The sequence below is a fragment of the Myiozetetes cayanensis genome, unplaced genomic scaffold, assembly GCF_022539395.1.
Source record: "Myiozetetes cayanensis isolate MyiCay16 unplaced genomic scaffold, myiCay2020 scf4, whole genome shotgun sequence".
In the NCBI taxonomy this organism is placed as follows: domain Eukaryota; kingdom Metazoa; phylum Chordata; class Aves; order Passeriformes; family Tyrannidae; genus Myiozetetes; species Myiozetetes cayanensis.
Genome location: NW_026087631.1, coordinates 28,490,794 through 28,559,886, shown reverse-complemented (window position 1 = coordinate 28,559,886; position 69,093 = coordinate 28,490,794). Strand labels below are relative to the sequence as shown.

The 69,093-nt window shown below is 40.2% G+C and overlaps 1 protein-coding gene across 2 annotated transcripts; it reads right to left on the bottom strand.

Annotated features, from left to right (window-relative positions):
* Nucleotides 1-11,468: 11,468 nt before the first annotated feature.
* Nucleotides 11,469-47,809, bottom strand: WDR36 (WD repeat domain 36). Of its 2 annotated transcripts, XM_050328383.1 has the most exons (24): nucleotides 47,646-47,809; nucleotides 47,252-47,296; nucleotides 45,917-45,944; nucleotides 43,041-43,141; nucleotides 42,438-42,555; nucleotides 41,438-41,570; nucleotides 39,783-39,837; nucleotides 38,841-38,973; nucleotides 36,405-36,580; nucleotides 35,719-35,839; nucleotides 33,559-33,624; nucleotides 32,576-32,659; nucleotides 31,907-32,061; nucleotides 30,995-31,109; nucleotides 29,636-29,801; nucleotides 29,264-29,372; nucleotides 28,449-28,528; nucleotides 25,876-25,983; nucleotides 24,806-24,903; nucleotides 23,244-23,386; nucleotides 22,775-22,891; nucleotides 22,470-22,551; nucleotides 20,381-20,568; nucleotides 11,469-18,995 (listed from the first exon to the last, which is right to left on the bottom strand). In XM_050328383.1, the coding sequence occupies exons 1-24, from the start codon at nucleotides 47,790-47,792 to the stop codon at nucleotides 18,846-18,848; spliced, it is 2,718 nt and encodes a 905-aa protein (XP_050184340.1). In that variant the 5' UTR covers nucleotides 47,793-47,809; the 3' UTR covers nucleotides 11,469-18,845. The 2 variants fall into 2 exon arrangements, with proteins under 2 accessions (XP_050184340.1, XP_050184341.1); XM_050328384.1 differs by lacking the exon at nucleotides 47,252-47,296 and having other exon boundaries at nucleotides 11,470-18,995.
* Nucleotides 47,810-69,093: the final 21,284 nt, after the last annotated feature.

Sequence of the window (69,093 nt, the reverse complement as noted above, 5' to 3'; positions counted from 1 at the left end):
TGCTCTGAAGAATAAATCAGTACAAATTGGAAACTGTCTGAGAAGGCAAAAGGAACATCATTGTAAGTGATGGAAAACCACTAATCCTGGCACTGGGAAGGAGAACTTTTTTGGTAGAGGACGGAGAGGCTGTGGATGGACACAGGTGCTGAGATTTTTATAACACTCCACAGGGTAGGGGAGGAATATTAATCAAGGACCTCATTTAGGAAACTAAACAGATACTATGACAGACCAAATTTAAGCTTTTTGGCATCAGTAGCTTCAAACAAACTGGCTGAGACTATGGTCCTCATGCCAGTCTCCCCCACTTGCTCACAAAGTTCTTACAATATGTCCAAGAATTTTATAACCAAAATTCAAACTAGCAGATGAAAGCAGAAGGATATTAAGGAATATATGTGAGTTACAACATTATCTTCAAGTGGTATCTCATTTTCTCATTAAAGGGTAGGTCAAAATATCTGTTGCCTCCTGGCAACATATGGAAGTTAGATGCTATCAACATGCTTTTTCCCCAAGCCTCCCCCCCTCCCCATCCAGAGTTTCCTGATAAAACTATCATATGTGTTTTATCATTAAAATATGGAAATCTTAATCAATTTGCATTTTTGCACCTCAAGCCTTTTTAACTTCCTGAAAAACTGTAATACTTACACTTAGTGCTCATGTCATTGCTATTACCAATATGCTCTCCTTTAACAGCACATGCTCTCCTTTAACAGCATTAGGTAACATGGAATTTTATTCCCAGCAGGCATCAAATAATTTACCGTGTGCAATCACCCAAAATTTTTTATGGTCATGGGATAGTAGAGTTATTGAAAACATTTTCTAGCCTAGGAGTCAGAGTACAGTGTGAGTTACTATGGTGAGGATTCCTTCATTTGAGGATCCAAAGTAAAATCTAAAAGGTGATGCTTTCCTCCAGTTTAAAACCAAATCCTGGACAAATTTTAATCTGTGAACACATAACAAGAATTAGCTAACACACTGCAAACAACATAGAAAGCATTATTAAAAATTGACTTGATACACAAATTTGTAACTACCAGTACAGCTGACTCTTGTGATATTTTATCTTTTCCTTACAGCCCCAGAAGCTGCCACTGGACTGTAGCCAAATACAACTTTCCATTTCAAAGAAGTGGGAAAAGAAAAAAAATTAATGGTGATGAATGACACTTACGGGAGAGAAAAAAAAATTGAAAAGTTGGCATCTTAAATGCAAGAATGAAGAAAAAGAAAATTTAACAGTTGTTTTATAAATCTCAAGAGCCTTCACTGGAGAAGTGGGCCTACCTCTCCTCCCTCTGTTATCTCCTATTGTAATGAATGGTAATATCCTCTTGGCTGATGGGTCTTAGATTAGGTATCAAAGCATGAAGGACTACTAAAGCAACTGAGTGAGAAGGTTTTTTGCATTCAGTATCACAGATGATGCCTGACCTTCCTTTTCTTTCTCAGACAGTACCTCAGCAATTCTGAAGTCATTAGCTTTTACAAGGAAATCCAATTCCTTCGCATAGCTATAACCTGTAATTAGAATATCATTACTGCAGCATGATGATGCTTACCACACTGGAAGAGTGTCTGGACTTTTTCAGGACTAAGTAATTGGTCTTGAATAGTCTGACCACACTTCTACATGAATTTTGTCCCTGGGGCTCTCCTGGACTAGAGGTACTAAATGTAAGGACACTGCACATGATTGAGTGCTGGGTGCAAATACTCAGGAGGTTGTTTTAATCATGATGTAAAGCAGAAATGGGTAAGGTCACAGAAATGGGTAAGGTGACAGAGAGCTGTTACTGTAAAGTCTAAACCCTTTGGAATGAATGGGGAAACAGGAGAGCAACTCACCACCTTGTGTGTCAAGAAAGAGTGAAGCTTGTGGAAAGTCATTTTAGGAGATGGCTTAGGAACTGGATGTGATTTTTTAACACCTAATTTCTACTCATCAAAGCACTTTCCAAACAGTCCTATCTCTACCTTTTTTCTACAAAACCACACCTACTGTCTGCTACCTGCTGCTAGACAACTAGCACATCTACCTTCGTCTGGATCTCATCCATGACCCTGGCCACAAAACGCACTGTATCTCAGTCTTACAGACTCTTCCCAGATAGTATTTTTGGATACTACCTACCTCTCCTATTCACACCCCAGGGCTTCAACAGTTATAATGTAGCCCTACTTGGAAAGGTGTTGATAGAAATAATTTCCTTCCCAGGCTGATGATCTGATTATATAACTCCACTAATTCAAGTCATCAAACAATGAAATTACTTGTTTCTGTCTCTGAGTCCATTCAGAGCCTATGACTCCAATCCTCACACCTCTCACTCACCATGAATGCTCTGCTCACTAGATGGGGCTGATCACCAATATTCCATTGTGATATCCTTGTAGAATTTCAACATTCTTTCATGTTCTTCCCACATGAAGTCTTTTAACCATCTGACATCAGAAGATTATTTCGCTGTCCTTAACGCAAAAGGCCAAACATGAAAGATGTTCAGGAATCTGAATGACACTTATGACCAAAAGCTGCCAATATAAATTTGCAACAAACCATATGCTTCTCTGGTTTTAGTCAGGTCCAGTGATGTTTCCACTAGTTCGGTAACAGACATTCCTGGAGAACATTTTCCTCTATAACATAGTCAATTCGAAACAATGTAGGTTACTGGGAAAAGAATGAGCCTTGGAAGGTATCCAAAGTGCTCAATCATTCTGACAGCTATGGAAGGCCAGATGCTGGAAAGATTTTGCGAGAGCTCAGTTAAACTGTTCTAACAAGGTATGTATAAGCACAATATGACACTGGGGCATAGAGTAGGCCACAGCCTTTAGGTGGCAAGGTATTACTTGCCTGTTGAGCAGAATGTTCCCTTCTAGTCTGTTGTTTTGCTCATTTCCTTAAAAAAAATTCCTTTGAATTCCAGGTAATAGTAACACACTGAGCATTGAGTCATTGATGAAGGAACTCAGGAATACATTGCTAATTTATTTATAGGCACTGAGAGGTGGTGACAGATCTGAGAAAAGAACTTACATCTATCTGTTCCAGTTTCGCATGCAACACAAGGAAATTCTGCTTTTCCAAAACCCCTGTCTTAACTACAAGTTTTTACATTGTTTTAGATTTGTTCCTTTTTCTGATCCTGGTCTAGTGTATTTGTCTTTACGAAAGTGGAACTAATTGTGGGAATTAGAAAAACTACAGGCAGCTCAAACCACTAAACAGATAAAAAGCAGCCTGAAGTGCTACTGAGAAAAAATACCCTTAATGGCAACAAGCACTGGCTATACTCTGTAATTTCCATTAGTTCTGGGTCAGCACAGAATCCAGCATAATAAATGTCAGATATAATTTATCAATATCCAGGCATTCACTTTACAGTACTTGAATAGTAACATTGAATATGCTTTTTAAAAATTGTACAGAGGCCCAGAGAAGTTACTGAGTTTGCAAATAATGTAAGTGGTCACATTAAATTATAAAAACATTTAAATATGTATGCAAAAGAAGGAACACAATAAGCTATTTATATTCTCAGTGATTTTTCTGCCTGTTTAAGTATAAACACCAGGTCATACTTTTGCAACAGAGATGCTCCAGAATAAAAATTGGCCAAACACATTTCACCAGCTGCTGGCTTAGTCCTCTAAAATGAAGGAGAGAAAGACTGCTTGGGTCATGACATCCCAAATGGGGCTGTCCATCATTACAGCTAGTGGCTCCATACACTGAGGAGAACCTGCAAAAGCAGACTCTCCACATTTTAGAGGGTCAGCACAACTTGAAGACCTGTCCTCTTGGGTCTAGATCTTATCCAAAACATTGTTTAACATGAAACTTCCAAGGAAAAACAGCGCTGTTGTGAAATGGCCTTCGCTGCAAAGAAATGGAATTGAGATCTTGGAGTTTGACCATCTATGGTATATTGCTAACAAAATAATAGACCTTTCTTTTTCTATTGCAGAAGTAGTAATTGTTAGTTCATGAAATATAGGAAAACAACAATCTAAGATAGATACCTTCACTTTGCTTCTCATTTGAAACCTTGTGAATAATTTTTTTTGAGATATACTTAAAAATCAGTATAGAGATTCCAAAAGGTTAGTTCTGTATTTTCTTCCAGATTAATTAACAAAGACAATGATGCAGCCAGTGACTGACTCTGATGTTTACAATTATCCCAAGCTGCTCACAACTCAAAAAATAATCAGTCTTCATGGTTCTTCGTGAAAGCATTCAAAACATAAAGTAGTCATAAAAATTATTGCTCATTTTCTAAAAAAGAGTACCTTCCCTGTTCAGTGATTATACATGCCTATGTCTACATTGCTTAGGTAGAATCTTTTCCTTCCCTGAACAAGGTCATCTTTGCAACTGTTTCCATTTTAATTTTACCCAAACTGAAGATGTAGAAAATCAAGAGTGGGGGGAACCAGGATGGATAAGGATTAATTGTTTGCTGCATTTTTTTCCAATGCCAGAACTAGGGGAAATAAGACAGAGTTACTGAGAAGATAGATTTGAACAAGTAAGAGGCAGGAGGTAGCTGTGAGCAGTAAGCTCTGCAATTCCTTACCGTGGGGTACTGCAGATGCTAAAAGTGGAGCTGGATCCAAAAGAGGCCAGGTAGACTCATGGAAGACAAATCCACTGCTTAATATACCAGAACAGCTAGAAACCACCTCTGATAGTCCATTAATTTCAAACTGGTAAAGCCTGAGAAAGTATTTCAGAAGTAGCAAATATGCTTGCTGTATTTCACTTCACCTTGTCATCTTTTTTTGGCCACTTCAACCAGGTCTAACGGAGCTGAATTCATTGTTACATAGAAGTTTCACGTTTGTTAACTCAGTATAAAGCACAACTTAGACAGTACGTCAGATAAAAATATGATCTTACTGAAGTGCTTTATTCCTATGCTTTCTTTTCCTAAATAACTTTTCAGTTCATCGCAACACAGAAAAACTTCCTCCAAGAAAATCCCCTGCTATGTGGGGACTTCTGAAGCCTCTGGCAGAAGAGACAGACTCTCACCTCACCACAAACTCCTTTGAGGTATTCATAGAGAACTGTAGAGACCTATTTCCCTTCCTGTGATGTGGCACCCTGATTATTTGTGTCAGAGCCCATAAATCATATCCCTGAGCTCCATACAACTTTGTGTAGATGTACACAAAAGAGCAACAAAAAGATGAGTAGATAGGCCCTTGCCACATGCCTATCTTTTTGGTGTACTTGGTTTTCAGGACATTCATTATCTGTGGATCTGTATATGAGGCATTTTTAAGGTGGCCTAACTTTGCACCCGAGTTTCTGGGTTTAGTTGCATATAATATCAATCACATGTATATTGAATGGCATCAGAACCCCATGTCATAGAATCATAGAATCATAGAATAGAATGGGTTGGAAAAGACCTCCAAGATCATCAAGTCCAACCCCTGATCCAACTCTAATTACTATATCATGGCACTAAGGGCCATGTCCAATCTCTTTTTAAAAACTTCCAGGGATGGTGAATCCACCACTTCTCTGGGCAGGCCGTTCCAATGCCTGATCACCCTCTCTGTAAAGAATTTCTTCCTAACATCTAACCTAAACTTCCCCTGGCAGAGCTTGAGCCCATGTCCCCTTGTCCTGTTGTTGGTTGCCTGGGAGAAGAGACCAACCCCCACCTGGCTATAACTTCCCTTCAGGTAGTTGAAGAGAGTGATGAGGTCACCTCTAAGCCTTCTCTTCTCTAGACTAAACAATCCCAGCTCCCTCAGCCTCTCCTCATAGGACTTGTGCTCAAGTCCCTTCACCAGCCTGGTTGCTCTTCTCTGGACCCGCTCCAGCACCTCAATATCCTTCCTGAACTGAGGGGCCCAGAGCTGAACACAATACTCAAGGTGTGGCCTCACCAGTGCTGAGTACAGGGGAAGGATCACTTCCCTGCTCCTGCTGGCCACACTGTTCCTGATCCAGGACCAGGATGCCATTGGCCTTCTTGGCCACCTGGGCACACTGCTGGCTCATGTTCAGCCTCCTGTCGATCAGCACCCCAGGTCCCTTTCCACCTGGCTGCTCTCCAACCACTCTGTCCCCAGCCTGTAGCGCTGCAGGGGTTGTTGTGGCCAAAGTGCAGGACCCGGCACTTGGCCTTGTTGAACTTCATCCCATTGGAGTCAGCCCATCTCTCCAGTCTATCCAGGTCCCTCTGCAGAGCCCTCCTGCCTTCTGGTAGGTTGACACTCCCTCCCAACTTGGTGTCATCAGCAAATTTGCTGATGATGGACTCAATCCCCTCATCTAGGTCATCGATAAAGATGTTAAACAGGAGTGGACCCAGCACTGATCCCTGGGGGACACCACTGGTGACCGGCCGCCAGCTGAGGCAGCCCCGTTCACCAGCACTCTCTGGGCCCGGCCCTCCAGCCAGTTCCTAACCCAGCACAGAGTGCCCCTGTCCAAGCCATGGGCTGCCAGCTTTCCAGGAGTATATTATGGGAGACAGTGTCAAAGGCTTTGCTGAAGTCCAGATAGACCACATCCACAGCCTTCCCTTCGTCCACCAGGTGAGTTACCTGATCGTAAAGGAGATCAGGTTGGTCAAGCAGGATCTGCCTCTCCTAAACCCGTGCTGGCTGGGTCTGATCCCTTGTCCATCCTGTAGCTGCTGTGTGATTGCACACAGGATGATCTGCTCCATAACTCTGCCAGGCACCGAGGTCAGGCTGACAGGCCTGTAGTTACCAGGGTCAGCCTTGCAGCCTTTTTTATGGATTGGGGTGATATTTGCCAACTTCCAATCATGTGGGACCTCCCAGTGAGCCAGGACTGTTGGAAGATAATGGAGAGCGGCTTGGCAAGCTCTTCTGCCAGCTCCCTCATTACCCTAGGATGGATCCCATCTGGTCCCATAGACTTGTGAGGATCCAGGTGGCTCAGTAAGTCACTAACTATTTCCTCCTGGAATACAGGGGGCTATTTGGTTTCCTCTCTCTGTCTACCAGCTCCAGAGGCCAGTTGCCTTGAGGGCCACCTGTCTTACTGGTAAAAACTGAGGCAAAGTAGGTGTTAAGTACCTCAGCCTTCTCCTCATCTCTATTAACTATGTTTCCTCCGAGTCCATCAAAGAAGGGAGGTTTTCTTTGCCCCTCCTTTTGTTATTAATGTATTTATAGAAGGACTTCTTGTTATCCCTAACAGAAGTGGCCAATTTAACTTCAAATTGCGCTTTGTATCCCTGATTTTCTTTCTGCATGATCTAGCTGTCTTCCTGAATTCTTCGTAAGTAGCCAGCCCTCTCTTCCATAGTCGATAAACTCTCTTTTTATCCCTGATTTCCTTCAGAATCTCCCTGTTTAACCAGGCTGGTTGTCTTCCCCGCCGGCTTGCCTTTCGGCACACCGGTATGGCCTGTTCCTGTGCACTCAAAACTTCCTGTTTGAAGCACATCCATCCCTCCTGGACTCCCTTGTTTTCAAGGGTTGTTTCCTAGGGTATGCTCTGGACTAGACTTCTGAATAGGTCAAAATCTGCCCTCCGAAAGTCCAGCGTAGAGGTTTTATTGTTGTTTCTCCTTGAATCTCTGAGTATTGAAAATTCTATTATTTCATGATCACTATTTCCTAGGCGGCCTTCAACCACTATATCTCCCACCAGCTCCTCTCTGTTTGTAAACAGCAAGTCTAGTGGGGCCTTACCTCTGGTAGGTTCATTTACCAGTTGATGAAGGAAATTGTCCTCTATACACTCCAGGAAATTCCTAGACTGCCTCTTCTCTGCAGTATTGAGCTCCCAGCAGATATCCGGCAGGTTAAAGTCACCTACAAGGACAAGGGCTGACAATTTTGAGACATCCGCCAGCTGCTTGTAGAATAATTCATCCCCTTCATCATCCTGGTAGGGCGGTCTGTAACAGACACCCATGATGATGTCAGTCTTGTTGGTCTTCCCCTGATTTTGGATCCACAGGCACTCAACCTTATTGTTGCTGACCTCAAGTTCAACAGGGTCCAGAGAGTCTCTAACATATAAAGCCAACCCCTCCACCTCTCCTCCCCTGCCTGTTCTTCCTGAAGAGCCTATAGCCTTCCCATAGCAGCACTCCAGACATGCGAGTCATCCCACCATGTTTCTGTGATGGCGACTACATCATAGCCTTCCTGCTGCACAATTGCCTCCAGCTCCTTCTTTTGTTTGTTGCCCATACTGCGTGCATTAGTGTACATGCACTTCAGGTGGGCTGTTGATTTAATTCTTAACTCAGGCTTTCCATCCTTAGGCTGATCACTGGAGAGCCCGGTTTCAACCCCTTCCCCCTTCAAACCTAGTTTAAAGCCCTCCTAATCAGCCTCGCTAACTTATGGGGCTACAGTCCTCTTATTCTTCCTAGAAAGATGAATCCCATCTGATTTTAAGAAACTAGGTACCATGGAGTTTGCCCCATGGTCAAAGAAACCAAAATTTTGATGGTGGCACCAATTCTTTAGCCATCTGTTGAGGAGTTGGGTTTTTTACTCCTCTCTTTATTTAACTCCTCATCCATCCCAGATAGTACAGGAACTGAGGCAAATATCACCTGTGCTCCTGTCCCCTGAACTGACCGACCCAGTGCTTTAAAGTCTTTTTTAATTATCCTGGCACTTCTTTGATTAATGTCCTCACTGCCAGCCTGGACAACCACCAGAGGATAATAGTCTGAGGGCTGAATTAACTCAGGAAGTCTCCTACTAATATCCCTCACCCTGGCCCCAGGAAGGCAGCATACTTCTCTCTGGGATGGGTCTGGGCGACATATAGGGCCCTCAGTTCCCCTCAAAAGGGAGTCACCGACTACAACTACCCTTCTTTTTTTTTTTATACCTGTGGTTGTAATCCGTCTTTTGGACAGGGCTGAACAAGGAGGCTCTCTAGAGGGATCATCTTGGCTGTCCTCTACCTGACTGTCTGGTTCCAGAGTCTCGTATCTATTCTTCAAGGGCACCCTGAGGGATGATGGGGGTCTAGAAAGAATTCTTCTACCTCTCCCATTAGGGACCTGTTTCCATTCCCCCCCATCATTTTGGTCTGCTCCATCTGTCTTATGGCAGGAGAGGCAGGGCTTCGCCGTCTCCTGTTGGACTTCTTTAGGGTTTAAAAGGGTTTGACTCCACCAGTCAATTTCCTTTTCACTCTCCCTAATGCACCTTAATCTCTCTACCTCTTCCTTAAGTTCTGCTACAAGGCACAGCAAATCACTCACCTGCTCACATCGTACACAGCTACCTCCTACACCATCCTCCAGTACCAACGTCAGGCTCAGACACTCAGCACACCCAGAGACCTGGGTGGCTGCATCCTTCTTCGAGAGGAGTGTCTGAGCGGAGTGTCTGGCTTCTTTGTAACTCTTAAGCCATAGGAGTCATGATATGGAGTTCCAAATTGTGGGCTACAATATAAATACATAAGCAATTAGAAACTAATGAATTAGCAGTGCAAATTTCTTACTATGAGTTAAACCCATCAGTCTTCAGCAGGCCCCACATAGCAGGAGAATTTCTTGGAGGAAAGGATGAGAAGAAATGGCCTCAAGTTACAGCAGGGGAGGTATCTAACATCAGATTGGATGTTAGAAAAAAAATTTCACTGATAGAGTGGTCAGGCATTGGAATAAGTTGCCCAGGAAAGCAGTGGAGTCACCATGTCTGGAAGTGTTCAAGATGCATCTGGATGTGGCACCTGGGGATATTTTTTAGGGAAAGTTATGGTGGTACCAGTTTGATGGATGGACTAGATGATCTTGAAAGTCTCTTCCAATATTGATGATTCTGTGATTCTGTAAATGCATGGCTACACTTCATGTTCAGCTGCCCACATAATTTAAATGTAAACCTCCTTTTCATTATATGGATAAAGAGTGAAATGGTGAAGTGGGATTAACACATTCTCTACTCTCACTTTGGCAGTCCAGGTAGGCAAAAAGGAGAAAGACAGAGACAGTTTTTAACAATATTATAACTAGATTTATCACTACTCACATGACAACACTGTGACTCACATGAGTGAAGTGATTTGAATTTGCAGAGCAATTCCTCATGCATTGCATTTCCAGACAGAATAAAACAACCCAGAGATTGCTGTCTCTCCGCTTATGAATATGAACACTACTATATGATTCCATTTTATTAGGAGCCAGATTTGACCATTTAGTATTCTTTTATTCTTGCTAGGGAAAAAAATTAGTTTGAGTTGAAGTAGAGTAATGCTGTAATCATTTGACTGGGTGCGTAACTTATTCTGCATAATGGTGTTATAACAATCCATTTTCCCTATAATTCTACAAGTGCTATTTGGAGTTCATATAGGTGAGCACTGGAGGCTTTTGCTGGAGATGGAGAAGAGAGGTTGAGCCATTAGGAACTCCTGGGTAAAATGAGCAGTAATCTTCACAAAAATACAGTTGGTTAGATATCAAAACCATAGGTCACAGCATGGAAACTAGAAGATTGGGTTTGTTCTTTTGCAGCATACCATGAGTGCCTAAAATCTTGATTTCCATCACTTTTCTTCCACTCCCAGTTTTCTCCAGACAGGACTAATACTGAGTGGTAGAACAAGGAACGAAAAGATGGAATTGCTCTGTACTTATTCTGATCCTTCTGATGACTTTCTAGAGGACATTCAGCAACAATAGACATATCAAGACTACACAATGAAAAAAAGCAGCAGGTAACAATCTAGCACTAAAGAATTTAGGCCTGGAGGCCACAACTGGTAACTGAACCTCTAGCTAACATTCTCAATGACAACATACAGATATTCTTCATGGTACTATACTACATATGGTCCATCTTCCTACAAGTCACATGGTTCTGATAGCACTTACCTATTCATGGTTTGCTGTCAAGTTAAATTTATCCAAGTCAAGCACTTGAAGTCTTTGGATTTGCGGAATTGGAAATTATTACCAACATTATAAAGTGAGTGGGTGCTGCTTAGACAGAGAATCAGCTCTTCAGAACATGGTTGAAATGACAATGGAAAAAGAAGCACCTGCCTTTCAAGTTAGTCTCTAATAGGAAGAGAAGCAGTCTGTAACAAAGGATAATTGTTACAGTTTTAATCCTAGACTGGAAATTTAAAAGAGTAATGGAACAAATAAGATTTTTCCTATATCTTGGTACAATCTGAGGAATAATCCTATCATTTTCGTAAGACACAAGCCCTCTGGTTAAAGGAGAAAACCGTAACTAAGCAATGTAAAGAGATAATCTTGTTTAGAAATGTGGAACATAGAAAAGAAAATGCTGAATCGACCAGATGTGTCCCCAACATTTTACTCCATTCTTAACATTTCTGTAGATGATATATGGAAACAGTGGAGTTAATACCGCACGAACAATTTCATGGCAACTGAGAGAAGACTGACAGAAAGAATTGGAAAGATCATCAATTAATGCTAATAAACCTTTGCTTTTCTGTTTTTGGGAGGATAATTGTTATAGCTAAATGTCTTTTTGGAAAAAAAGTAAAAGCTGACTGGAAAAGGAGAAAAATTACACAATACTCTTAAGCACAAAAATGTATATTTTATTAGATTTTAAATCTGTTTTCATTTGTCTGTTGCTATCTATACGTGTTTCCAATACCTAGTTAGGTTAATATTTGTGGGAGGTAAAGTCTGTGGCCACGTAGACTAATTTCAACAGAACAGGAGGCTGGAGCATCATTTGAAACTGTCAGTTGTCCTCTTCTATTTAAAGGCAGTGAATTATTTTGTTTAATGTTCTCCAGTGCACAGAAAACAGTTACACAACTTTTCTGAATGTAGTTCTCAGTCCTGATTAACTACAATTCAAGGATTTAGCAATCTCACATAAGTTTTCCAAAAGTCTCATTTAAAGCTTTTACCCCAATCACTTTTCAAAATAACATAATATTTTCTTATGGAAAGACAGTAAATTAATTTATGGCTTATAACAAAAAAAAAAAAATTTCCTGTTATTCAGCAGATCATCTTGTAGTGTAGAAGCCTGTTTCTTGTCAGTGACTAGGGATTCACTGCAGATATCTCTAATCAACAGGAATCTGTCATTTTAATTGACAGTTCACTTAGGGCTGACAGTTATTAAAAGCAGACAGCTAGCACAGCCTAATAGTTACCTAGACCATAGCATCTCTGTTAGGGCTGTAACCAGTACTTTAAAAGTATTTAAACCAGAATAGCAAACAAATCTGGGCTAGTGTGTTAAAGGTGAACTTCAGAGAGGCTGCTGTGACCATTCTCTTACTGATGGAACACTCTGAGATGGTAAGAATTTTCTATCACATTTTGGGCTTAGCTCCTTCTCCAGCATCAGCATTCAGCTGAACATTGACACTCCACTCCAAGGCATGAGCCCACAACTCTTTACAGATTAATTCAAATGGGGTTAGATTAATCTTATTATCAGAACCATTTTCATTTCATGCCACGGTCACCACATTATGTCCGTGTTTAGGCTGACCAGGCATACCAAGGACTCACAGACCATGTTTAAGTTGAGTATCAACCCACAGGGCCAACTTCTGATAATCCCAGAACTCCATCTGCCTTTCTTAGTCCAGAGTCTTAAATGGATTTGGAGTGATAAAGGTGAGTTACCTTAAGACTAGTGATAACATCTGTGATGATCTGTGGCTCCAGGATTTCCTCCCCCCAACATATCAAGATGATAAATAAGGAATGAGTATCTAAGATGTGCTATGGTTCCACTTGAAGAAAATTTACCAGATTTTCAAAGCCTCTCTTTTCAGCATGAAGGAAAATGGCATGTTACAGAAGAAAAGCACCTTCTCAGTTATGCCAAAACAGTCTGTTTACAAATGTATGCTATAATCAAGTTTTAATCTTTAAATGCCAGGTACTAGACTCAGTTAAAATCATTCTTATATACATGAAGCAGAGAATCTAATACGGTATGCCTTCACTAGCACACACTGCTTTCAGTATCATTATCCCTTAGGATTAAAGTTTACTCCATTATTTTACTTCTAATGGTTGATTGATTTTTTTCCCCATTCTCTTCCTGAGGACTGACAATTTTCTTTCTTCTGATTGCACAGGTTTTTTAAGTCACCTCATACATTTTCCTTGCTAAGAAATGAGATTTAATCACACTAAGTCCCCGGCTCCTGAGAAGATACATCCCAGTCTGTTTCTTGTACAATTTTGAGATTCCTGCTGTCTCAAAGCCTAAGTAGCAGAGTCTTGCTCCAGAAATACATTTCTAGGCATGTCTAATTCTTCTACATGTCATTGCAAATCTCTGCAATGCCATTAGCGTTATGCTACATTCTGTGTCTAATTTATTGAGCTTCTTTGTTACGGGATATTAAACAAAATAATCATGCATTAGGCATAATTAGAACGTGGCTAAATTAATTTCTGTAATGCAAATTATACTGGGGAACTGCAAAAGTAATTCACACCTCTGTGCTATAGACCCAACATGACACTTAAGTCAGCTCACAATATAAAAGGTTCATGGCCCATAAACTGCAATAAACAAGCACTATAATTTTCAAAATCTTAACTGGATGCATGCCTGTCGACTTTAAGAGTAGCAATTCACACATAATTGACTATGATAAAGTAATTACAGACTGCTGTACTTGCACAGAATTTTATCATTAAATTCATGGCTCTTCCTCTGTCCACCTAACCAGCCATTTCATCCCAGAAGGCAACTTAACTTGGTCGAGCATGATTTGCCCTCATGACTCTCTGCAGGTTGTTCTTCCTCATCTTACCATTTGTGTACTAGAGATGGATTCCAAAAGCATATGCAGCATATGCTCCATGATTTTTTTGGACACTGAGATAAGTTTTATCAAGCAAGAGTTTCCCAGATGTTCCAGTTCACCTTTTATAAAGGTGGACACTACAGCCTCAATCCAGTTGCCAGGACCTCCTGTGTTACAACTGTGTTAAAGCTGATGGGCAATGCTATAATATTGGACAGCATTTGTGTAAAAGTTCATGTGTGGAGTTCCACGGTTATAAGGTGACTATGCTCTTAAATCTTTCTCATTTCTTCCCTGTTACTGGCAACTCCTTTCCTTCTGTGGTGTTCACAGAAAACAGAAGCAGTCTTTGCCTGTGAAGACTGAAGCAAAAAAAAAAGGTATGAAGTATTTCTGCCCTTTCCATATGCACCAGTGGGTTGTCGTCCTTCCCCACCCACATGAAGGGAGCTGCAGGGATTTCTGTACAGATGGTGCTGTTTTCTCTAGCACCATGAATAAACCATCTCAATTAGGCACTGATGTAAGCACTGTTGAAATAGCTTACATTTATCTTGATTTTGTTGAAATTGAATTCTTCAAAGAGAACTGGGCAATCATCCTTCATCCTTTCATCAACCCAAAGCAATGGGCAAACACAAAGGTTAATCAAGAAGGTGAAGAACGACTGTCTACACAACTCTGTGTGATCAAACCCAACGTTCAACAGAAAATGTAATCTGACACACTCTGAAAACACATTTACCTGGGCTTTAGCCTTTGCTGCACAGGACATGTTGCATTACAACAGGCTGGTGACTTTTCAGTTCCAGTCATGCCAAAGAGGTGGAACATTTCCAAAGCAGCAGGAACATTACTGGTTGCAAGAAAAGAGTGTCATAACCAATTTTTCCAGTAAGCTATGTTTACAAAAATCCTTCTGAGACATATGAATCTCACTAACCCTTAAGAAGAGTTTGGGGTGCTAGTAGGAGGGATGAATAGCTAAACTCATGTAGTATTCTGATGCCTAACTTCACAGGACTGCTGCTAACAGGAGCTGCCAAGAGCAGCAGCTACATTCAGAAGCCACAAGAGCCAAGACCGTGGTGAAAACGAAGCACAGGGACACAGGCAGGCACAGGCGAGTAACAGACTTGAGATAAAGCTGGAAGGTGTGCTGTGACATACAGATATACTGCAGAATCCTAACAGCAAGCTGCTAGTCAGAGCTGGCTTAAGATGGGCTTGGCATTGTGTAAGAATGCTAAAATCTTCAGTAGTTACCCTGTTCAGAAGAAAACCTAGAGTTAATTACTATATTCCTTAATCCAGCTAATGATTTTCCCACACCCCATTGCATATGCCACTACAAGCACCAGACTAAATGAGTTCTTATGTGTAATGCAAAGCCCAAACTATCAAATTGAATTGTCACGTCTTACCACTTGTAATCAACAACTTCTGACTATGTCACAAGATATTGTCGTTGATGTCTCAGGTGAAGGAAAAATACAGGAAGTAGCAGGTAAAATACCCACTTTCATCCACTAGCAGGTGGAATTTATTTTTTATTTCTGAAAAAGTTATTTACTAATGGCAAAAAGTTGTTCATCGTTTTGATGTGGAATAAAATGGACAAAATAAAAGGCCAAGAAAAAGAAGCAATCAGAGCTATTAATGTAAGACTCTACAGTTCTAAAAATAGCCAAACATCCCTGAAATAGCAGTGATGACTAGGAATGCTGAGAAAAAGACAAAAGAATAAAGGAGGTGGGACAACACTCACATCTAAGCACTGTTTTCTGAAGGAAACAATTGAAGTGTTCCAGGAAGACTTAAAACACATCTAGGTATGGTATAAGAAACTGAATTAAACATATTTAATGAGATCATCCAGACCGCAAATACTATGTCAACTGTGTTATGAATACATTGTTCACAAAAATTACCTTTTCTGCTTTCAGAAGAATGGCCTGTCTGGCAGAGTATGCCTTTTTTCTTATGATTACATCAAGTACACCATGAAAAAAAGAACTAAAAAAACCTCCCTCCTCTACAATTCACACAAATTTTGTAGACAAATCTTTCTTGTACATAGAGATTTAAACAACTGTGCCCAAAGACGGTTTTTGTATGCCAGTGAAAAAACATGCGTGCACTGAGTAACATGAAGTATTTCCTTCATGAATAGAAACTCTTTCACCACTGCTCTGTGGTGGAGAGGCTGTAAATCAGGAAGACTAGAGCACAACTGATATTCCTCACATTCAAGAAGTAGGAAGGGTATGTAACATTAGAAGACAGCAGGTCTGGAGTATATGAACAGAAACACATTACTTCTGTTAATTAAATTGCAGGTCCCATTACTACAGGATGTAGTGAAGGATAAATGGGTTCTAAAAGAGATTAGATGAACCCAGAGAGAACAAACAGGTCTGTCACAGAACATTAAACACAACTGTTGGGCTACAGCTGGGTCACAAAGTATCTAAATAGCTGTTTGCTGAAGGTGCTGTGACGTGCTTGAGAAAGGCCTCTTTATATATGACCAGCTTGCTAAACCCGTTGCATTTATTCCTTGCTGCAGCCAGAGACAGGGTACAAGGCTTGACAGACCCTTACTCTGATCCAAGAGGAAAGTTCTTTATCTACTGTTCCTTCTTCCACTGGGGCAAGTCAGGAGACAATGAATTACTTTTAATATTCTTTGTTCAGAAAATAATTCTTTAAGATCTAAATTAGTTATAATAATGCCTATAAGTTCAGAGGTTTATTATCTATTACATTGAGGGATTTTGAACTGCTTCAGATGCATTCCTGAAAATGGAAGCAATGGCTTCTTGAGGACCTTATCACCAGTAGCTAATAATTTGCATAGTATAAAGGATTTTCTTAAATCTCCAGAGTAAACCTCGTAAGAAACCCTCAGGTGTTCATTATTCCCACTGACTTCACATTCTCTGTCCTAACTGGCTAGAATGCCAGTCTGGAAACTTCTATAATATTCTGCCATTCCCTTCAAGCTTTTATGTGAGGCAAAGTTATGGATAAAGAACAACCAGGACACCACAGAGAAGCTGGTGAGTGAATGGCTAAGCCACTACTCACCATATTTGATTAAGTTGTGGCAGTCTGCCGAAGCTCCCACTGACTGCTGAGAGGGAAACATGTCAAAGCAAGTCCAATGGAGGATCGTGAAGATGACTGAAGGGATGGAACACCTCTCCTATGAGGAAAGGCTGAAAGAATTGAGATTGTACAGCCTGAAGAGGAAGCTCCAGGGTGACCTTAATAGCAGGCTTCCAGTAGCTAAAAGGGGCTACAACACAGCTTCAGGGGGTTTTACAAGGGCCTGTAGTGATCAGACTAGGGGGCTGGCTCTAGACTCAAGAAGAGTAGGGTCAGATTGGGTAATAGCAAGAAATTCTTCCCTGTGAGGGTGGTGAGACACAGGAACAAATTACCCAGGGAACTTGTGGACAACACACCCCTGGAAGTGTCCAAGGCCAGTCTGGATGTGGCCCTGAGCAACCTGGTCTAGAAGAAGGTGTCTGCCCACAGCAGATGATCTTTAAGGTCCCTTCCAACCCAAACCATTCTATGATTCTCTGATTATTCTGTGTGTGTTTGTTTGTTTGCAGATAATTTGTTCCAATATACATAACTAAAACAAGTTATATGTGATAGCATTGAAAAAAAAAATCACATACACAGCACAACAAAACCACACTCTTGTTTCAGTCTTGTGCCAAATGCAATGAACCCATCTTTGAAGTTTACCCATTGAAATTGCATACATTTGTATTAGTTATTCTGTTAGTCTGTGTAGGTAGCTGAAGCATGTGAAATACACCAAAGGCCTTGTTCAGGAGATTCTTCTGCTGTGAGGAAGTACTCTCAAAATGCAAAGTTAAAGATAATTTCACTCATGAGTTTCCAGACAATATCCAAATCTTATTGTTTGAAATCTAAATATTAATTTGTAAAAACCACATCTCATTAAATTAAAAATTCCCCAAAATTCACAGCTTTTATTCTGGTGATCTCTTCTTCTTATGAAAGGAAACAAAATTTTCAGAAGAAACTGAGTGTCCAAAAAACCTGATTATGAAGAAGGAATGAAATTTTTTGTTTGTTTGTTTAGTTTGGTGTTTGGTTTTTTAAACTTCAAATAGTCGTAGTACAGCTGGAAATCTCTGTGTTCAGAAACAAATGTCTGCAAGCTACACAGCTTGCCAAAGTCAGAAAAAGACTGATTTTTATAAACTTCATAGGAAAAGTGTTTTAATTGCAGAGGAGAACAATTTTTAGATTAAATTGCTTTAAACTAATGTTAATAAAATGTTAATAATTCAGACATTTTATTTTTGCAAAAACAATAACTTTATTAAACACAATATAGGTTTTGGGCTCCTGCAGAGAAATCAAATTCCCACCTCTTTTTTTTTTCCAGGTAATTTTTTCATGACTACAGTTTTTGCCATGAAAGACTAAGGTAACTAGCTACATTATCTATAGCCATAAAATCATAGAATCATTGAAAGGCTTGAGTTAGAAGGAACCTTAAATATCATCTAGTTCCAAACCTGATCCCGTGGGCAGAGACACCTTCCAACAGACCAGGTTGTTCAGTGCTCTGTCCAACCTGGCCTTGAATCTGACTGTCTGCTCACTGACAGCAAAAACCAGTACAACATGAATAGCTGCACATATTAATTTTTGCTCCAACTCAAGTGAACAAAAATATGCAGTTATGCACATTCTAAAATACTCTGCCATATCCAGATGTATAAAATACAGCATCAGAAGAAGCACTGGAACAGCTTCCCCAGGGAAGACATAAAGTCACCATCCCTGAAAGTATTCAAAAAATCATGCAGATGTGGTAGATGTGGCACTTAGTGATATCGCTTGGTGGACCTGGAGGTATTCAGTCAAAGGTTGGACTCGACGGTCTTGGAGCTCTTTTCTAACCTTAATGATTCTATGATTCTAAGACCTAGCAGGACTGGAATCTGGTATTTTTGGTAACAAACTGTATTATTATTCTGAGGGAAATTTTATGCAGAAAAAATCCTTAAGGATTTTACAGTAGAGCACTTTTCATATATGTTAAAACACACAGACTCTGATTGAAGAGAGTCTGCAAATGAATCCAAGTTTCCTCGAGCTGCACTGACAATTTGGATAATTCCTCCAATAGGCTTGGCTCCGACGAGAGAATCTTCAGATGTAACTGAAAATGAAAACAAGCAGTTAGTGAAACAAATGCAGATAATAAAAATATTAAAAGATCGTTTCCTTCATTCAGTTCCAATACTTTGCCTTCAGGAAATACTTTGCCTTCGAAGTAAGGAATTCTTTTTCCTTGAATTAATTCCTTCTATTTCATGCTGCCTCCCTTTTGCTAGTCTTACATACGTACCAAATGGGATAAGGCAGCAAAATGTCTTCAACATGCTACTGCTTTACTAGATCTTCTTCGGCCTAAGTTGCTGAATCTATCCTAATCACACACTCTTCTCGAGCATAACTTTCTCCTCTTTCTGACTTGCATCACAAATTCCTCTTTAGGCTAGAAAAGCTAGATAGATGCCCTGAGGTCAATTAGGATTATTATTTTAACTATCCGTGTTGCATACAGCAGGAAGAATAATGCCAGCACACACAATACAGATGGATGATATCTCTTCATGTAATAAACAGTAACCTTGTTAAAGGAAAAGACACCTTTCGATCTTGTAGCAATTATTACCACTTAATGGATGGAACAGTTATTTTCCAGGCTACAGTTTAAATCTAGGAGTATTTCTATTCAGCTTTATCCTTAGAGAGAGTAGGTTCAGTTTGGATATCAGGAAAAAATTCTTTATTGTGAGAGTGGAGAGGCACTGGAGCAGGTCGCCCAGAGCAGCCATGGATGCTCCAGTATTACAAGGTGTCTGAATGTTTATAAGAATGTTTCACCAGTAAACCATAATTAATTTTTCTCACACGGTTCCATAAGTCAGAGTATCTTAAGCACTTGCATATCAGAAGGGATTCAATCTTCTGCAGAATGACTTTCTCTCTAAGATTACTGTTACTGTGCTTCATCCAAATAACTTTCTGACTTATACAAGACCTGGGAGTTATTTCATTAGCTCTGTGATGCTCAACAGGTAACAGACGAAAGACAGCCCACTGACATGGAAAGTAAATCAGACTTGCAATGTAAGTGCTAAGTCCAAAAAAATCTCTAATTTACTTTTCCAACCATTGTGCATTAAATACTTTGGTTACTTAAGACATAGCACATCTCAGCTTAACAATTACCAACCATTAAGAAATTATGTATGTTACCAAAAAAAAAAAAGAAACACACCAATTCTAAATAACAAATACTTAAATAAGACCTGCCTGCCAGGATCCTATTCAGAACACCTGGTTTTTTTTGCAAATTTTTCTTGACTGTGATCAGACGAGTTGCCAAATAATCCAATGCATTCAGTTAGACATTTTAAAACCATTCCCAAACACAATCATTTAAGATATTCTTTCAAGTAGACAAGTTATATCCTTTTCCTGCACAACCATCATTTTAAACAGGACTAACATCAAATTTTATAAGACAATTATTACCTTTAAAAATAATGCAAGGTATGCCTGAGCAAGTTCAAAGTTGTACTTCTTGTTCAGCATCATCCCAATCATTCTCAAAAAGCTCAGCATCACCTTCATTGAGCCACCACCTTCAGGGGCCAAACCCCGTAGTTCTATCTCAATATTAGATGGTCCCAACCTTTTCAGTAGGTCAAGTGGAACTTTATCTGTGTTAAAAGATTGAGTGAGATGTTATTAGGAACATTTGTAGAAAAGTATCTTACAAACCCTTCATAAGATAGGTTTATTCCAAAATTCTTCAGCAGTGACTATGAATTTCAAGTTTCTACTGTTTCCTTACTATTGTGTTTACAACAAAATGCCTTCCTGCCTTTAATTTACCGTCCCATCACATACTAGAGAAGTACATCTCTAATAAGACAGATGCACTTTATTTGTAAATTCATCTTGAAAAATACAAGTAATATCTTTATATTTGTTTCATTTTTTCCCCGTTTTCTGTCCTTTAAGCTGAACAAAATTTACTAACCATAGCAATGTCATTTTACATCTCTTGGCAAAAGGAATGTATATACTTGGGATTTCAAGATACTTAAAGAGAAAAGGTGCTACTTTTACTAGGCATCTTTACTGTTAACTGACATTAAGCAAAACTGGGGATCATCTGGTACATTTCATGTAATTAGAGCTTTTGTTAAGTTAATTTCTCCTGCTTTTCCTGGGACCTGGGGGGTGGTGGAAGATCTTCCCCATGGTAAAATACATACAATTTAAAAACTCTTTCATCCTCTTCATAAGTGTTCCTCCTCAGGATTCCTACAATCCTACCCAATTATCTACAAGAATCCCACCCACTTGCTTTAAAAATTAAGAAGCAAAAACATGTTTGGCTGCAAATGCAACTGATGGCTAAAACACTTATAAAAATGTAATTTAAGAAATTACTAAGACGACCAAATTCTTATACTCTCATATCATGGCAACCTACAGCATTAGACACTGGCTAAGATTCCTTAGGTATAAACTTGTGTCCATCTGTATTTGATTCCTATGAAAATCATTAGCTAGTTTTAAACATAACTGTGATATTAACAGTACTAAACAGATACAGTAAATAACTTCTGTGCTATGACATTAAAAAAACTAAGCATGGAACGTGTTATGAAGTTGGTACACAGACACTATGGGAAAGAGTGCACTTGCTCCTTGGTACAGCCATCCTCTAAATGCTTGGTAGGGTTTTTAAATATTCACCTGAAGCATTTTAATAGAATACTATAAATTAAAAATACTAAAAACATAAAACCACATCTCATTTGTGACCAACAAAGTTCTGCACATAAAATGTTTCAAGTGCAGTAGACTAAGCTAGTCATCTCAAAAGAGTTCAAGAAAGGGCAAAAGAGTTCCCAACAGAACTGTTTTGTAGATAAGCTGCCAGTGAATCTCCATTTACATTTCCAAGCTGGCTATATTAGCAATAATTTTCAAAAACAGCTAAGTTTCAATGATTCTGTAAGAGCGCAAGTTAAACAGGCAAAGCAGCTGGTACATGTCATAGGCAATTTAAGTGATTACATCTCAAAATGGATTTCAAAGAAATCCAACATATTATTTTTATATAATTTGTTTCTTCTTAAGCTTTAAGTTATACAGCAATTATTTAAAGGTGTAAGTTTGCTGAATGCCTAGTGAAGTTGTCCTTAAGAGGAGAACTTGCTAGAGACATTATGTTTTTCATGTTTCAGTAAATCACCAGACTATCTCTTACCAAATCAATCCCTTCCTTCCCCTACAAATAATATACAGTACTTTTCTAGGCAAGATCATCACAGTCTCCAAAAAGGCTAATGATCTTAGGAGCACAACCTTCTCTCTCTAGAATGGTTTTAGCAACCATTTCTCTGTAAGGATTCTATGCTGCAGGCAAGTACCAATGGATCTTGATCTAGATTGGCTATATATGCATTAATCACGTCATTCTCTTCGCTACTACACTATGCAGATTATTTTCCTCCCATGTGTTACAATTCTGACATTAGAAAGCGCATATATATCAAAACATAAGCAGTATCAACATTTTTAGTGAAGTATCTTGTTAACTTACATTCATTAGTGCTCAGGGCTTCTTCAAGATGAATGTAGAAATCAGATTTCTGTGCCAGTACTCCAAGGTTTACTACCTTTGACTAGACGACAAAAGTATTAAAAGAGTGTACATGAATATGAAAACACATTTTTAAAACTTATTTTCCTACTGACAGAATAAAAGACTTTGGCAAATATTCATTAACGGAACGAGTTAAAACTGGTACTTTAAAGTCATCAGGAATTTCACTCAGCACTAAAAAGCATTTAAGATTTTTTGAAAATACACTAGATAAACACAGTTATATTTTTTCTCGGTTTTACCTGTGTATCTTTTTCTTCCTCTGGTGGAATGTATCGGGGTATAAGACCGGGAACTGTTGGGATGAAGAAAGGTGCTGCCTTCGGAATTTTAGGTGGCTCTCTCGGTTTATTTTTTTTCTGTTAATTAGATATTTGAATTAAAATAATCATCATCATCATAGTAAGAATACATGGGAATTTTTCTTTGTCAAGAGTTTTATTTTTAAAATGCTATGAAAACTCTATAAAGACTAACTGAGAAGTAATACATAGGTAAAAGTTTTGCTAGTAAATATGAAGACACTATTTAGAAGACAAACAACTTCTCTCCCAAACCCCAGGAATTCTGAAAAGCACCTTATGGCTTTCTACAGCAAAATCTTGAAAAATACCTGAAAAGAGGGACCAAATTTTATGAATAGGTAATGCATCTCATAGACCAAGTGGAAATATATCTGGCTGTTTGCTACTTTTTGCACAGTTTCAGTACCTTGATAACATCAAGGCTGAGGAGGTTTTTCCACCTTGATTCCGGTAATGAGGAAAGGGTCACCAGCTGCTCTTCCAATTGCTCAGGGGAGACATATTCTATCATTTCATCACATGGCTCTTCTTCTCCTGACATATCCTCATCTTTCAGAAACAGATACCATTTATGAACATACATACTCCACATTTATTTTTTTTATATCATACCCAGTATTACTATGTATCTTGCAATTTTTAAATAACAAATGCGTAACATCTATGGATATAAGTGTTAACATAACTTGGAGCAGAAAAGCTACAGAAACAATCTTGTTAACTCTATGAAATATTATGTTTAGATTTAAAAAACTTATAGCTAAAATCCAGAATTGGATAAACAAAATTTTAGAGACTGACAGGATTTGTCCACTTTGGCTGAAATTATATAAAAGTAATTCATAGTAATTCTAAAAGAAAGAACAATTACTGTTAAAATTTTGTTAACAATTTTAAATATAGACACAGAAATTTTAGTTCTACAAAGTTTACAAAGCTGTAAAATCTTTGCATTTAAATATGTACCATATTCACAACCTCATCACAATCTCTTCACTGTAAGGCTGAAGTGGAACATAAAAATCTCAACATTAAAGCCCAACATCCCACAACAAAATGCCTGTCATAAGATTTTTTCTAGACTTTCTTTGTGGTCTTAACCAAACATCTCAATCCTCCCTTTTTTTTTTGAAAAATACTACATGGCTAAAATAATGAATCTAATGGAAAAGCCAACAACAACAAAAACATGTAAACCATTAAGAGCTCTGAGCATCTAAACAGGAACTTTGCATTTGCTGAAGACAGAAAGTAAATTAAAGCTTTAAGCCAGAATCAGTATAAAAACATTCAGAATGTTTGGAAGAAATCCTATCTCCCTAATTTAAATATCTGAAATAAGTATGTGTTTAATAAAGCAGTCATCATCAAGCATGTTCCCTGCTCTTTCAGCGGCCCATTGCTAGGTGTTTCTCCTCCACACGGAGATGGAAATGCAAGCACTGTAAAACTTGGGCAGACAAGATCGCCACCTAGAGGACCACAGAAACACAATCACTTCCAATAAATGCAGCTAAAATGCCATTTAGGCCTTTCTTTCACTGGGAATCTAGACAGGCAGGGTCAGCTGAACCCAATTCTCTTGCCAACAAGACAACAAATAGCAGTGAATCTACCACAGCACACAAGGACAGAAACAAGTTGTGAGGGAAGCAGAATAAAGAACCATCTCCCTCCCACTGCCAGACATTAATGTTAATTTCAAACTGTCCCTACAAACGTCAAACCATAAGGTATTTACACAAATCTGGTATTAAAGAAAGCCAGTAAACAGCACAATGTTTTTGCCACCTAAAATATGCTAATGTTAGTATATGAGTAAGCATGCCAAAAATGGTGGAAGCATTAGGAACAGCTCAGAGAAAGCATGGTAAGACACAATGAGTTTGCCACTGAGGAAGCAAACCATCTTCTATTTGCAGTATAATAACAAACTCCAAATAAAATAGGCTTTCATCTGAAGATTACCTTGCACAGGGCAGGTGCTAGGGAGTGTCACCAAAGAAGGCTCATAATCTGCAGGAAGGGGCCGTAATGACACAAGTGAATACAGAGAACGGTTTGACCTGAAAAATAAGACAAGCATTTTAAAAACAATCTTTAGGTGAACGGGAACAAGTACTTTAGACATGATTTTTATTGCAGTCTAACACTATTGCATTATGGCAATTCACCACGTTCTAGTCAAGATCAGTTTTTCTCATCTACTAGATAAGCAAGAAATGAAGCACAGCAATAGACATCACCTGAAAATCTGAAACATAAAGGTTGTGCTGAAGTATTATTGCCAAGAACATTTAATAATGATTAAGTAACATGTACACAAGTCATTCTACGAAATTACTTTTCTGGCAAGTTATTTTTTCTGTCAGTATAAACCAGGGCTAGGTAAAAACATTTGTCATTATTCACAAGGAAGCACTTTTACCTAACCACAGGAAGGTCTAACAGATGAACGCTCCTCAGGCAAAATCACTGTCAACACATGTAACCTGAAAGATCTATCAAATGAAAGAGGAAAAGCCCTAAAACACTTAAATGGTGCCCTAAGGAGTCACTTGCTTTAAAACCCTATCAGGAGGAAATTGAACTAAAACACCTTACTTCTGTGCTCATCTATCACAAATAAGGACAAATAATCACAACTATCAAATACTACTCACAAGTCTCAGACAACACTGTATAGCAGAACAAGAAAAGCACTTCAAAAAGAAAAACTATTTGAACAAAGACATTTCAAAAGGGTAAAAAAAGACAGAGATAAAGAAAAACTTTAGGAATGGCATAACAGGAATCTTTAAAAGTAAGAAAGAAACACTTAGAAAAAGAGATAATTTAATTATCAGAATAAATACCTTAACTGTAGAAATTTCAAGCTTTATGAATCACAGCAATAGAGAATATCTCTCTTAATTAGAATGAGACAAAACACTGGAGACAATACTTCACAGAGCAATTCTCTATTTGCAGTGAAGGTAATTAAAAGAATTCTTTCTCATCTGAAATTCTGCGTAGAAACAGAAGTATTGCACACTTACCACAAATAAATTCCAAGATCATCCACATGTGCTGAAGCTAGAAAATCTCCTGTAGGTGACATAGTAAGGCTGACAGCTGCAGAGTCCACCAAAAAACAATCTATAAGGCTAAGGAGAAAAAACACAAAAGAGAAATTCTCAGCAAGATGAACTTGTTTATCTATGCACATTTGAATTACAGCTGAATGCAAACACTAGAAGTATGCACACAAACCAGGGTGTAAGACATATTCAAACATATTATATGAATTTAGCAAGTGAACAGCACAGTGCAACAAACCACGTAGTTCTACAAAATTCTCTAAAATTGCCAGCTCCTCAGATATCCACATTCCATGGAAAATGTAGTGAACAATCTGCCCACATTCAACTCCTTATGCTTAATGCTAACCTTCTTAGTGGTCATAAATTTCGAGCTCCCAAACAGCCCCATGTTGCTCTGACCTCATCTTTCAATGCTCTGCCATTAACTGACAATTCCCTTTCTCAATATACTTCACATACACCTGGGTAATACTTGCACCTAATGCTTCTAAAGTAAAGAAAGGGGTGTACAATGCAAAATTTTATGATCTGCAACAGTTTTGACATTACCATATCTTCAGTCTGATATTCCTTTACCATTTCTTTCACTATTGCAGAAAACAGAAAAAATACCATGAAAAAACAAGGTTAAAATATTCAGTACTATGTGATTATTTTAACGGAGCAACACTTGAGTTCTGGATGATGCCAGAAGTCCTGGATGATGCGTGCCCTGACAGACTTGCACTCTAGCCCAGGCTCATAGTATGCTTGTCACTTGTTGAGGTATGAATTTCATTTACTTCAAATTGTAAGTACATTCTGGAAGAATAATTTAACCTAAAGACTTTCAAAACCAGGGTTTGTCTGCTATTTGCCTAGATTTCAGCTTGATCTGATTTTTTTGCCATCAGAGAGAAGAGACAAAACATGTAATTTTGTAACAGACAAACAAGAACTATTGTTAGGGTACTTTTAAAAACATTATGAAAAGATTATTACTGCAAAGTGTTATGTTATCAAAGAAATGAAAGATACAAGTAACTGATATTAATTAATACTGCAATTTTTTGTAGGCATATTATTTTGGAAGGGAACCAGTGTTAGAAAGATAAAGTCCAAACAGAGGGTTAATTTTCTTCCCATTTATACTGGAAAGACAACACCTAATGTCCATCCTTTCCTATTTTCATGGCTAGGCTTTGTGAACGAAGATTTGAGAAGGGCTCTACCCATGCTTGCTACAAGCGCGCTGATAGACTACTGTCATTCATCATGTGAGAACAGGTGATTTGTTTGTTGATACTCAACACACTTTTGTGTGTTGAAGTAAAACTTTTAACAGTACACAAAATTACTCACCACACTATATCAACTAATCAATCCCAGTGAAACCATTTAGTGACCACCAGAACTGCACATGGCATAGCACTACCCTAAATTACTTTAAAAAAAAAGAAATCTATCTGATGTGCTGCTAAAAGAATGCACTGACAGAACTGTAAGTTACTTTTCAGCTTGTTTTTTTCTGGGCTCCTGAACTTCCTGTGTGTACTCATGTATTTGTCGGCCAAATTTTATTCTGGGAGAAGCCTACTCACAGTGGAGCAAGAGAATTTTTGGCAGTTGCAATTAAAAATATAACTGATGTAAAGCCTTATTGTAGGCTAAAATGAATGTAAATGAAAACAGGCTTCTATTTACAAAACCAGCTGGAGTACTGCATCCAACTCTGGGGCTCCCAGCACAAGACAGATATGAAGTTAGAGCAGGTCCAGGAAAATGACTGGAACACATTTCCCATGAAGAGAAGCTGAGAGGGTTGGTATGGTCCAACCTGGGGAACAGAAGGCTCTGGGAGACAACCTTGTGGCCTTTCAGTATTTACAGGGGGCTTGTAAGAAAGATTGAGAGAGACTTTTTAACAGGGCCTGTGGTGAAAGGACAGGGGTCAACAGTGTTGAATTATAAGGGTGTAGGTTTACGTTGGATGTAAGGTAGACATTTTTTTAAGATGAGGGTAGTGAAGCACTGGAACAGGCTGCACAAATAACTTGTGGATGGTCTATCCCTGGAAGTGCTCAAGGCCATGTTGGATGGGGCTTTAAGTAACCTGGTCTAGTGAAAGAAGCCCCTGTCCACATCAGGGTAGTTGGACTAGATCTTTGAAGCTCACTTCCAACTCAAACCACTCTATGATTCCATGAATACTTCAGTGTATCACAATACAATTCAGCTTAAGCAACCTCTTGACCTTTAGATTATAGTGCTGGTTCCAGACAAACAACAAATTAAAACTCACTGACACTACAGGAAAGCTCCAGATGTCCTCAACCCATCTTCCAGATGCTGTCATTCTGCAGACCCAGAAAAAGGGTCTGGCATTGGACACAACTAAATACGGGGTATTTTATATATATTGTTATACCATGTGCAACTCTGAATATCACATAGCACAAGCTGGTGACAAATAACCAAGCCAGAAGGCTTTTTGCCATTTATCAGACAGGAGATTATTATTTCTGCTATATGTTTTTAAACTGACTCACCATCCAGAGGGAAGGTCCCAAGTCTTAATGGTGCAGTCCATTGATGAAGTTATTAGCCAACGACCATCAGGACTGAAGGTCTACAATAAAACAGTGAATTTAATGGCACAATGGACAAGCCAGTCCCTACAGGAGGCACTGTCAAGATTAGACTGCTGCCTAAAACTGGGATGAAATGGTCTGGCCATAAACCAAAACTGACAACACACTGTTGAAAGTGAGAAAAGCTATTTCAGAACAGGTTTAAATATATGACACAGGATAGATCTGACTTATAAATGTCAGGACCAAAGTGCTTTGACTGTTAATGATGAAAACCACTAAGCATAAAAATTGAAAACATTAAATAAATAATAATTTAGTAGCATTTAAAATTAAAAACTACTGCAATGAACTCTATAAAACACTGCTACATAAGATGTAAATAATGATTTGTCAGTGTGTTGCATAATCTCAGATCTGTTTACACCTGACTCATCTCTTCTATGTACACAGCTGAGACTCCTGTAAAACTTTGCTTCTCAACGTAGTTTTTATTATTCCTTATTATATTTATTATTTGTTTGACCCAAAATCAGCTTCTGGCAAAGTCATAGTAAAATCCCAAACTACATTAAAAATAAGATGGTCATTCCAACACTATACATTTTAACTTGAAAACTAACGTGGGCAAAACTGCTGTAGAATTGAACTACAACTCTACAATTTACAGCTGAATATAATACTCAGTGACTTAATGCCTGCAGAGAAACTAATTATCTTTAAAATTAATTAGGTATCTATGTCACCTTTACAGAAAATGAGTTAACAATTACCATGTCGTTAATCCGTCCATGGTGTCCTGAGAATGTCCTGACAATCTTCCTGGTTTCTATATCCAAAACACTAATACTGAAGTCATCAAAAGCAATTCCCAGAATACCACTGCCAAGAAACATTAACACATATGATAGTGAATACTCCAGAGACAAAAAAATATCCTAACATTGTTTCAGGTACCTTTTATCCTAAAATAGTTTGGGATAATTTCAGTATTGCATTCCTTCAGTCTAGTAAACTGTCTTGCAATAATTTTGTTTTGCGTCTATTAGTCAGTTATATTTCAAAGCATCAAATATATTAGCTTAATTAGAACACTGGTTGCCATTTCAGACAAACATGCACATGGAATAGCTTCAGTTTCTTACCTATCTCTGTGAAGCAGAATTGCACTTGGAGAAGAAGAAAGTTCAGTGGAGTAAACTAGCTCTTTAGTTTTGAATTTCCAAAATTTAATTAATCCTTCATTACCAGCTGTGATTACCAGCTGGTTTAATCCATCCACTGCTACCCCTCTAATGGCCCCTTCATGTGCTGCAAATCAAGCAAAAAGAGAGTATTATTTCAGAATCTAAACCTAGCGTAGTAATCAGCTGAATGCCAAACACTATTCTGTATGTCTCTGCCTAACTACACTGAATGAGTAGTAAGGAAGTAACAAACAATTCTAAAGACACCTGACAAGACTGCTCCAATATTATTTTTTTTAACTTGTACAGAAACCAAACTACTTTCAAGTAAACACCTAGAATACAAGTAAAAATTTGTGAGCAGCTGAAGCTGAGTATTAGCTCATATTTCTGTTTTCAGTTTGGGGAGATTTTTGTGAGTTTGAGATTTGAGATACTTCTTGAATCACTTTGGGAATGCCTCCAAGAAGCCAGACCACTCCAAAAAAAATTTACAATTTTAGATCTGGCACAAAGTCTGGAAGTTTTCCTAGGCTACTTTACGTTGCAGTGTAAAGACAAGATGTAGCTCCTCTGGGTTTGGATCAATTTTATTTCTTAATCTATGCCTAGAGCTACTGGCCAGTAAATAAAATTAGAAAACTCATCCTGTTATCAACCAATTATTTTATTAGGAGACCACTTCATGTTTTTTATGCTAGATGACTTTCAGAAACCCAGTAATGTTAAGGGTTCTTTCCTTGTTTCCTCAACAAAACATTCAAATCTTGAGCACCAAAAAAACATGCATGAGGATACATGACATGAAATATATATGTATGCAAACGTTAAAAGATAAGGTCAGAACACTGTCACATTGCAGCTGGGTAATTAAAAATAATACCATATGCAAAGAAATAGAGTTGTTTAGGACTTTAATTTCCCACTCATGTAAAATATTCTTTAAATTTTAAGCAGGGAACGCAAAACAGATGGGAAAATTTATCTCAGAGACAGAACCTTGTAACCAGAAGCCAAGAAACATGATTATCTCAAAAAGAGTGGAGGCCAGTGGTGCTAACCATTTTGGAACTGACAATTTTGTGTTAATTAAAACCAAGGATATGCTAACATCAGAGCTGTTAAAAGTAGCAAGGATCCTGTCCTTCAAATCAGGTTTCTGACTACAGTGTAACATACGGCAGTGTAGGGTAATTAGAGACACTGAAAAGATTCCAAATTCAACTCAGAACCTATGTTAAATATCTCAGATGACAGAACAATAGGTTATTGCTGTTCTTTTCAGAGCCAGTATTTTCAAAGTCTAACAATCCTTACCTTTTTCTTTGCCATAACGCCCTCTGTGAATGCCAGACTGCATGTTATACACATCCACCTGTCCAGTTGACATGCCAATCACAGCAAAGTTACCACATGAGGTAATATCAACCGCCTTTCAAGGGAATTAAAAAAAAAAAAAGTAAAACAAAACAAAGAACCTATGAAAAAGGATTCTTTGAGTGTATATCATAGCAAGGTTTTTAGATGATATGTAGCACATCAGGAACACAAAATACTAACACATTTTTATTAGATTTCTTCAAGGAAATCTGCACAGAAACAACAACTTACATCTCAAAAAAGTAGAGGGAGAGCTCTTAAGACAAGCAAATAGCAACATGTATGTAATAAAAAGGGCACTGCTTTGTTACGAAAGTTTAGTGACATCCATCAGAAGCCATATGTAATAATATCAACACTGTAACCCAAAAAATCAAGATATTCACAAATTCAATTCCTAAGATAAAGTGTAAGCATGGTGACTGCATTCCTCTTTGAATGTTCATATGGCCCATGGCACGCAAAATAATATGAGTTCACCCGGAGTTCAAATAGCAAGAAACAAACAAACAATGGTCTGTCTAGCTGTCTTTGGAAAGATACAGTCCAAAGCAATCCAGTAGCCAAAAGAAAAGCGGGTATTTACAAGTGACTTTATTTAATTACCTACCACTTAGATTGTTTTTCTGACCTTATGTTTAGTAGTTATCACAAGATGCAGGAGTTGCTGAACGCCTAGCATATGAAGTGTGCCACACTAACTACTTGTCTAAGACGCAGGTAAAGCTCAGTAAACATTTGTATTGCCTTCACTGTGGGTTCAACACAATGTCATTGTGTCCAACTCAAGTCGTAAAGCATTTTACATAGACTGTAATGCTGAAGAAACATTGTAAGAAATAAACTTACTGTTGCATATATATCAATAGGCTTGTATTTGCTAAACTCTTCTGGCCTCAGTTTATGAGCTCCCATGGAAGTTTTCTGATAGTTCCAGGTTGTACAGGTTATATACCCTTGATGGCAGGCAATAATACCATCCCAGTCACTCTGATGTGCCACTTCTGCAATGTAACATACAGTCCTTTTACAAACAGTAATTCTAAAGTCAAACAAGCTTTTCTGATATCTTAGAAAAGAATATTTTAAAATAACTTGAGAAAGAACAGTTCATATTTAGTGTTCTTGTTTCACAGTTGAAAGGCTGCCATACAGAAAAAAACACCTGGCAAACTGTTGTGCATGTGGTAGTGCAACTAAATTGCTTACAGAACCACAAGCATTTTTTTAGATATTATGTTTTATGTCTTGGTATGTTTTAGCCTATGCAGTTTGAAATTGCCAAAGAGTAAGAGAGACATTTGAAAGAAAATGCTCTTTTTGAAATATTGAAAACTTTACCAAATAAAACGTAATATTAACCTGTCAACAGCTTACAAAAGGCCACAGACACTCTAAATACTGATCTTATAGCATGAGCTTTCAAAAGAGTAGTGTCTTGACGGTTAAAAGACAAAATGAATATATGATGATACTATATTTACATTTACTCTGTAATGTACATCAAAAACCACTTACCAGAAGCAAAGGCTGTAATTGGTGGAAGTGCCATTGTGTCAAGCTTAAGACCTTTCTTTTTTGATTTCTTTTTGTTAATTGAACCTTTAAAATAGAAGTTAAGTGATTCAGTCTCGTGAGGAGAAATGAGAATAATGGTTTAAAAAGGATTGTTAACAAAACCTAACGTTCCTATTAAACAGGAAAATCTGGCTTACATAAAGCTAAGAATAGTATTAGAGCTCCTGTCAACATTCATGTGATGCTGAGCAAATCACCACCAGCCTTTTACCCAGATGTACAACTCAACCTATTTGTTCCAGTATCTTGTGCTGAAATCTTGATGCAGAAGTTCCCCCATTACACCTAAAATCATGGTCATACAGACATGACTATGCAAAGCCATATGTAATACCCAGCCCCTTCAATAACCAAAGAGTTGGGAATTTCAGATTTATACCCAAAGGATATATATACAAAACCAATTAATCTGCATACGCCTTTTCATATAGATTTAAATACATATATAACCATATAGATAAACACTTAAAACTAAGAATTAATTTAGTCTTTCTGATCCTTGCTCTACAAACTATATCATGGCATTGTGTGCAAGACATGCTTAAGTTAAAGTCTACATTAGATCAAAGGAACTCAAGTCATGAAATATCAATTTAGTCAACTGAATAGAAGGGGAATACAGTAAAAAGTTGTAATTACACATACTGAAATGTCAGGTAATGCCTTATACATTTTAAATACAAAAGTCAAGCCAAACATTTCCCACAGTGAAAGAGCATCCAGTGCCAGGCTATGGAAATTACTTTTTTTAAGTACAAACAAATCTGAGAGTACACTTTGCAGGAAGGACTGAGTTTACAGAACAACTGAGATGACTAATTTTTATACAACAGTTAAGGGAAAATAAGGCCTGTTTAACATTTACATAAACACTTTTCAGAGGTTTTTTTCACCAATACTTGTACTTTGGCTGAAATACTCACCACGTCCTAAACTTTTATTGAACCTGTCATGCACTGTTGAAAAGGACTGCAATGTTCCATCTTGACCTGATAAAAATTAGCAGAGAGTAGAAAAAGGTAAAAATCAACTTATGCATAATCTGCTTGAGAAATGAAAATGAAAGGGTAAGCAACAAGCAACCTCAAACACCATAATAAAGCATTTACTAAAAATTCTGGTCCAAGAAAAAAATACAGATACACTATAAGCAGCATAACTAATGAAGCCTAGTTTCCTATGGCCTACATCCCACTCCTACAGTTTTGCCCCACACATGATCAGAATGATACCTCTTTATGGACACCTTTTCCATGTTAATTCCTCTGTCCCCACTCCTTTCTCCACCACAATATCTAGTTGTACCCAGCTTTCAATGATTAGAGCATTAAATAAAGTGTTGTATCCTTTAAATATCTCCATAATACTCCCAAAGCTTTCTCATGACCCTCTATACTTCCTTTATTAACTACAATATTCCTTCCCTTATTTTTCTAACCAATACCTGCTGTGACTGATTAAGAACTACATCCAGGTTACTCTGCAGGTTAACCCAAACAAAAATGGTAAAAACTAGGTTGTTCATCTTTCCTGTAACCAGGACATTAATGGGACATTCCTACTCTACTCAATGACCAATGTTCACAGAACTCATAGGAATTTAATATAGGGACAGAAAGCTCAAACTTGAAACTAGCAAACAGATCCCCTTGGTGGGGGAGACATGGACAAGGCAGAGCTAAAACCCAACAGAAAATAAAACCGCACAACATACGCAAAATTAAAGGCATTGAGATGATTCTTAAAAATCACAAGAATTACAAAACACTTTTACTACTCCAAATAAGTAAAGAAACAGAAAATTAGTCAAAGTGAACTTAAAGAATCTGAAAGACAATTGAACAATTATACTATTCTAGCAACCTTTCCTTGCTGCTGTGATGGAGAAGTAAGTTAGGATCTGTATACAGGGAACTGGAAGAAAGGTTAAGCAGGAGGAAAGTCTGTGACAACAGTGAAGTTTTACAAAGTTAATTTGTAGAGATGCCTGTTCTAAGGAAACCACAAGAACTTGAAAAACACCTCACAGCATTGCTACTTCATTTCTGCTGCACAAAGTTTTACTACTATTTCAGAAAGGAATGGAGAGAGTCAATCTCTTTACACTGCAGATACATCAGATCTCAGAGCCTGAGATCCTTTTCATTTTAGTGGTTGCCTCTGTGTCCTCTCCATATGTTTTGCAGTAAACTGCAAAGGCAAATGTGAAGATTGGTTAAGCAACATTTAATTGATACTCTGATTTATCTTGAGTGAGCTAAATTACTGACAAGAAACTTGCCACTTGAATCCAAGCTACTAGTTGGATGGCTAGCAAGAGATGTTAGTTTTATCACCATGTACTGCTGTGCCATACTAGGTGCAACATTTCATCAAAATGTAGTGTAATGTTATCAAATGTTGCCCATGTAAACAATTCACTGCTTAGCAGTAAGTAAAGACTAGGTGAAGAGTCTCCACCATTCCATTACTTAAGTGCTCTGGAGTACAAAACAGTCTGACCTAGCACATCATTTCCTAAGGGGTCCTTTCAGAGGTTTTTAAATATGCTAGTTTCTAAGGAAGGGCAGTCACTTATGCATTTTTACCCTTCTAGAAAGGGTTAAGAAGCAACCTTGAAAATATATAATACAGATGCAACTGATCCATAATAAATCACAGAGACAGTACAGCTTGCTCAAACTAGAGGGAAAAGCAGTGTGGCTCCTTTCAGTTACTAAATGCATTATGCATTTATTTTTTTCCTGTTACAAACAGATTTCCCTAGGTGTTACCGGTTTTCATTTTGACCAGTTGATAGTTTTCTCAGGAGACAACGAAATAATTTTTATTTATCAAATACATAAATACAGATGATAAAAGCAGCTCCTATGCTATTCCACTTCAAACGTTTCAGCTTAAGTGAAATAGTTTGCTACAGTAATAAATGACACTGTCTACATTAACTACTTACTATGTTTCATAAATACATATACACAACATATGAAATATAATCTAGTTTATTAATAAAATAAAGACAGCTGTGTGCATTTTCTTTATCACAGCAAGAAATCAGGCTGATAAACAAGAATGAGAACTCCTACCTGCACTAAGAATTTGCTCTCCATTTTGTCCATGGTATCTGATTTTTGTTGGTGGTGCACTGTGTCCCTTTCGGCTTCTCAATACACGACCTGTACCACCAGGTCCATCAAAAATCCACACCTGTATCCCAAAATAAGCAGAGAAACAAGGCTGATAAACACTGCCCTGCCAGTAATTGCATCTCTATTCAGTGGAACAGGTTTAGCTGGGAGCCAGTGCAGCAAACTTCACATGCTGGCTTTCACCCTTCATTCTAAAACTCTGGAAGTTTCTGTCACAGCAACTAATTGTTTCCTGCTGTTCATTCCACCCCTCCATCAGAGGCTGATGGCACCAGAAGACACCCAGCACAAGGGAGTTTTATCAACAGCAACTGCTTGTGATCCAAAATGTTATAAAAATGGATGAAGATTTAAGATAGTGTACTAGGATACATAGTATGGATCTGGAAAAGTGGATCCTAAGCTTTGTTCTTCAAGGCTACTATGAACCAGTAAATGAAGTAATGGTACCATGATAGCAAATCTTTAAACTACAGTCTAGCTGAGGAACCAGCAACTTGAGTTCTTCTGTATTTGTTTCATTTGAGAACTGTTACTTCAAATCCAAACTAAACATTTACACATTGCAGGTCATCCAGAGAAGAAAAAGGTAACAGCAGGCAGTAGCAGCTCTTGTAACTCACCTGTAGAGCATTATCAGCACCATTAGTAATAAGAAGTGGCTCTCCAGGGACAAATGACATGCCAGCTATTGCTGTGGAATGGGCATCTTGCATCTGACACATCAGTTTCTTGTCTTCTAGATCCCACAAAGCAATGTGTCCAACTGGGCTGCCAGCTGCCATTACTGGGTGTCCATCTGCTCAAAAAAAAGTAAAAAAAGGTTTGTTTACTGACATTCAGCACATCCTTATTGACTTCTCACATCTTCAAACTGATGCAGAACCGATAAAGAAAAAGCTAAAATCACACACACACAAAAAACCAAACTCAAATTGATGCTATAAATATGTTTTAATTGTAACACTCTAGTATCAATCAGAAAAGAAACAAAGCTCACTCACAATAAAACCAGGATTTTTTTCATACCAGATAACAAAATATCTAAATCCAGCAGTAAGTGGTAGAAGTTTTGCTTGAAAGCACAAGACATATTGACACATTCTACTTCTCAAAAGTCTTTTCACAATTTTCTCCAGTAGCACTCATCCTCAATAGAGTCTACATCAATCTTGTCGGGGTTTGATCCGGCCACTGCCTCTCCGGGCAGTCTCTGCCTGCATTCTCCACCAAAAAATGTCATGGTTTTGCTCTGGGTCAGTTTGCTTTCACACTCCCCACACAATTACTATTAGTTGAGAGAAGGTTTATGCAGGCAAAAGAGACTGGATTTGGGGAAAATAGTACAAACATTTATTACTAGTAAAATAAAAACTACTAAGGAATTATATCTATAACACCTCTACTTAAGTAAAAAGAACTATGTATTTAGAGAAATACTCCTCCTCCCTTTATATCAGTCCAAGGAAGAGAAGCAGTCGTTTTCTCCATTTTCGGAATTCCAGCTCTCTCTCTCCAGTAACTCTGCAGCATTCTCGTCACAGCTGGAACTCTTTCTCTTTCTCTTTGTGTCGGCTTCCAGGGCTGGGCCTATCCCCCTCCTGGGCTAAGACTGGAGGCTGGGGGGTTACCCAGGCCTTGAAGATCTTTTCTTCCATGGACTTGCAAGGGGACACTTGCCTACCATGGATCTTCTTCCACAGGGTTACAGGGGATAACGGTTTATGAGTCCACCCCTGTTCCTTATGGAGGTCCTTGCCACAGGAGAACAGTCCTTGACAGACCTCTCCAGCATGGGTCTAGCATGGATCCCTTACTTTGATCCCCACATCTCACCCGAGCCATTCTTGCTCCAGCATGAGGTTCTCTCAGGGTCACAAAATCTTCAACAGGACTCTGCTTCATTTCAGTCCTCTCTCATAGAGTCTCAGCTTCCTGGTACATCTACAAGCTCCTCTGTGAGCTGCATGGGGGGGTCTCCTCACCTCAACAATCTTCTACAGGTAGCAGGGATTTATTTTTTAGTCTTTACCCTGCTGAAGGGAGAGAGCGAAAGGGGGGAGAAACAGCCCCTTCTTCTTCGAACTTCTCTCTCCTGCTGCAGCTTCAGCTGCCAGCTTCAACCTTGGACACTCTGTTATCTCTCTGCTGGAATTTCTCTGCAGCAGTTTCTCGTCCAAGCAGTTAGTCCTTCTTTAAAGTTTTTTTCCTTCACTTTCTTAAAAGAGAGAGGGGGGCTTCAGTGCTACACGTGCCTCCGGCCCAAGCCGGGGGAGGCCTGGCCCTCCTCGGGCCCGCTGCTCTTCTACACGCCTGCTGCCCCTAATTTCAACTGTGTAACCCCCTTCTCTTCTGTTTTCTTAAATATGTAATTAGCAAAGGCATTACTGAGAGTTTTAATTGGCTTTTTGTCTGGAAATCCATCTGGACAAAACCATTCTCAGCCCCTGGGGCTGGCCAGCTGGCCAAAACCACGACAATCTATATCCTGATAAGATTTGCAAGTTTCTCTTTTCAAATGAGAGACCAGATTCAGTATCAACAGCTCTGTAGGTAGGATCAACATTAAAATAACTAGCTTTAGTAATTAGACAAGAAAAAGTTGCAAAAATAAAGAGTGTTCCCCAGTAACATCCATTCAGTAGTCACACAACTAACTTTCATTCTAACTAACACACATTCTAACTTTATTTGGGGGGGAAGACATTGCTGAGAAGTAGGTTAGGATAGGAAACTAAGGTGTACTGGTTACTCTGCACTAACTCTGATAACTCTACTGTTGAAGCTCTTGGTACATTGTTAAGAAACTTTTCTTTCCAAAAATGTTGTGTACTGAGTCAGAACAGAAATGCTATAAAACACCACTATAAATCATGATGAAAATGCATGATCTCCCTTACTTATTGCTAACTTCTCTATATTACCTTCAGCCTTTGAAAACTAGAACTCTTAGCACAAATTTTGATTCTGAAATGTTTTATCAAAAAATATTTTCCTGTGTCCCACTTAGTTTTAGTGATTTCATACATATTTTCACTTAAAAAGATGCTAAGACTTACCTGTACGAAAAGATATTGCTGTGATGGGACCCCAGTCTTGTTGGAATTTCATCAGAGTTTCATCAAACTTAATATTATGTACAATGATATGACCAGATACAAGACCGACTGCAACAACATCCACTGCTGGAGCCTGCAAGAAAAATTGAACATCAACTAAAATGAAAAAGGAAAAGCTTGCAGCTACACTGGTAATACTACTACATTCAAGAAAATGTATCTAAGTCTGGGACAAACAGTAAAGAACAAAAATAAGGAATCTCACATGAGATTTTCTCTGTATATCATTGTAATGCAAAACTGAAGATCTGACAAAAAAAAAAAAAAAGAGAGGCAAAATTTTGTGCTTAGTCTCTACTGGTTTCCAGAAGCTCTGAATCCTTTGAGAAACAGACCACTTTAGTGCCCAGTAGGTCTGGTTATTATTCATTATATACCCTGCCACACACTTCCACATTTACAGGTTTTATCCTGGACAACCACCGACCATTTTCAAAGCTGTCATCAATGCTACTAGTAAGTTTAAATTAATTTTTATATCTAAAAAAAATACAGTGAATACAATTAAAAAAATCTTTTCTTGAATCAGAAAAATCTACATGTTATCAACCTCCAAAGCAAAATAAATTCAGCAAAAAACTACTGGTTTTTTGCATGAAGTTACATGAATGATACAAGTTTACATCTTACAAACTGTTTCTGTGAAATTTATATCATATAGCAAAGACTATAGATGTGATAAACACAAAACAACTAAGACCCTAAGTGCAACATAACTAGGATTAGAGGAAGAGCAGATAATAAACCTTCACTCAAGAGAGGGTTATTACAATACCTGAGTGAATACAAACCATCTTTACTGCTGTAATTTTTAACAACGATATTTTGCCAGTTCTTCCTGACCAGTTATGCACAAAAATAAAAGGCAACAAAAGTACTAACTTGTGTAAGAGTTGTGACCGCGGAGCCCCATCCTGGAAATGAGTATAAGAGTTTGCTGGAAAACAACGCATAAAACTCATAAGTCAATTAACTCTTGGGGATCTTCCATGACAAAATGTCCATATAAATCAGATAAAAGAAAAAAAAACCTGTGACACTAATAAGCAGGGTTAAGAATAAAATGTATGCTTCATTTTTACTGAAAAGTTTAATGTCATGCATTAATCCCACAAGAGTGACATAATTACATGACGTGAACAGGGAGGAAGACCCTTCTATGCCAGTTGCTCCCCATGATTTCTGCCATGATCACATCTCTGCAGAATTCTCAAAATTAACATAAAAAGCCAGTCTTGATTCAGCTTCTAATAGAATCACATCCTTCATGTGCAGAGTAACTTCCCTAAATTAAGGCACTAATATGTATTACAGGCACACTCTATCTTGTTCCTTTCAGACATGGTAACAGTCAAAATATGAAGCAGGACTGCTCACAGACAAAGCAGTCATGCAGTACTTATTAAGGGCGAAATTGTGGAGATGTTATTTAAGGACGCAATTAAAATCTATTCTATCAGCACAGGTACAGGTCGGCATTCCTAAAAGACTGCTACCAGTCATGTTACCACCTCTCACTTTCCTTTCCTGCCAGATACAATCAAACTTTCCCCTCAATTCTTTCTTTTTTTTTTGGTCTAACTTTTCCGTTCCTATCTACAAAACAATCTATGGAAGGAACAAATAGCCAAAAACATATAGTGCTTAACCTAGCAATATTGCTAAAAGAGCAGTAACAGTGCCGAAAGTTTTTACACGATTAACAGAGAAATTAAGCCATCTAAGGTAGACTTTTTGTTATCTAGGATGTACTGCATCTCAAGATGCTGTGACAGGTACTGAAGAGATGTAAAAACACATTTACTAGAGACATTTACTTTTCTGTATTTTTAGCTTATTCATATGTCCTGATTTATATAGCATATAAGGCATCTCTAAAACATTAGAATATGAAACAAAAAGAAATAACAGTATGCAGTGGTTATGAAAATAGCAAGCTGACTTAACATCTATTTGCAGTACGTACTGCAGTATGTACTGCAGTATGTACATGCAGGGAAACTCAGTGTACTTGGAGCTTTCATTAGTTAGAAAAGCAGCTGATCTTGTTAGACAGGAAATATTGACATTATGAATTATGATCTACTCGGACATGCTCAGAGACAACAGCATGTCTACACAACTCTTAATTGAGTGTAATGCTCAAATGCTAGTAATTATCTCCACACTACCTGTCAACACTTCCTTGCACCCACAACAACTAAAAAAATTAAGCTTGGAAGAAGGGAGGCAGAAGGCCTGAACATGCTTTTACTATTATTTTAATTGCTTTCATGGAAAAGCTATATGATTCCAAGAAATTTGAACAAAAAAAAACCAACTTCCTGAACAACCCCTGACATTTTGCAAGGAGAGTAAACAACACGCAACCTGAAAGGCAGCAGCATTCTCTGTTCCTGGAGAAAGACCAGTTGAAAACTTTTGCCAATACTTGGTAAAAGATTCCATGTTCAAAACATGTAATACTTAACAGTATTATTTGTTGCATATCAAGCTATTTGGAGCATGAAGTGTAGCCAAGTTATTAAGCATCTTACTTGGATCTAATATTCCACAGCTGCAAGCTTCCTTGTTGACTCCCAAGGAGAATTTTATTCAAATAGGTGCTGGGATGCAGAATTGCAGAAACGACAAAAGTGGCTTTATCAAAATCCACTTGAAGATACTCTTCTGCAAAAAAAAAAGTAAGAAACGATATTAGTGTGGCTACACCTACAAATCTGCAGGCTTGTCATCCCTTTGTAAATGTAAAAGCAGAGCTGATGCTTACTTACAAATCCTGTAACTGGTGTATCTTACATTAAAGGATTAGCTAATGTGTAACAGGACAGGCTCAGCTTTTCATTGTAATACCTGTTGGCTCCAAGGTACATGTTTTCCCCATAAGCCTACCTAGTACAATACTGGCAGAAGTGTAGCGATTTGTATCTTTCTGAGGGATTCCTGCTCCTGCCTGAGCAAAACACCTCATCTGATTAGCATGCCTTTTATTTGTCATAGCAACTTCAAATTGTTAAAGCCTGTTTACAGACACCTTTGAGGTCCAAGATCCATGGAATAACCCTGGTCACGCCAATGACAGTGCTTTCTAAAGCAAAAAGTTTGGGGCACTGAAGCACAATTTCATACAGCACTTGACAATGGCATGAGAAGATGCTGACACAATCAGAAGATTATTCATTAGAATTTAGTTTTACCCAGTTTGGTAAATATCAAGGAATTACACAATTTCAGAGATAAAGCTGCTGTACCACAGTCTTTACCAGAAAATGGAAAACTAAAACGTAATTTCCATACAACTATTCTCTCTTCACACCTATATGGAACCTTCCTGGGTCTCTGAATGTGGTGCAGAATCTATTCATGAACTATTATTGCAGGATTAGGACTTCAGATTAATAACTATCATTTAGGAATTTTCTTTTTTAAGAATGAACTACTTCTGAATATGTGCATTTAACAAAACTGCTTTTCAAATTAATGAATGTTTAACGATCTTATCCTATGAAGTAGTAAAAAAACCAAAGAGATTCTCACCTTCTGACTGTATATTCCAAACAATAAGAACATTATCAACATCCACAGAGATGACATGGTCACCAAAAGGCTGTAGAAGGTGTATCCTTGCCTTGTGACCTTCATAGGTATGAACTACCTATAAATTCAAAATAGAAATGCTTTCAATATAAGCTGTTAGGGCAGCATATCATGTTAACGTAATACCTGAGGACAGCTAACGGACTAACAGCAACAAGTTTAAATAAAAAACATGGAAAGGCCCCACAACTTGAAGTGGAAGATACATAACTATATCTGACATTTAAAACTGCTGGCAAAAATATTTTACCAAAATATTTTTCATTATTTAATTTTAATTTACATATGTGAATTATCAACTTATTTTTTATCTTTAACTACTTAATTATTATAATTAATACATAAAACACAGATCAGCCATTACAAAATTTGCATTTATATCCTCCTGTTCTAAGTTTTTTATTCTTTATTCTACAGTTTGTTTCCTAAAATTGAAGGCACTAAACATCTACAGAAATAGACATCTGTAGAAAACCAGCTGTCTTGAAACCACAAACACTACACAGCTGTCTTGTACAAAGCAATAAGTAAACTAATAAAAACCTCTTTGTTCCTGGCAAAAGCATGGAGAATATTGTCGTATGAAGCAAATATCAGCATGCGATCTGCTGCCAAACATGTAATGTCTTGTGGTAAAGCATTACCTGTTAATCAAACAAAAGAAAAGATAAACAAATCTCAGGTTCATAACAAAACAGAAAGTCTCACAGTGCACTTCTCTGACATAGTGACTCACCAAGAAAGCTCTCCTGTTGAATTTTAGAGAAATGCACACATTTCAGATGAATGCAAATATTACCGTAAAATGTTACAGAGGTGACAACATCATAAGTAACATCAGATTGGTAGATCACAAGGTGGTTTTTCTGAAAAACACTTAAAACTACTGAACTTTCACTTAAAGTGAAGGTATGTATCACTTTTGTGAGGGCTGGAAACACAGATGATAAATCAACATCTCAGCAACAGCAATGCTTATTAGTTTGATAATAACTCTTGCACCTGTTTCCTGATCACAGGTAAAGAAACTGGGAATTTACTGCCCTAAAAATACATCTCACTCACCACCTCGTGACTGGTTCAGAAGGAGTACCTACTGTTGGGATCTGCTACTTTAGTAGCTCAAAAGGGAAATGAGTCAAAGTTTCAGACCCCACTGAGAAACTGTTGGTGTGGTCCCAAATGGTAGAAAACTGAAAAATATACTGTAGAAAAAAATACTCTCAACAAGAGAAATATAAAAATGCAAACTGCAGCACTTAACAACTTTACAGAGAAACACCAGATCAAAAATAACTGAATGTATCTATGACAAAAACTTGCAAGATCACACACCAGCCTTCCTCACAATGTTGCTTTGTACTATGAATTATTATCAGACACAAAGAAACCAGTACCTTTGCTGTACTTCAGCACAGCTTCAAAAGGATAAAACTGAGGACTAACTAAGAAAATAAAAAAGGTTGCACTTCAGGTTTAATTTGTTTGAACATAATAAACATTTTCCCACAGCACGTCTGAAGTGACTTAGACTTACAGCCAAGTTAGAAGTACTCCACATGCGCTGTATAAAGTTTGCTTTTATGTTAAGACAGTTTTAGGCAGACTCTAATTAAAAAAGTCAGAGCACCAACCAACCAACACCAGCACATAGAGAGGCACATCATTATTTTTTTTCAATTACAATACTGTACATAAACATGTCAATTTCTCAAAAAGCTTAGACTATTTCTGTAAGAAGATGTAGCTCACTGAACAGAATATGCAATGCTTTTATGATTTTGAAAGCTGAAAACAGAAGTTACATTAACGTGTCTACAGCTGTTAACTAGCACAGTTGGTCTTCTAAATCTAGTCCCAGTTGTGTGGCATTTATTCTCAAGTTTACAGGTGCTCTTTTAATGAAAAATATTTTATTTATGAGGTCTCTGTAAAAACCTGATGGTAGACAGAAGCCCCTGCTTTTCAAGAAAGTGTGTATCCCTCTGAATCATCTGATCAGCAGTTGAAAGGGACCTTTGGAAATCAATCAGTTCAACATCCCACCAGGTCCCCCCAAAGCTGGACTATCACCAGTACTAGGCAGCTGTTATCTGCCCAGCTGAGTCTTGAACACTTCTGGGGAAGTTCTGCTTAAGCTCTACACCATACTACAGTTACCTCTTTGGGCCGTTTTTCCTACCCACCACTGTGACCCTCTCAAGCTGCAATCTGTGGTTGCTGCTTCTTTTTACTTTGTCTAGCACCATTACCACAAATTCAGCCCTGCCATCTAATTACCCTTAAGGTAACAGGCTGCCTTTAGGTCACCCTATATCTTTCCTTTCTTAAGACTAAACAGATCCAGTTACTTCAATGTCTCTTTTCATATTGCATGCTGTAGGTTCTGACACTCTCCAGCTTCTCAGCATCCCTCCTGCAGGAGAAAGGGGGACAGAACAGGTAGAACCACACTAACCAGGTACTGCAGTCCAGGAATGGCCTTACCAGCATGAAGTATAGGAGAATAACAGTCTCCCCTTATCTGCTGGCTGCATTCTTAATGTAGCCTCTTACATAGCTTGTCCTATTCCTAGTTAGTGTTGTTGGTCCACATTCATCCTGGCACCAGCACAGCCTCAGTTCCTTTTCAGTAGGATGCCATGCAGCCAGTCATTTCTCAGCTTGTTCTGTCCCAGGTGCAGGATTCTGCACTTGCACTTGTTGAACTTGGTGAGGTCCCTGTTGGCCTAGGCTCAGTGTTTTGTAACAGCTCCCTGGACTGAAACTCTACCATTCTAGGTGTCAGCTACTCCTTCTAAGACAGCATCATCTGCAAACTTATCCTAAGAGTGCATGCTGCCTCATCAACCAGGCTGCTGGTGATGGTGCTGAAGATGGGCCCCGCTGTTACTGACTCCCAGAGTGCTTTATTCCCAACAGCCAAGGGAATGGCAGGCCATCAGTACATATCCTTTGTATCCAGCAGCACAATCAGTTCTTAACACTGCCTGAATACTTCTATTCCCATCCACATGTATTCTTTTCATGTAATTATTTTATATAACTCCTGTAACAGTCTTCTAATAAGCACAAAAACAACAATCAAAAAAAGGGATCTGAAATCAATTCAATAAATTAATACTTGACTTTTATTCACTGCTCAATCCTTAAGGTCTAGTGGTGTTCTTGGAAGACCAAGATGATAAGAACAGAAGGTTCAAAAGGTATGTCTCTAAGAAAACTAAGTTACAGTTTCAACAGCAGTCCTATTTCCCAATTGATATCTTATATTTCTGAGACTCCTCTCAACATATTTGAGTGTAAATATTACAAAATATACAATTTATTTTTTGCTTCTGAGTTGAGAATCAAGTGCAGATGTCAAAGATGTTAAAAACTCCACAAATGATAGGAATGAACAATCTGTGTATACTTACTCACAGAAACAATACCAAGCTTCTTCACCTGCAATGAAAATGTTAAAAAGGTGTTTTTAATGACTGGTTGCAATGAATTTGCTATAAACAGAAATTAAAAATTCTGGAATGATACAAAATGAGATTAATTTGCACACCTCACAAAGCAGAAATACTATTCACCTTAGTTTACAACAGCATCTACTGGAAAACATGCAGACAGCAGGTCAAAAGGAATGGGACAATACATTTGCAAAAAGAACGCCACTCAGTAAAACTAAGTTGTGCTTCCTAATGTATTTCACCCTAATGCACAGGAAACTAAAGACATGCTGAAACACCTTGTAGAGCTTGGGCAACTTAGTTTCCACATCACCTCTGTTTTGACTTTATTTTCACTACAACCACACTGTATTCTAATTTTATATCTGCTCACGAAGAATTTGCTTTAGTTGCAAGCATCTTTTCCACTGATGATCATTACTATTTCAGTTTAAAGTCTGTGAAGAGAATGACAGAAGTGAACACTAAAAAGCAGCACAAAGGTGGAGGAAGATCTATGCTGTCTACACTCTATTGTTCACTGTACTTAATTGTTTCAATTCCATTCTCTTTAGTTACTGTTTCTATACACTGATTATACTTTGACTGTGCCCAGGGAGGTCATGAAGTTTCCTTCTCTGGACACATTCAAAACCCACCTGGACACGTTCTTGTGTCACCTGCTCTAGGTGACCCTGCCCTGGCAGAGTGGTGTGACTGGATGACATCCAGAGGTCCCTTCCAACCCTAACTCTGCACTAACTCTGTGAGACTGCACTGCAAGAAAAGAGCCTATACCACAGACTTTCATATGGCAGAACTCAGTTATGCTCATCTGCTTCCATACAGGAGTTTTAATAGGATCTGACTGCCTGCCTCCCACCCCCTCAAAAAATACGTGTGCAGCCTAACCCACAGGTATCCCTGCTGCAGGGGAGCTTTGATTCATTTTGTAATGAGGAAAAGCCTCAGAACCTGGGTGTTCCTCTGGAAGTATTGACAGTATTTACAATACAGAAACTACAGATAGCCAAGCCAAGTGATTTAAAGAAACAATGACGAGACAAAATGAGGCAGCCAGATGCAGCACTCAGTTACCGCATAAGCAGGTGCACTGTCTTGAGGAATTTCACAAGGTGGCCACTTAGAGTTTTGGGGCCTCCAGATACAGAAAAGACCCCCAGAGACCTTACAAAGACATATATATATATGCTAATAAATGTTGGGAAATGTCATTAATATATAAGAGGAATGCAGGGAATGAAAAATAAATAATCATGCAATGCAGACATACAAGCTGCAGTGAAAAAATACCTCGGTGTGCACTTTGGCGAAACGATTCCCAGGGCATCCGGCGCGCTGTGACAATGCAGCGCGTCGTAATAAACAATGTCTGAATTCTAAAACTCACAAATTTGGTTCTTAAAAGTTTAATTTTAAGTCCCATTTTTAGGCAACGGGATGCGCTATGCTGTAGGGGCCAGGGCTGCTCACATGGCTGAACAAGCCCATTCCCGGCCTGTTTAGCCAGCAGTCTCCATCCCTCCCTCCGAGCCGTGGTGCCTGGGGCGCCGCGGCCCCGCACACCCTCCCGCATCACGATGGGGAGGTCGGGGAGGGGAGGAAGCGGGGAAAGAAGCGGGTCTCCCCGCACGGCCGGAGGAGGTAGGATGCCGGGAAGCGGCGCGGGGGACCGGGATGTACTCACGTTGTAGGTGTGCACGCTGCGCCCGACGGCGGTGGCCACGTAGAACTCGCGGTGCCGGCCGTGGTAGCGCAGGACGTGCGGGACGTGCCCGCTGAAGCGGCCGAGCACTCGGAAGCCGGCGAAGAGCCCCGCGCCCTCCCGCGACATCGCACCACACGTGTCTGTGTCCCTCTCCCTGCCCGCATCCGCCTCCCGCCCGTCCTCCCGCAGGAAGCACCCGCCCTCCTTCCGCCATCCCGCCCCGCCCCGCCGTGCGCTGCCGAAAGCGGTCCCCGCACCGCACCCACATTCCCCGACCCGCAAACCCGCTCCGCGCACCCGCGCCGAGGCACGCAGAAGACCGTCACTCGCGCATACACTCCCCGCAGCCACCACTGCGTGTCTTTTCCTTTTATTCTTCCGGTTTTTAAATCCCCTTTTATTTTGGGGGTTTTTTTTAACCCCGTTTTTCAGTTTTTTAATCCCCTTTTATTCTTCACTTTGTTATCCCCTTTCTCCTCACAAAGCATCGAGTCCGGCTGCAGGAGACAGCGCGGCAGCGAAGCGCGGGTGTGAGCTGAGCTCCCGACGGCGCGTCCGTCCCGGCGGGACCGCGGGGTGCCCGCTCCAGCAGCCTCTGAGCTTCCTGAGGTGTTCTGGTTGTTTGGGGTTTTTTTGCTTGGTTGGTTTTTTTGTGTGTGTGTGGTTTTCTTGTTTGTTTTGTTTGGTTTTTTGGTTTTGTTTTGGTTTTTTGTTTGTTTTTTTTTGTTTTTGTTTGTGGTTTTTGTTTGTTTTTTGGTTCTTTTGGGGGGGGTTACGCGCGTGTGTGTGTGTGTGTGTGTGTGTCTGTGTGTGTGTGTATACGTGTGTGGGGGTGTTTTAATAAATTATGCATGTTAAAAAAACCAAACCACCCCGCAGGATGACTCCGTGGCGACAATAAAAGTGTCAATACGGCGGACAATAAAAGTGAAGTTTTTCCCAAGGCCACCTATCCCAAGTTGTTATAGCTTCTCCACACCGCCATCAGCTCCCGGGCCTTGCTCCTGTCGCACGGGGCTGGGCTCCCCGCACCGCCCCACCGCACCGCCCCGTCGGCGTTCCCGGCGCTGCTCCCGAACCTCCCCGCGCTGGAACGGCCCCGCTGCGCTGTCCCCGCACCCTCTCCCGCCGGGCAGTAGCCGGGGCAGCGGCGCCGCAGGATAGACAGGGTGTCTCGCCACAGCTCCGGCCGCTCCCCGCATCCCCGAGCCCGCTCCAAGAGGCACTCCAGCAGCCGACCCGCTCGCTCCACCCGTCGGGAATCCTGCGAAAAGACGTCTGGTCACGACCCCGGCCCTCAGCCCCCTCTCCCTCTAGCGCCTCTGCAGCCACCCCTTCTCCCTCCTCGCTCCTCATCCTTCCCCCCTTCTCCCAGCTTTTCCTTGTTTTACTACCTTCCCCTCTCCCGGCCTTTTCCCCCCTCTTCCCCTTTTTACCTCTTTCTGCCTTTCCCTCCTCTCTTTCCACCTCTCCCCCTTTCTTCTCCTCTCCTTCCCACCCTTTTATTTGGTTTTGTCTTTTTGTTTGTTTGTGGTTTTGGGGTTTGTTGTTGTTTTTGGTTGGTTGGTTGGTGGTTTTATGTTTGGTTTTTTATGGAAAGGAAAAGCCACCTAGCCGCCGGGGGGTGCTTGCACCTGGGCGAACCTCGGACTGCTGCGTGCCCGTCGGCTGGGAGGGCGCATCCTCGCAGGTGTGAAAATCGAGTCGTAGCTCCTGGAGGGAAACAATAACAGGGTGGATGCTCGTTAAAGACACAGCCCCTAGCTGTCAACCCTCTTGGCACCCCGCTATAGACATCCCTACTGCCCCCCGCACAATCCCGTCGGGGCCTCCGGGTGTTTGGGCGGCTGCGGGAGTCGGGCGGCGGCGGTGCGGGGCAGCTCGTACTGCGCTGCGCTGGGCAGCTGTGGTGCCCGGAACAGCAGCGGGGCTTACTCGCCCCCACAAACACTGCCCTCTCTTTCTGCTAAGGAAAAACGTGTGTGAACCATCCGTGTAGCTTCTAAAACCACTGATCACCTTTGCAACAGTGACACCATCTTCAGCGTCGGTGGAGCATTATACAAGCAACTTTCAGTCCTACGGGTCTGCAAAGCGCTGGGAAGCGTCGGGTAGCGCTCTAGCAGCGGCCGCCCGGGCTCCTGCTCTCCGTCCCTGACAGTCCCAGCTTCAGCGAAGCCCATTTTAGGAAGGTCGCCGGAGGACAGCTGAACATAATTTCAAGGTCCTGTTTCACAGGCACCGATTTACTAAACTAGCCAACTCCCGGCTTGCTAAGGAGATTTTCAGAAAGTAGCTGCCGGTGGTCAAGGATAAAAAGTGGAGGCAGTGCCGTCCCGACCGTTTCCCTCCGATGCCACTAGAGAAAGCACCAACCTCTTGTGTAAAGGTCTTGTCTGGATCAAAAACGTTTAGTAGATCCTCTTGTATCTCCTCGTGGTTACAAAGGCTGAAATTGTAGGTGGATCCCCGCGGTAAGAAGGCGATCTGAATAAAGATGATCAAGCGACAAAGGACTGTGTAAGAAAAAGCCAAAGGTTAATTCTCCTGCACCGCTACGTGACCCAAGAGGGCACGGAAGACAGATCTGAAGAGAGGGATGCCCGTGCTTCGGAAGCACTAGAGAAACTGGTTGATTACCCTTATGATTATCCATGGTGTCTTTACACGTTGTTTTTCTCCTCCCGGGCTTCAGATCGTTGCTGGCTTCATATATGTACCTGTACGCCTACGGAAATAAAGGTTTCCAATTCCATAACCGGGGCTCATTTGGATGTCTCATGCACCTCTTTCCAGAACTGTAAATAATAATTACTCAGTCTTGAGGTTGTGTCACTTATTCGAAAAGAAAACTGGGATAACGAATAATAATCAAAGGCAGTATCCAAACCCAAACCAAAACAAACGCATACACAAAAGCTCTACAATAGACAATCTTGCATCAAACAAGTGGGAATAGCACTCGTAATTGCGCGGGGTACACCTTCAGCGTGGACTGTTGCAATAACAGGATTTTCTCTCAAAGGCAAGAAAAAATGCTTCAGGGCACCTGCAGAGGGACTGCCCGGGGATGGACGCTCCTACTTCCCACACGGAGGTTGCAGGAGTATCTCTAGTGGATAATTTTAACACAATAGCGTGGGAGTGGATGGAAGGTAGTGGTTATTTCCCCACACCGTCTACAGCTGTGGGGTTTTTTTCTCTCGAAAGTGAACGTTTTACTTTGCAAACCACTCTCCCGGGGAGCACCTTGGCTTGTGCGGGCTGCGGGGAATGCAGGAGAGGAGCGCTTGCTCGGGATCGGGGACAGCGTTAGCCGACAGGATAGCTGGCTGCCGCGGGCACTGGGGATCGAGATGCGAGGGACATCGGAGGACAGGCTGCCCCGGGCACTGGGGACCAGGATGTGGGAGACATCGAAGAACAGGCTGCCCCTGGCGCTGGGGACGGGGATGCTCGGGACGACGGAGTATAGGGTGCTCCAGGCACTGCGGATCGGGATGTGGGAGACATCGGGGAACAGTCTGGTCCTGGCACTGGGGATCGGCATAACTGGGACACTGGGGTAGAGTCTGCCAGGGGCACTGCCTCCCAGGATGGCCGGGATGCAGGGCCGAAGGGAAGAATGGCCCTGCTGCCTCCCTCGCTTCCCGGAGCCCCTTCTCCTAGGGCGGCGGGCACCGACACCTCTGCCACGGTCTCCACCAGCTATTCCCTGGTCCCGCTAAAGTGTTTAACGAAGAGTGTCCGAGGAGCCTCTGCGGAAGCCCCGTCCGGGGACATGCTTGTTTTCGGGGAATGCTGCTCCGGCATGAATCATGAGGGAAAGCCTGGAAGGCTGCCGCGGCCGCCGCGGGACAACACGGCTGTCTGACCCGCTGAGCTGGGGACGAGCCAAGGCGGGTTAGTCACCAGTGCGTGCCTGTCCGCTTGAGCGAGTTCCCGCCCCGCTCTCCTCCTGGATCTCTCCCTGCTCTCTGCCTTTGTTTCTTCCCGTCCTGCGTCTCGCAGCCCGGGAGCTGCCTGTCTCTCCTCCCGGGCTCCGAGCAGGACGGCTGGAGGGGGCCGCAAAAGATCTCGGGTCTCCGGTCTCTGCTTCAAACGTGGCCGCAGCCCTGTGACTCTCTGAATGGTGCGTGTGTCTGATTTTGTGTGTATGTGTGATCTAGTAAAAATCGATGTTTTAAAATCTGTGCTTTAAGAGCTGTTGCATTAACGTCGAGGCAGCTGCAAAGCAGGTGCATGGAGCTGCAGCTGAGCCCGGGTGGGCCTTCAGAGCACTTGAAGAATCGTATCAGGTTGCTTACCTTCATTGCTGTCACATTGCTGTTTCCAAACAAATCCCTGTTTCCAAAAAAGTCTTTTTCTCATATTCCAGTAGGGGGTTTCTTATCTTGCAAAGTCATGTGACTTGATCTTTCTCCAGAGCTTTCTGTTTGAAGTTGCTAATAGATTCATAAGAGTTAGTAAGCTAAAAAAAGGCAAGTCTTCTAAATAGTTTTGTGTTTCTCCTCTTACAGCTTCATAATCAATGGTGCACCCAACCTAAAGAAGGTCATCTTAGGTGAATTTTATTGTACACCTGAAAAACAGCATCATAACCAATGAAAAGCCTATTCATGCCATGAATATGTGTAATACTGATCTAAGGACCAGTAGCATGTTACTTTTTACCTTTTATTGTTCATTTCTCTTTACTGAATGGAATACCAACCCCTGTGAATAGTTAAATAGAAGCATTTATTTGTCCTTACGAAACATGACATAGTAATCCCCTATAGGTAAAAGGTACAACTTTGTTTTAATGCAAAAAACACTGGATTGAAATTCTTTTCCTTTACTATTAATATACACATGCTTTTATGTTTGAAGCTGTATCTCTGAAGTTAGTAGTAGAAAAAGGTTAGAAAAGACACTGGCAATATAATCAAATTAGCAAATGAAAAAAACATGTTTTTAAAAGAAAGTAAATTTGTATGTGGCTATAAAAGACAATTTGGCATTCAAAACATGCATATAAGTAAGTTCAAGTCAAAGTGTATTCAGAAAAAAAAGAATTTACTTACCTTTTATTTAACCGCTTTTTTTGTATGGGGAAGTTCTGTAAAAAATAGTATCTAACAGCTTTGCTACTCTCTAATTTGCATCCAACAATAACCTCAGAGATGGTAAATTATTATGAATATGTGTTCAAGTTTGCTTTCTATTTTAACTTATTCAGAGATAAAAGTTCAGTTGTTGATATACAAGCCAGAGAGGCAGGGGGTAAAAGAGGAATTTAAAAAAATCAGTTCATTTTTATAACTATAGGAAGTCAAAACTTTTAACTTTTACTTGCTCCAGCCATAAGAATGCTGCAGCCTAACTGTGGCAGCAGCTTTTGACCTAAGCAGTTGGCCAGATTCGAGGGACTTGTAAGTGGCTTCCAATAACACATATAAGCTGTAATAAGAGGCATTTCTTTTGATGGACCTTTATACTTAGAGTACACCTACTTTGTTCCTTAATTCCTGTTTCCTGGTTGCACTGAAGATCTCATATTTGTAATGGTACTCAAGCAGCTGGAAGATGGGATTGAGAAATAGCTGTTGCTATTTTGCTGCAGGTCGAGATGGTATCTGTGTGGAAGGGACTGCTGCCAGCCCTCACCAGGAAAAGAAGCATTCAAAGCCAACACAGAGTTTTTGACTTTGGTAGATATTTCCATATCTATCTATCTATCTATCTATCTATACACATACACACATACACATTTTTATATATATATAATTTTTTTTCTTTTTTGTAAACATGAGCAATATATTCTTTCCTAAAATATCCCTCCACTGCAGAAATGCCAATATATCCAGGATGCTTAACATTTTTATACTTAGGACATATAGAATTTGGGAATTATTTAAATTATGAAATTATGAAATTATGTACTTGGAAAGGAGAGGTGGGGAGAGAGACTACCATGATGATGCTACAGATAACCTTCATACCCAGACCATGGGAGTAAAAAGTTCAGTGGCCTTACACTTTTTCCCAAGTCTTTTGTTAAAAGAATTCTATTTCACAAAATGATGCAATTTTTTTTTCTTTTAAGTATCATAATTTCCAACATAATGCAAATTCGAAGTGTGGGCCACAATTTTTAAACATGTTCCTATATGGTACTTGGACCCTGCTCTTCCTGGGCACAGACACACAAGACTGGCTGGTTGTTCCTATGCATATATTTAGGAGCTTACCTCCTTGAACACAGGCAGCAGCTAAACGCTGGTGATGACTTCCACTAACCACTTTGAAAAGGTGCGTATATCCCTGTCAGGAGCATCTGAGGGTGGCTGATGGCTAGCAATGCACAAAATAGCTCTGAGAGGGTCTAGCAGGTGTTGCCCTTGATACACCTCAGCTTCCATCAGAGATCAAAAGACATGTCGATAAAGCACAGAAGCATGTCTACATCACTGGAAAAAAACCTAACCCTTTTAATCTGATATAGCCATGGTATATATGATATTTTTTTGGGTAGCTGTCATCTAGACCATTAGCACATCTTATGGATTTAGGTATGTAAGCCCTGAGATGAATACTGAATAGCTTTCTTGGAAGCCTCCCAGTGGTGGTGGCACATAGAAAGCCCTAGGTTTGAACACACAGTTGTCTAAGTCCCACAACATCAACAGCTGGCACACACTTTCTTTCAAAATCTTCATAAAAATCTTAAAATTTTTCTCAGTACTATTTGTTTCTAACACTAACTTCCCATCTCTTGAGGAAAGTGAATACCCATCAGGAAGGGAAGTTTCACCATCAGGAGCCAGACTGGTGGCCACATTGCTTTGGCAGGGTCCACTCTCTTAGCTGAGATCCTTTCCAATCAAGCTGACTAATCATGACAGAGGAGATACGTTATTCTCTGTGCAGATCAGTTGCTAGAAGGCATAAAATACACTTTACCAGGATAAGTCACAATGATTCATTGCCAGAAAAAGACTTCAAAGATGCATCACACTTGTTGTTAATTTTATGGCCCATAAGGGATTGCCTATGGGCAAGTCTATGGGTTAAACATATTTGTGTCACCCCTTGCCATTCTCTGTTCTCTTGACATCTTCATTTTATCTGTCCAGATATCTTCTACCACAACTCCAATGTCAACCTCTGAGTCATTTACCCTTCTATTCTTATCTTATAATTTTCCAAGTCCACTATTAAATGTTTATTTTTTAAGCTTTTACCTTTCATGGGTAGAGAAGAGTCTGCAGGCTGTCAAACTCCTCCCTTACTTTCTCCCATTCCTCATCTTTTGAAATCCCATGAGAAGTTATTAAAAAAAAATCTCAAGACACCAGTTACATCCACTCTGTTTCACAAATGCTAAAATATCAGAATTGTAACCATTCTGGGGATTCTTGGATCATCTGAGTTAAGGCTGTTCAGGTACTTTAATCTTCTGTGATCATGCCCTATTAATATGTTTAACTTTCTTTGAAGTGTAGCTTGGATTTCCCAAGGTAATGAATTACAATTATATTACAACAGTGCTGCCTTCGCTTTTTAATCCCTTTTTTCAGTAGTGTAACTCCACTATTCTTCTTTCCAAAGTTTAATATACTTACACTGAAGCTTCTCTTTGATCAAATCCAGTATGCTGTAAAATCTGAACAAATGGAAACCATCACTTCAAACACAAAATGAAAACTCTCAGCATACAGCTGAAGTATAATGAACATTGCATTAGAATTGGATATCCATTGACTGTCATTACAACTGGACATGCCACATAAGAAACACTTTTTAAACCACCAAAACAGGGTTAGGAAGCTCAACACAATTTTTCCTAGCTTTGAAGCCACCACATTTAGCTAGGTGGATCAAAGATTTTCCAACTAGCAAAGATTAGGAAAAATCCATTTTCTACATTTGAAATATTTCACCAAATATGTGGGGTTTGTCTCATCCAAGAATTATTTCAGTAGAAATACAGTTGAACTATTGATATGTTTTGACAAGGGAGAAGCCCTGAGGCATTTATTCAATAAGGTGAATTTAAACCTCTAAATTCTTGAGAAAGTCAGACTTGGTGTTATTGAGAGCACTGAAACTGAAAGGACATCATTACCTTGATCAGTCACGGGATCTACAACTTCTAGAGAAGTGGAAGAATGACCTATATGTGACTGGAAATGTTGATTGCTAAATAACATGTCATTTTTCTGATACAAAATATCTAAAACTCAGCAGGAGCCTGTTCCTTCTCCTGTATTTGCTCTTCTATACAATTTGTTGCTTACTTTAACCTTGAACAATGACGATTTCATGAAATGTTTCTGACCATTTCAGTTGCCCACTGTTCAAAAGAAATGCAATTAGACTAACACTGCTAAGGCTTTGACATTATCAGTGTAACAGAAGAGTACTGTAGAGAAAAGAAAGATTTGAAATAATGTTTTTTTGTAGGTATTAGTAAAGTAAGTAAATTATTTAACTGACACATGGCTGAATAAGAGGATAAATTCTACATTAAGCCTTAATACTACTGATATGTCATTCATTATGGAGAGCAACACAACCTTAATATTACAAACAACTTGTAACTAAACAGCTTCTTATCTTGCCATTCCTGACTGAAGTTCAGTGTTGACAAGCTTGTGCCTTTGTGCTAATGCAGTAAAAATTTGAAGTGAGTCTAGCCAGTACTAGAAGGTTCAGATTAAAAAAAGTGTTACGCTGTTGTATTTCTAGGGCTGCAGAAATAATCAGAATTAAGCTTCTTCATAATCACTGAATCCGTTTCACATGATCCAACTACAACATGCTTTATTTGTTATTAAAGGAACGTGGCACTTAGCTGAATTTTCTCTCCTTCTTGCCCTCAAGAAGGGCAATATGACAGAAATCTGCTGTATAAAAGTAATGTGGAACTATATCAAGCCAAGAAAGACTGCCAAGTAGAATAAGACACAGATGTAATGCAGCCCCAGGGAAAGCAAATGGAGATTCCTGGTAACTAGAACCACGAGGAAGTCCAACTCACGCTGTATTCATGGTTTAAAGTATCTTCACTCAGAACTATGATTCTCAATGCTGCTGCTGAGCTGTTGAATATCCCAACAATACTCAACCCACATAGGAAACCCTCTACCTGGGCTTATTAAGTCTTCCTTAATGGCATTGTAAATAGTTATAGAGTCATAGAATGGCTTTGGTTGGATGGGACCTTAAAGATCATTTGGTTCCAACCCCCCTACCATGGGCAAAGAAACTTTTCACTAGACCAGGTACCTCCAAAGCCCATCCAACTTAGCTTTGAACACTTCCAGCAGTGGGGCATCCACAACTTGTTCCAGTGCATCACCACTCTCACAGTAAATAATTTTTTCCAATATCTAATCTAAACCTAGCTTCTTTCAATTTTAAGCCATTCCCCCTTGTCCTGTCACTACATGCTCATGTAAAAAGTCCCTCTCCATCTCTTCTGTCAGCTCCCTTCAGGTCTTGGAGGGCTGCAATGAGGTCACCCTAAGAGCCTTCTCTTTTCCAGTCTGAGCAATCCCAACTTTCTCAGCCTTTCCTTGTAGGAGAGGTGCTCCATCCCTCTATTCATCTTGGTGGCCTTCTCTGGACTCTCTCCAACAGGTCCATGTCCTTCCTGTGCTGGGACCCCAGGGCTGGATGCAGCACTGCAGGTGGAGTCTCACCAGAGAGGAGCAGAGGGGTAGAATCCCCTCCCTCACCCTGTTGCCCACACTGCTTTGGATGCAGCCCAGGACACACTTGGCTTTCTGGGCTGTGAGTGCACATTGATGGCTCATGTCCAGACTCTCACCCTCCAGCTCTCCCAAGTCCTTCTCAGCGGGGCTACTCTTGGTCTGTTCATCCCCCAACCTATGTTGGTACTGGGGCTTGCCCTAACCCAGGTGCAGCTCCTTGCACTTGGTCTTGTAAAACCTCATGGAACTTCCATGGGCCCATTTCCTGAGCTTGTCCAAGTCCCTCTGGATGGCATCCATCCTTCAGGTGTGTCAATAGCACCACTCAGCTTGGAGTCATCTCAAAGTTGCTGAGGGTTCACTTGATCCCTTCATCTGTGTCATTAATAAAGACACTGAATAGCACTGCTTCCAGTATGGGCCCCTGCAGGACACATCTCATTGTCTTAGATTTGCATTACTGCAAATGACCCAGGGTTTCAAGACAGGCCAGGGAAGATACAGCACATGGCAGCACCTTAAAGATCACTGCTTTGGACTGTCCTACTTGTCAGCCTGAGAGAGCTGGAGGAAAATCTGCACTGAAAGCACAGCAGTTCACTTTTCGTTCCTGCATTCACGGCTCCCACCCTTGCCAGCCCAACAGCAGAGACAGGCAGGCTGCCTGCCCTGCACATGGGAAGGACAATGGTGTTTCTCACTTACTGTAGAGCCCAGATCAGCAATGCAAGGAGCTGCTGCCTCCCCTGCAGAGGCTGCAGCTTCTTTGGCATCACTCCTGGGGGGACTGGAGCCTGGAAATGGAGATTTTACTTCCTGCCAGGATCACACTCCCTCCTGCTGGTATTTCCTTCACTAGCTGGCCTGACATTGCGCTTCAGGATACATCTATTCCCAAAAGCCACTGGACTATTCCATTGGATAAGGTACCCTGCAGCTTGTGTGAGGCTAACAAAGCTGAAGTTCAGGTGAAATGTGGATATCCATTTCATCTTATTCACATATTGTGTCCCATTCCATGTTTCATGTCCTTTTGATTCCTGGGCACACATCACACCTCTGCACAGTTCCTGACTGCAGTCCCTGAGCTACATCCTGTGCCGCAGCCTGCAAGCAGCCTGTGCTCTCTCAGCCCTGCTGACACCCCTGCTTGCTCTCTCCAGAAGTCTGCTTTCAGATGACGAAATGCCACCCATGTCTCTGCCTTTAACTTCCCTCTTACACGCTCATGTCTCCTGTTAGCAGCCAGGTTGAGTGAAGGGCAGAGGGTAGGAAATGCTGTGTCTCTTGCACCCATTCCCAAGTGGGAAGCAAAGTTCAGATCTGCTGCTAGTGTTGGTTGGTTGAAACCATGGCTTGACTGGAGCAAAATGTTTCCCACAAGTTCTGTATAATTAGGAAACACAGTATGTGATAGAGGTATCAGTACAGAGTTTGAACCACGACAAATTTAATTTCCAAAAGGGGGCGTAACCTGAGCTCAGGGAATGAAGAGGTCAAGTCTGTGCATAGCCTTGACAGCTGCAAGGTAAAGGTGTCTGACATTCAAAGCAGGGTGTGAAGTAAGTGGATGGCTAAGAAAATCAGACTTTGAATTTAGATATGTACTTAAGCAGTGTTAGGAAGGAGATTCTCCCCTATAGAGAGATAGAAAGCTTATGTCTGTGGCTCCATGTGAAGCTTGACAGGAGCCATGTAGCAGCATGACTGACTGCACACAGCCTGACAGGTGGCCACGTAACAAAAACGTACCAGTGATTAAACCTACATCCTCTGATGTCAAAGTGAGAGGCTTGTTTCAGTCAAAGTTAAGCAGGAAAGAGGAAGGTCGTAGGGAGAGGAAATGTAAGTCATGGGGATTTTTTCTCTCTCCTTTCTTGTGGCACAAGAGATGTGGAATGCCTTACTGGGAATTGCCCTTGGACAGTAGGGTCATGACCTGCAGGGAATTAAAACTAAAATATTTGCTCAACTGCAGCTGCTCTGTATCCATTCATAGGCAGTGCAGATTTAGAGGAAATTGGGAGCCAGTAGCTGCTGCAAATAGAAGTGGGGTCTGGTAGGTTAAATTGAACTGAGAGACATTGTTCTTACAGCCTGGATGACCAGGTTCAAAAGCATTGCGACTGGGAAATGTCTTCTTACTCATGCAAGTCCATCTCTGTTTAATGTCTCCTGACGAAAATTATGAACAGCTGGAGCTAACTCACTCTGGAATTTTAAAGTTATAATTGTTTGTATGTTGGAAACTAGTATCTTAGCCATACATTTGAGGACTGTTCCATAAAGAATTTAAAGCCTTCTGGCACTGATGTTTGTGTAAAATCATAAGCCATTTTGGTGGCTTATGAGTTTAGGGATTGCTAACTTATTTTCCAGTTTTGTGGATCTTGATTCATTGTGTGTTATGCAATGTGAAAGAAATCAAAGCTTTTGCTTTCAATTTCAGCACTGCTTAAAGGGAACCACACTGATTTTCTAACTGTGGGCAGAAGAAAGAAAAGCAGCAGAGCTATGATTTGTGGAACTAGAGGAGACCCTGTAGCCTGAGACTCCACATCAAGCAAGTTCTTCACATGCCGTGTGCACGTCTTCAGTGTTTGCCACACAAGCATTCACACTAAAATAGCTTGGTATGAGATTGATTGAGAACAGGACTTTTGCTTTTTAAGTTCTAAATACTGTTTTCCTATTTTTTTTCCTCTTTTAAAAGTAGCTAGTACAAAGGGGAAAAAAAAAAGTAACCTGATAAAAGATCATAGAAACTTAAATTCACCCTAATCCTCTTATATTTTATATGCACACATGGTCTTGAAATACAGAGCTACTGAAAAACTGGCAGAAATATTTGTGACCATGGTCTTCGGGAAAATTAATGCAAAGTTGAGCATCATGTTGTAAAGGGTGAAATAACTCAAAGGAAATATTAATAAATAGAAGTATAACATGTAGATTTAATATAATTACTTAAAGGCAAGAAAAACTAGAAATGTTAAAAAATGTTGTCTAGTAAGTAACAAGTTTTGCTGAGAAGAATAGACTGCAGAGTATAATGTAAATACATTTTTTCCAGTAAAATACAATTATGTGTATTATTACAAGGAAAAACCCCAACAACTAGGAGGCATTAGGGAGTTTAGATGTGGCAATCTTTTCAGATAAGTATATTTTAAAAAAAGTGAAGTTTTCCTTGAAGTACAAACCATTTTTATCTATGAGTATTTTGTAATTCCTCAGTTTAAAAGTTATTATCTTTGTACTGGAGCTGAACAAAATATAGAATTATCATAGAATGGCCTGGGTTAGAAGGGACCTTAAAGATTATCTAGTTTCAATGCCCTTAAAGTGGGTAAGGACAACTTTTACTAGATCAGGTTGCTCAGAGATCCATCTAACTACTATTTAGATAAAAACACTTAGATGTTCATTGCAAAGAAATGTTTAAAACAGATACTTTGCATATTGTAATTCAATACTGCTCGTGTATATATTAACAATTGCCTGAATGGTAAGATTTGTTTCTCTTAGGAGACGAAACACAGGCGGTACAAATGAATTACACCTTCCATTCAGTTCTATTTAGTTCCAAGGAATGCATGCGCAATCTCATTTTCCTGGAGGCTATGAAAGTCCGTGTGAAATGAAGGAAAGAAGTGCTTGTGCCAATGCTCTTATCTCATGATAGGGGTCAGAGCATAAACCTATATTTCCATTTGCTTCAGAAGTTCCTTTTATTTCTCTTGAATCTCAGAGCAAGATGTTCTAGCCGGTCTTCTTCTGATTTGGCACTAAGAATCAGCTCTGTGGTAGAAATTATGTTATATTAATTGTAATATCATAAAATCACAGAAACACAGAATCATTTAGGTTGAAATAGATCCTTAAGAGCATTGACCAGCTCAGATCAGCAGCCCTGCGAGGCCCATTCAGCTGACCAGGAGGTGGAGCCGAGGTCACTGCCGGGAGATTTTAACTGCTCCAAGGAGCGCAAGCGACCCGGAGCATGGCACAGCAGTTTGCGCAGGCAAGGGGAGCAGGAAGGGCAAAGCCAACCTCCCAACTCTCTCTGGTGGGTTGTGAGGTAGGTGTGTGGCTGTGGTTTGTTGTTGTTTTGGGTTTTGTTTTGGGTTTTTTTTGGTTTTTTTTTCCCTTGCAAGTCAACCCAACATTGCAGCAATGGTTTCTAAATGAACAGAAGCCATTGCTGCTGCTCTCAGGAGGAGTGTGCTAACTCAGACAGGACTCTTCAGGAAGGATGCAGCTGTTCAGGTCTCTGGGTGCACAGACTGAGCCTGGCATCAGTACCAGAGGACACTGCAAGGGACGCCTGCGTATGATGTGAGCAGGTGAGTGATTTGCTGTGCCTGGTGACAGAGCTCAAGGAAGAGGTGGAGAGGCTAAGAAATATTAGGGAGAGTGAAAGGGAAATAGACTGATGGAGTCATACTCTTTTGACCCCAAAAGAAGTCCCACTGGAGATGGTGAAGCCCTGACCCTCCTGCCACTAAGCAGATGGAGCAAACCAAGTAGATGGTGGGGAATGGAAACAGCTCCCCAACCAGAGAGGTAAAAGAATCCCCTCCCCACCCCCATCACCTCCTATGGTGCCCTTAAAGAACAGGTATCAGGCCCTGGACTCAGACAGTCAGGCAGAGGGCAGTCAAGAAGAGGACCTTTCTGGAGGGTCTCCTGGTCCCTTGTCTACCAGATGGATTACAACGGCAGCTACAAAGAAAAGAAGAAGGGTAGTTGTAGTCGGTGACTCCCTTCTGAGGGGAACTGAAGGCCCTGTATGCCAACTGGACCTATCCTACAGGGATGTCTGCTGCCTTCCTGGGGCCCAGGTGAGGGATATCTTTGAGCTACTCTGACCCTCTGATTATTATCCACTGCAGGTGGTCCAGGCTGTCAGCGATGACAGTAATGAAAGAGGTAGCAGGCTAATTAAAAAGAACTTCAAGGTGCTGGGTGGATTAGTTAATGAGACAGGAGCACAGGAGGTGTTCACCTCAGTTCCAGCTGTAGCAGGGATGAATGAGGAGTAGGAAAACCCGTCTTATCAATACGTGGCTAAAGGATTGGTGCCACACAGAATTTTGGTTTTTTTGACCATGGGGCAAAGTCCAATGGTACCCAGCCTGCTGGAATCAGATGGGCTTCATCTGTCTAGCAAGGGCAAAAGCGCTCTAGCCCATAAGTTGTAGGGGCTGATCAGGAGGGCTTTAAAATAAGTTTGAAGGGGGAAGGGGTTGAAATAGGGCTCTGCAGAGATATGCCTGAGGATGGTAAGCCAGAGTTAGAAGTGATATCAGCAGCCCAGCTGCAGTGCATGTACACTAATGCAAGCAGTGTGGGTAACAAACAGCAGGAGCTGGAAGCCATTGCACAGCAGGAAAGCTATGACATAGTTGCCATCACAGAAACGTGGTGGGATGACTCACATGACTGGAGTGCTGCCATGGATGGCTACAAGCTCTTCAGAAAGGATAGGCAGGGTAGGAGAGCGGAGGGGTGGCTCTGTATGTTAGAGAGTCTCTTGACTCTGCAGAACTTGAAGTCAGTAACAATAAGGTTGAGGGTTTATGGATCAGAATTAGGGGGAAGGCCAACAGGGCTGACACCCTGGTGGGAGTCTGTTACAGACACCCAACCAGGATGATGAAGGGGTGATGAATTATTCTACAAGCAGCTGGTGCATGTCTCAAAATCTCCAACCCTTGTTCTCATGGGTGACTTTAACCTGCCAGATGTCTGCTGGAAACTCAACACAGCAGAGAAAAGGTAGTCTAGAAGACTCCTAGAGTGTATGAAGGATAATTTCCTGCTCCAGCTGCTAAATGAACCTACCAGGGGTGGGGTCCCGCTAGACCTGCTGTTCACAAACAGAGAGGGGCTGCTGGGAGATGTGGTGGTCAGAGGTCATCTGGGGAACAGTGACCATGAAATAATAGAGTTCCAATACTCAGGGATGCAAAGAGGGCCATCAATAAAACTTCTACCCTGGGACTTCCACAGAGCAGATTTTGGCCTATCCAGAAGACTGCTTCAGAGGGTACCTTGGGAAACAGCCCTTGAAAACAAAGGTGTCCAGGAGCAATGGATATGGTTCAAGAAGTAAGTCTTGAAAGCACAGGAGCAGGCTGTCCTAGTGTGCTAAAAGGTGAGCTGATGGGGAAGACAGCCAGCCTGACTGAACAGGAAGATTTTGAAGGAAACTGGGGAAGAAAAGAGAGCTTACTAACTATGGAAAAAGGGCTGGCTATTCAGGAAGAGTTTAGGAATTTAGATAGGTCATGTAGAAGGAAAATTAGAAAGATAAAGGCACAATTTGAAATCCATCTTGCCACTTCTGTTAGAGATAACAAGAAGTGCTTCTCCAAAAACAACAATAGCAAAAGGAGGGGCAAGTAAAACCTCCATTCTTTGTTGGACATGGGAGGCAACATAGTCACCAAAGATGAGGAAAAGGCTGAGGTACTTAACACCTTCTTTGCCACAGTAAGACAGGTTGTCCTCAGGACAACTGACCTCTGGAGGTGGTAGACAGAGACAGGAAGCCAAATAGCCTCCCTGTAATCCAGGAGGGAAGAGTTAGCAACCTACTGAGCCACTTGGATCCTCACAAGTCTATGGAACTGGATGAGATCCACCCAAGGGTGATGAGGGAGCTGACAGAAGAGCTCACCAAGCCGCTCTCCATCATTTACCAACAGTCCTGGCTCACTGGGGAGGTCCCAAATGATTGGAAGTTGGTGAATGTCACACTAATCCACCAAAAGGGCTGCAAGGAGGACCCAGGAAACTACAGGCCTGTCAGCCTGACCTGAGTGCCTGGAAAGATTATGGAGCAGATCATCTGAGGTGCAATCCTAAGTGTTTGCTCTGGATGCTGGCCTGATCAGCAAGTTGGGCTTGACCACATTTTGAGTAATCCTTGTAGATCAGGCCACCCCAAGAACAGTGGAGAATTTCGACTCCCCTTTCCAGTTTTGGACTCATGGCAGGTTCTAATCACATCTTCCACAGCATTGTGCTGCTGAACACAACTTCAAATCAGCATTAAATATCTAAGGGAATGTGAGGTACAAGACTGTGAGTTTGATTGATTTCATGGGCTGCCTTCAGAAAGTACTTAGTATCAGGCAGTCAATTTGTTCTCTTGGTGGGTAGGGGGGACAGCATATAAGTGCTACTGAAACGGGACATCTGATCACATGAAGCTGAACTTTCTAACCTTGGTTTTTTGAGACTCCAAACATTTTAAAATAAATTGGGTAAAGAATTCACAGGTAAGACAGGAAATTAGAGGGTAAAATCATGATAATTTTACTAAGTAAAATCCCTGGTATCAGAAGTACTAATCTGTTTTCAAAGGCTAAAAACCTCTATTCGTCTCTAGAAAGAACTCTATTATAGATTATACCTTTCTGACAGAGTATTTCTGTGGTTTTGGTAAATGCTTTTTCAAGTTTGATAAGCGTGTGCTGGTTATGTTTATACACTGAAACACTAATGACACTGTATGAGAAAGTAGGTAAATACTCTATCTCAGTGTGTAATTGACCACAGAATGTTTCAGATAAGATAGGATGAAAAAATATTTTCCAGGACACCCTTCCCTATTTGAATTTTATAATAAAGTGCAGTTAACTCTAAGTAAAATTTCCCAATCTTCCTTCAGCGTTTAAGTTTGAAGAAAAAAGAGTGTGCCTGAGAAGCCACTGGCTTGAATGCAGCTAGCTGGGTCAGAAAGCCGTGTGGTAAACCTTTTAAACATTCTCACATTTCTACACTGGGACAGACATTCAAGTGTATCATGCCAAACACTACAAATAAATAAGAAGTTATAAAGTCTGGACACTGCCTTTCATCAGTTTCCAGATATGGCTGCTTTTATGGGAAATGAGATCATGAGTATCACAACTCTTGGATCTAGGCAAGAAAGCTCATCTGAGAACTTGATAAGTCCATGACAAAATGTTGCTCCAAGCTGTTTTTCAAAGTAATTTGAATGAGAAGGTTGAACCTCCTACATCTAGTATTTCAATTATGCATCCTATGTGTTGGGCTAACAATTTCTGAGGTAGTCTTGTATCTTCTTAATTGTAAGGATCAAATCTAACAGAGAACTAATCTACTTCAGTGAAGGCAACCTAATTACATTTTTACAGGTAACGCCAAATAAGATTCTTCAGACATTTTTACTATGTAGTTACACAGAAGGGAAAAGTAAATATTGATGACACCACACATATAGAAATCACATGGTATTTTACAACCCAGCCACTAAATCATTCAAACAACTGTGTTCAACTCCACTTGGTAACACCACACAACAGAAAAATCAGATATTTGGAAAAAGAGTATTAAAAAATTTCTAGATAAGGCATTACGAAAGAAAGCATACAATTCCCAAGCTGTCATTTGTTAGGAACAGGAACAAAACTAGCCCCTAATGAGTCCAGATACTGATACTCTGATTATAGATATTCCAAAGCCTATTACAGAGAAATTGAAAAAAACCCCAATCAAACAACAAAGCACAGCATTTAAATTCCAGTATTTTTTAGGAGTGGAAACTAGACGGCTTCTAAAATAACTGAGATTACAAGTAGCAATGCTTAAGACCATTGCTCCTGGAGATAAAGTTCTCCATTCATTAACTACAGGTAAATGTTTTAGCCCACGAACAGAAATGACATAAAAGCTTGAGCATCACATTTTCAGATTTGTTTATTCTACCCTAATCTCCCAGTTCTTTGATGTAACGCTGGAGAAGTATAAAGAGGAGAGAACATAGTCTACCCCACGAGCCTTTGAAGTCACTATTAATGACATGTTAAGGAGAGATGAGCAATAAAGAGCAGATCACAAAGCAAATAGCACAGGTTTCCAAGTGAATATCATTTTACATACCTCCCCAAGGCAACACCATCTCACCTGTGGAGAATCCTGTTTTCTGGTGGGAAGTGACCACATTTACGGGTAACAGAGGAAATCTATGGACAGGCCTAGAGCCAAAGCCATGTTTAACACAGCATTAGCAGGAGCTATCTGCAAGTCTCTGATTAAACCAACATGATCTTCAGCATCCAAAAAGCATAATCAAACCCAAAAAGGAATTAGATAGTTGGCTTAGGATATTCTTCCTCTGTAAATATTTACCTTATCAGAAGAGTGATTTTCAGGAAAATCCCAAGAGGATGCTGTCCTAATCTGAGGAAGCCTTTTACTTAATTCATGAATCCTGATAGAGAATAAAATATTTACTCAGAAAAAAGACAGTTAATTTTTGTCAAGGAAGATTTTAATAAAGGAGTTGGGATAGAAGCTGTTTAGAGGGGAAAAGTCAATGGTGAGTAAAGACAGTAGTGTGGTTATCTTCCCTCTTTTTGATGGTAATACTTATAGCAAGAACTCTGCCCTGGTCTCCCTGAAGCCAGTACTTACCGTGACTAAGGGCAAGTATAAAGGAATAAGATTACTTAAAAAAAAAAAATCATAATGTGTAAGGTTCCTAATTAATTACAACTGGCAGGGATTATGACAGGGAAATGGAGCTCTCTCTACAAATCTATTAGCAGTTAGTGAATGAGGGATGGAAACACTTACCTAGTACTTCAGGAGTGAATATGGACAATGGTAATGTTTCTTTATACATAAAAATACACAGAGCTAGAAAGCTGTCAAGACATGATAATTTACATAATTCCTCAAGGCACAATCATCTGTATCTACTCTGTATTACGGTGACAGAGGGCCTGTCACCATGTGCTTGATCACATCAAGCTATGAAAAAACATGACTGCTCTAGACAAGTTTCTCTAGTGCTACTATTTAGTAATAGTGTTTACTTGTGTCTATGCTATACCACTCATAACAGAGCTTACCTGGGAGAAAAAGAACTAAACACTTTGCTCTTTGCAGATGTTTTTTGTACTCTTGAGGAATGTTATTTTCTCCCAGGGTACTTGTACTTGAATTGAACAACCAAAATTTGTTCAAACTACTTTTAAAGGTCAGTTAGACTTCTGATTATTCCTGGTCAACATTTTTTTTCAGCAGAAACTAGACTCAACTTTGCAGCTGAGAGATTATGAGTCTTGTTGTTGAAAATGACATTTGAGGTTAAACTTCATTATGATGTTTGCTTTTCCTTTTTCCTTATCTTACACTGGTGAGTCATGCTCAGTTTTAATAGCATTTTTTGCTTCAGTTCTAAAACCAGAAAGTTAAACTATGGCCAGACCTTTAATTTGAAGGGTTCTTTAAAAGTGAGTATTGTATTTATTACTTTCCTTTCCTCCAATGCCAAGGATGTTAGAGGGCAGCTGTTACAATTCTTTAGAAAAAAAAGAAATAAATTTTGGGGATTTCACAAATTTCATGAACATTTTTTCTCTGTGTTTTATAAATTATCCACATTATCCCCATATAAATATTTTTTTTCCTCTTTCTGTTTTTCTCTGGAGCATGTCTAGAGAAGAACAATGGAGCTGAGGAAGGGTCTGATGCACAAGTCCTATGAGGAGCACCTGAGGGAGCTGGGGGTGTTCAGACTGGAGAAATGGAGTCTTGGGAGTGACCTTATTGCTCTCTACAACTACCTAAAAGGAGGCTGTAGTAAGACAAGTGTCAGTCTCTTCTCCTAGGTAACAAGCTGACAAGACAAGAGGAAATGGCCCCAGGTTGCACAAGGGAACATTTAGTTTGGGAACAGGCTGCCCAGGAAGTACTGGAATCACTGTCCTTGGAAGGGTTCAAAAACCTTGTAAATATGGTGCTAGGTACATGCTTTAAAGGTGGACTTGGCACCGTTAGGTTAATGGTTGGACCTGATGATCTTAGAGGTCCTTTCCAACCTAAACAGTTCTATGATTCCATGATTTTCAAAATAGGTGCTTGATTTGACATTTTGGTCTTCAAAATTAAAATAATTATATCATTAAACTGAAAGTTCAAGAAAAATTGACAAGACAGACAAGTTCATATATGTCCTCAAATAGTTTTTGAAGAAACATAGTGCTTAGAAATACAAGATCCAAACAGTAAGGAGTGTGTGAAGTGAATGTTTAAGAGAATTTATGGGTGAAAACGATGTTCTGTGATGTTGACATTCCTAAGTTATGATTATACACTTTTAAATCATGTTATATAGCATGTTTAGGGAATGAACTGAATTTATATGGCCATATCTGAATTCTGAGCTTATTCCCAAGAGCTGTTTTGCTTCTTTCTTGGATCAACCCTTTTGTGTGTCCTCTCATCCCTTTGAGAGTTCATTTCGTGTAGGAGGGAAAACCCCCTTTTCAGGAAGGTGTTCTTTGGGTTGTACACCCTTACGCAAAGTGTCAGCCAGGCTTTGTGCTTCCTGGTGAAAAGTCCTGGAATTCTCCTGGGCATTTGGAGAGTGTAGATGGCCTGGTCCTGACCTAGCAAAGACATGTACCTGCTGGAGAAGCTGGCGAGGGAAAATTCCTGTAATGAGAAGAGCTCCAGAGAAACTGAGGAGGTGGAAGGACAGCAATGAGACCCCCAGAAATAATCCTACTACATCTCTCACAAGCTATACTGTCAAAAGACTCACTGGCAACCTCCCACATTTGATGAGGGGTAGTGAAGGGGACAAGACCAAACCTAATCTCTGCTTTGGCCCAGCATGGGACTGAAACAGACCTGGAAGAATAGAAGATCAAGGTCCCTAATGCTGCAGTTATTCTATTTTC

Coding starts and splice junctions, on each gene's coding strand:
- WDR36 (XM_050328383.1), bottom strand. CDS start 47,792: ATGTCGCGGGAGGGCGCGGGGCTCTTCGCCGGCTTCCGAGTGCTCGGC. Junction 35,840..36,404: donor GTGCTGATAATGCTCTACAG/GTGAGTTACAAG, acceptor TTTGGGATACAG/GTGTGGATTTTTGATGGACC. Junction 18,996..20,380: donor ACCTTGCATTATTTTTAAAG/GTAATAATTGTC, acceptor TTTCATTTTCAG/TTACATCTGAAGATTCTCTC.